Here is a 72,089-nt window from a genome sequence, read left to right as displayed (position 1 = left end):
CGGGAGGTGGCAGGTGCTGTGGAAGGAGGGAGAGGCACATTTTGGTTTACAAAAATATTGAGTTTTCTTTAAAACATTTTTAAAAATAGCTTGATAGAGAGTAAATGTCCATTAAACAAAGCCATTAAATTGAAGAAAGACAGTAAACCCAAGCATCAACTGTAAATTTACTAATCATTGATAGACATTGATAGATACTAATAACATGTTCATGTTGCTAAATGCTCAAAATAACTGAGACATTTTCTTCATGGCCAAGGGTAGGCCCATATATTCTATGTGGATCAAAAGAACTATACCGCCAACCACTAGAAGTTTTTTCTTCCTGAAAGATCCCTTCATCCCTACAGTCCCTTCCTCTAATTGCTCATGTCCTCCCAGAGCCTCCCTTTTCATAACCAGCCCCTAGATCAACCATATTCATTCCTTCATTCCTAATTGGACCTTACTTTTGACTCTCCCGACTTATTTCTCCACTTTCTATATGTCTAGTTCTTTGTTAATAGTAAGTACCATGGACAGAAGTGGCTACCAATCAACCCTACACTACTACCCATCTTAGTGTCCTTCTTACTCAAGAACATAACTCATTCAGTTAATAATTTGTGACCCATTCATATGTTACTAAATATTTAACAACCAACTCTCTGAAGAAAGTATACACATAACACATTTTAGTTTAATCTGTATTATCATTTTCTCCATCCTTTTCTTGTCTTGACAAAAATCAAAACCTAATTGACAATGTTTGATTATTAGTGTTAAAGTTCTTACATTTAAAATTGAACAATTGGCTCTCACAAGCCGGTACAAACTGGTTCCAACACTGGAGTCCATTCCACAAACCATTCCCCTTCCATTTGTCATATGTAGTATTAAGCAAAGCCTTTGCGCAAGGGTAACTGGAATAATAAGAAGCTTAACTGAACTAGTTAAAAGCGTAATAAATAATAAAGCAATAGAATCTGTATTTCACAAGCATTGCCTTTCATTATATCCTCTTCATCTCAGAAAGAGGCCCTTTTTCTTTCTTCTCCCCTTGCTCCAGAGTGAAAAGTACAGTGAGTTTTCATGTTTAAATGCAACCCTCATAACTCATGAAAAAGGCCAACTACATATTACAGTCCTTAATGCCAATCAGCATTTAAGAGTTAAATTTCTTCCTGTGGCTTGAACAACCACCAAAATCTCAATAGCTGCATCCTTTGGCTCTCTGAACTTTTAATTCATTGGCTCAACTAGACAGGAACTCATTTGCTCTCTGTGATCATCATTGTTCATGTCAGGGTTCAGGTCACAACAAATTAGCACTTCTACTATGAGAGGGACTACTCACTAGTCTTCCCTAACTCAAGGCAAAATATGATATCCATGGCAGCAACCTTTCCCTTCTCCTCCATTTCTTTCTGTTTCTCTAGTCTTCACCTCAAACTTCATATACTCTGCCATGTATCCTCCTAACACAGATCCCTAGGAAGACACTTTCCGGGCTCACATATTCTTTGCTCCAAAGTCTTCTGGGTATTTATACATCCAAACACAGGTCCAATACATTTCTAAAGCAGATCTTTTGGGAACCAATTTTATGGCTATTAGCATGTTGGCAAAATAGATAATGTTTAAATATTATGTAATGTCCACTTTTCAAAGAGCTACAACATGTCCTATCATGCAAAATCCTCTAGGATGTGTCCTTCCTGGAGCTTTTGAAGATTGAAATGGGTTTGGGAAAAAGGAGGAAAAGGGGGAATAGTTTTAAAATAATCCACAGTCAGAAAACCTAGTTTCTATCTGTAATCTTAAGGAAGTTATTCAAATTCTCTAAGCCTTGGCTTCCTCATCTGTAAAATGGGAATAATATCTACACTATTATAGGAAAAAATTGAAATACCACTGAAGAAAAGAGGTGGGAGGGGGAGAAGAAGAGAGAGGGGAGTAGAGACAGACAGAGAGATACACACAGAGAAAGACATAAACACACACATACACAGACTGAAACAGAGATAGGGTCAGAAAGAGAGATGCAACTGGATTAGAACAAGTATGGTCCATGGCCTGTACTACAAGTGGCAAAATTTTCCTTTGTGACTTTGGACAAATCATTTAAGTCCTTCAACATCTACTATGTACCAGGTACAACGATAGGTGATGGGTAAGCAAATAGAAACTGATCTTTACTTAAATGAGCTTCCATTCATCCAACTTCTTCTCAGTTTCTTCCTCTATAGAATAAAAATAATAATAGCCTCTCTCTCATAGGGTGGTTGTGAGGATCAAATGATATATCATGCGTAAAGTACTATCTAAATACTAAGTGCTCTTATTATAATCCCTCTCTTTGTGCATTTGAAGGGACATCACATAAAAGAGGCTTTTAGGATTGTTCTTTTTAACAGAGATGAAAAAACTAGGACCGCTGTTTAAAAGTAATAAATAGAGGCAGGTTTCAGTTTATTATTAGAAGGAATACTGTAAGAGATTTAGAACTTGTTAAAAAAATCAGAATCAACCAACATGAAAGACAATGGGTTCCCCATTGATGGAGGTCTTATGTGGTTGCTGGATCATGACTGAAGGTAAGGGTTTGAACTAGATGGTCTCTCAAGATCTCTTCACTCAACAAGGATCCATTAAGCATCTTCTATATATGAAGCACCCTTCTAGGAAGTGAAGACATCAAGTAAAAAATTCTAAGGTCCCAATTCTAAAATTCAGTGTTTCCTTTGAGGGTGATAGAATGGACTCAGTCTGCTGCAACCAGAAAAATAAAACTTAACTAGGGTAAACATAAAGTCTTGCCTTGGGGTTGGCAAAAATCATTTGCCCAAGTTCTAGGTGGGGAAGTCTGACTTTCGGTCAAATACAATTTCAGTATGAGTCAACGGTAGTGTCAACAACTGCTAAAAGGCTAACAAACTCTAAGGCTCATTAAAGGAGTCAAGGAGATCAGAATCAGAGGGATACTAGACTGGCTCATAGAATTCTTCTGGGGGTACTTTCAACAGTTCTGAACAAGTTATTTTAGGACCTGACATTTTGCAACAAATTAGAGGAAAGTAATCAGGAGAGTGAAGGACTTGATGTCAAATTAATATGATGCATTTTCCACTAGACTTTGAGTTCCTGATATTACACGAGTTTGATGTGGCTTGAGCCCCCACCTATGGCGGACTATTTCACAAATCAGACAAAATCATAAAATAGAAAAGCATTGACATGAAATATATTAGTTTCTGAACATCCACTGTTGAGCCTGTTTGTAAAATCCTTCTACTGGAGAGGCTGGTAGATGTTTGGGTTCAAGAGTTCTGAACAATAGTAGAGCATTCAACATATGGTAAACTCCCAGATGCGTATAGGGGGTGAGAAAAGCATCACAATCTGCCTAAACAGGAGTAAACTGGCCCAGATTGGAAATAGAACAAATTAAAGATTATGCTACACTTCCAGTCTAAGAGAGATAGGGAGACCCATTCTCAAGAAAAAGAAAAAACGAAGAAAAGTACAATGTTGATATATGCATATGTGTGTATAGATACATAGATATATACATACTTATAACCAATAGGGAAACTACACAATAGAGCCATTCAGCCTCCCATAAACAAAGAAAAAATCTCTCATTGGCTCAGATACCAATAGAGAAAAGCAAATTCCTTGTAGGAAAAAGTAGCCTTCAAGGTGCCATGTGAAGAGAACCCCTTTTAAACTTCTTGAATAAAGAATTATTTTTTTTAAAAATAGAGAACATTTATAGATGAAAAACAAGAGCTTTAAAAATCTGAAGTTTTAACGTATGGAAAGGGACAGAATTTTTTGGTATTGCTGTGAGGGACAAAACATTTAATATTGTGAGAGTGTTTGTGTGTGTGTGTGGGGGGGTGTTCTTGAACACACATAGGAGTCCTTTTGGGGCTGTGCTTTTGCCAAGTGGATTTTGGATTCAGCCCACACCTGCAGAAACCTGGGGCCTTTTGTCCACCAAGAGCCTCCTTCTGCCTGGCTAATCCAGGATGAGCTCCCTACTCCCTCTTCACAGGACGCAGCACAGACTAGAATCTTAACAGAGATTATGGCAAAGAGAGAAAAAGATTTTGGGGAGGAAAAGGGAGGGAGGACTGGAGAGTGGGGATTCACCTGGAGTGCTAGATGCGCAGGTGCAGGCTATTCCTCTAAGGATCCCAAAGCATTTTGTCCTCAACCATTGCTGAAGATGGGGGGGATTGTCATGTGATACCATCCCATTTTTCCTTAGAACTATCTCATTTCCGTTTCTTCATCATACATCCATTTTCCGTTTCCCCAGAAAACCACGTTTCATCCTGCTTCCTTTGTCCTTAATTCAACCAACATTTCTTTCTTTATTGATTGATTCATTGATTTACTTAATTCATTCATCCACTTATTTGTTTGTTTGTTTAGTTAGTCAGTCCCTGTTATATACAAGGGTTTGGGCTAGTTGTTAGAGAGAAATTTAACTTCAATGCTTCAAGCATCCTGATTTTGTCAATGTGGGACTTCATGACTGAAAAAAATTATCAGTCAATAAACATTTTGAAACACTTTGTTGTTGTGTGGTCTTTCAGTTGTGTCCAATTTTACGAAGCCATTTGGGATTTTCTTAGGAAAAGTACCAAAGATGGAAAATGCCATTTGCATTCGGAGAGAGAACTATGGAGATATGGAATCTCCATACTTGGAATGTGGAATGAAGCATAGAATTTTTCACTTTTTTGTTTGCTTTTTCTTTCTTGTGTTTTTTTTTCTCTTTTGGTCTAATTTTTCTTGTACAGTATGACAAATATGGAAATATGCTTAATATTTCCTATATCAGATTCTTGCTGTTTGGGGGAAAGGGAAGGTAAGGGAGGAAGTGAGGAAAACTTTGGAACACAAGATCTTACAAAAATGAATGTATTTGGAAAAATAAAATACTATTGAGAAAAAAATGAAAGAGATCAAAGTGGTTTGCTATTTCCTTCTCCAACTCATTTTACAGATGAAGAAACTGAGGCAAATAGGATTGAGTGTCTGAAGCTAGGTTTGAACTCAAGTCTTCCTGACCCTAACTCCAACATTCAGTTAAGCTCTTACAATTTGCCAAGTACTGAGTGATTTGCCTCTTTCAGTTTAACTAGCCTGGTCCTCAGATGACCCGATGATGGAACAATGGCTGGGGCAGTAAATCTCGAGTATGATGGAATCGGTCACTTATTTCACCCCCACTTAAAGGAAGGCAGCGACTGCAAATGGACCACCCTCATCTCTGTAGGAAAAAATATCCCTTACAATACCACCCCAGCTCAGGCAGAAATACCCAAAGAACATTGCTAATGTGGTGCCTGGATTTGGAGGATCTGGGAGATTATAAGCAGCATTTATCTGTTTAGGGCTCAGAAGATTAGAGTCAAATAGAAAAGAGATGTATTGGGAAATGGATTATCTTTCAAAAAAAACCTTAAATTAAAGAACCATACCTGAGCCAGGGAGGGAAGACTTTATTTAGAATCAGCGGTTCAAGACAGAGCTATTGAAGAATGAATGACTTTTCTTTTTTTTTTTTCTAATTTAAAAAAAGGTAAATTAGCAAGCATTAAAATTTCCCCACTTTTCCTCTCCCACCCCATTGGGGGAAAAAGAAATAGGAAAAGAAAACCTTTAAAGAATAATGTAAAGGCAAGCAAAACAACTGCCCATAGTAGCTAACTCCAAAAATGTACATCTCATTTGCCAGCCTAAGACATCTAGTAAGAGGTGGGTACCATTTTTTATTATTGGTCTACTGGAAACCTGGTTGATCATTGCATTGACCAAAATGCTTAAGTTTTTCACAATGTTATTGTATAAATTGTTGTTCAACTCAGCTCACTTCTCTGTATCACTTCATACAAGTCTTCCCAAGTTTTTTTTTTTTTTGCAACCATCTCTTTCACAATTTTTTACAATCCAATAACGTTCCCTCACATTCATATAACATAATTTGTTCAGCCTTTGCCTATGGATAGCATCCCCTTAGTTTCCTCTTCTTTGTTGCTATAAAAATAAAAATATTTTTGTATATATAGATTCTTTTCCTTTTTCTTTAGTCTCTTTGGTGGGGTGGAGTGGGTGGGACCTAGTAGTGGTATCTTTAGATAAAAGGATGCACACAATTTAAAAATTTTGTGGGCAGAGTTCCAAAATTGCCTTCCAGAATAGCTGAACTAATTCACATTCTACCAAAAGTACAGTACTGTGCCATTTCCTCAAAACCTCTTCAACATGTATAATTTTCCATTTTTGTCAACTTTGTCAATCTGAAGTGGAACCTCAGAGTTGTCTTAATTTTCATTTCTCTAATCATTAGTAATTTGGAACATTTGATGCTGATATTGATATTGATAAATTGCATTTCTTCCTTTGAAAAATGTCACATCATTTGACCATTTATCTGTTTGGGAATGGTATAAATTTGAATCCATTCTTTGCAAATAAAACATTTAGCAGAAACACTGGACACAAAAATTTCCTTCCAACCACATCCAACCTATATCTTTTTGTAAATTTAAATTTTAGTTTTCTCAATAAAAATATGTCTTTTCTCTTTTCCACTTCCCTTCTCTCAATTGAAAAAGAAATATAACACCTTAGTAAGAAATGATGTCTAGTTGAGCAAAATAAATTACCATATTAACTATGTATTTTTTTTTTTTTTTAAGTTTCAATTTGTACTCTGAGTCCATTGCTTCTTTGTCAGGAGGGAAATGGCATGTTTCAATGGAATTGCGGTTGGTTATAGCTATTGATCAGAATTTCTGAACTCTTCTTTATAAAGAAAGGGGGGAGAAGAGTGGGCTCAGGACTATTGCTCTACATCTGATGCAATCTGCTTCTGTTCTCTAGCCTCCCCCCCCCCCCAATGTCCAGAGCCCAATCACAGGTTATTAGCCTTTCTTTACTTTTAAACCCCTCTTCATGATACACCCTCTGTGGATCCAGTTTGTTTGGCTTAGGACTAATCCCTCCTTTTATCTACTCTTCCTCTTTTTCCCCGCCTCTCCCCTCTCCTGTTTCCTTCCTGTTTTGCTGTTGAGTGAAACATATTTCTGCACCCAACTGTGTGCATGTAATTCATCCTCCCTTTGACCAGCTCAGATGAAAATGAGGTTCAAGAATCACCTGATTCCCCAATCCTTTCTCCTTGTTTGTATAGCTTTCTACTTGGGAACCTCAATTATGTGATACTTTCCTCCACTCTTCCTCTTTTCTCCTCCCTCCAGTATTACTTTTCCCCTTTTCTTCCTCTCCTTTTTTTCTTTAAAGATCATCCAAATAAAAATCAGTTTCCAGACCCTTTGTCTCACAGACTCTTTTAATGACCCATGAAAATAATAGAGTTTTAGGGAGACATATATATGGCATCTCCCCATATTTAAATTAATTCTTATTTATTCTCTTATGATCGATTTTTTTTCTGTTTCTGCTTTTATTTACCACAAAATAAAAAAGGGTTTTTTTTTCTTTTAAAAAATAGTATTATATTTTTCCAAATACATGTAAAGATAATTTCCAATATTTTTATAAAATTCTTGTTAACTTTTTCTTCCTTCCCCAAGACAACAAGCAATCTGATAAATAAGTGTGATCTTTTCAGACATTTTTATATTGAAAGGTTTCTTTATAATTTTCCATGTTCATAGTCTTTGGGGCTAAAAGAAACTTTAGAGGTCACTTGGTCCAAACTCTCTTATTGTACAAATGAGCAAACAGATCCAGAAAGAGGAAGTATCATCCCACATTTACTGTAATTATTAGCACATATGATCGATTTTTCATGTTTACCTTTTTATGTCTCTTGACTCCTAAATTTGTTTTCAAAGTTTCTATTGCCAGGTCTTTTCATCAGTAATATTTGAAAGTTTATTTTCCCTTTGAGGATTATATTCAGTTTTTCTGGATAAATGATTCATGTTTGGAAAGTCTTTATTTTTGCTTTTTGGAATATTGTATTGAAAGATCTCAGTCCTTTTATAATGGTGAGTGCTTTAACATATGTGATCCTGACTATGATTCTTCAGTATTTGCAGTTTTCCTTGTTGCATGAAGCATTTTTTTCTTTAATTATAGAAATTTTAAATTTGGTTTGAATGCTCCTGGGAGTTTCCATTTTGAGGTGTCTTTCAGAGGAGGACCGATTTGTTCTATTTCTGGTTGTAAGAGATGTGGACAGTTTTATGCTTTCATGAAATATTATTGTCATGGCTTTCAGGTAATATGATAATTCTTAAATTCACTTTTCTTGATATGTTTTCTGTCAATTGTTTTTACTATGAGATATCTTTTTTTTTTTAACTTTTTTTCCAGTCTTTTGATTTTGTTCTAATATTTTATGTTGTCTTGGAGAATTATTAGCTTCTGTTTGGTTCAATCTAATTTAGAGGAAGTTTTTTGCTTGGGCAAGATTGATACCTCTTGGGCCAAGCTGTTGATTCTCCAAATCTTTTTCCCTAGTTCTCATTTATTTCCCAATATAAAATATTGGAAATAAATTTATTTCCTTCCAATTATTTCTTTTAACACTCATTTCATTTATAAAATAATTTTTAACTTAAAAAAAAAGAGCTGCTTTTCTAATAATTCTGGTTGGACTTGCACCCAAGCCATATTTTACTTTGTGGCTTTGCTTAGAGATGTTTTGGAGTCATTTTCTTCTGGGTTTGTGTTCTGAGTGTCCCTGTTACCACAATAAATAGCTCCTTAGGGTGGGATTCTGCATTTATTTGCTCATTCTTCCAGTTTTATTTCCCCACTTCACAATGTGTATTAGTGCCAGGCTCCATATACTCCTGGAGGGAACGGCTACACTATGCTGGGTCCTGTTTTGTTTTCTCTGGGTCCCTGCTGCTGATATTTGTGGGATACTGAGTGTTGTATTTTCCTCAGTGACATCTTGAGCTGAGAACCTGAAACTTTCAGTGTGCCCCCAAAGATCTGATTCATGACAAATGGGAGCACTATTCTCCTGACCTGAGCTTTGCAAGTTCCTGACCTGGGTTTGGGCCCAAATAACACAATTATGGTCCCAGTTGGAGCCCTGGTAAACTGCAGCTGGACCTGCTACTGTCAGACATCTGGAAACCTCTGCAGGGTCAGCACGACAGACTGTAGCCTCCCCCTTGGTCAGTGCTTCCATCCTGGTTAGCTTTCAGACTCACCTCGGAGCTGACCTGAGACCCTGCTCCATTCTGGGGCCAGATGCCCCTTGATCCTTTACTCGTTTCTTTTTTAACTTAGGGCTTAAAATTGCATTATCCTGACCCTTCTCCCTGGGACTCAGTTTCCCTCTTCAGTAGGCACTGGTTCTATAACCCAGATAATAAGTATCAGATTCCAGGTGTCTCCTCACTGCACATCAGGTCTCTATGATGGATCGGGGACCCCTTCTCACCCTGGTACCTGGGGCCTTTGGAAGACCCTCATTCAGTCCCTGAGCTGACAATTTGCCCTCAAATATGACATATTCCTCCCAAGATTCCCGTGTCATCTCCGGGAAGATGGCATCTGACATTCACCAGTTGTTTGGCAATCCTGAAGGTTCCAACTCTTCGGGTTCCAGGAGTTGTCTTTCCTGGAGACAATGTCCCCTTGTGTGTGAGTATCTTGCATGTGCAACACAGACAAATCTCCCAGAATTCTAATGCGTCTAGATCATCCTCCTCATTCTTTAAATAAGAAAAGTGAGTCACAGTGCTAATTCTTTACAGGCCACATCCTACAGGAAGCCTTTCTGAACCTCCCAATTATTAGCATCGTCTTCCCCTCTCCACAATTACTTATTTATTTTTGGATATATTTTCTATTTAATTAATAATTTCTAATTAATAGAAATATAATTTCTATTTAATTAATCTGTCATTTCCCCTGCACTAGACTGTCAGCAACATGAGGGCAGGGACTTTCTTAGAGCTTAGCCAAAGCTGAGACCATGACTGTTGAATTAATTGAACTTCTGAGTGTAAATGCTCACACACAATGCTCCATCTTCTCATTCAAGGCTCTCCTTCCTTCCTTCTGCCTCCTGACCTTCCAGACTGCCTTTAAGACTCACCTTCTCCAGGTCTTTCCCATTTGTCCGACTTTGAGTGCCTTCCCCCATACGATTGCCTCCAATTGTCTCTGTGAGTGTGCAACTGTATTTTAGTGAGTTCACTGAAAGAAGGGCTTGATTTGAGGGATCCATCAGGGTTTTTGCTTTTCTTTGCATCTCCTGAGCCAGTCACGGTTCTGAATAAATTGCTTGTTGACGGACTGAGGCAGGATGAGACCCGGTACGAATGGAACCGGCCCAGGACCCGCCGATACCTCTACCTGCTTGGAGCTGAACAGTGCCCCGAGTGTTGGCAGGAGAAGGTGGGGCAACTGTGGGGCCTTGGCTGTGTCTGACACCCAACAAGGGGGAATTGTACAGAAGACTATTGTCTCCCCTCCTCCTGGAGGGAATGGCTGAGGTCTTCTCGGAGCTTGACACACAGTACAGACCTGCCATTGTCTCAGAACCAGGAACGCCGTCCTATCAGCAGCCTCCTTCCTTCCTGATGAGAAGCAGGGTGTCTCTTTCCAAAAGGTCGGACCCAAAGGAGCTTGGGAATGTGCCTTTTTATTTATTATTGAGCTCCTTCTGATGTAAGGAACCCACAAAGCACTTGGCTCAGCCACCTGAGTTGCCTGCAGCCACAACACTTCAGAGGGCAGGGAGCTCAGCCCACATCCCTCCTGCTAGATTCTCCCCTTTCCCAGGGACAGCAGTGGCTGGCCACAGCTGGAGTCTCCATCCAGCCTCGTGGGGATTGCCATAATCTGGGACCAATCATTCTCTCAGTCAACAGGTACGGATTGAACACATACTTTAAGGCAGGCAGAGTGCTCAATTCTGGGGAAACAGACCCAAAGGAAACCATCTCTGCCCTCGAGGAGTTTGTGCTCTAGCAAGGGAGACAACAGCTCTCAGCTGGCATATTTACAAAGCAGATTTCATGGGAGGCAGGAGGAGCCCTTAGGAAAGACTTCATCTCCAGAGTCATGAGCCCTGATGGGAGATTAAGAACTTTGCAAGCTAAGAAAGGGCCTGGGATTGATGGGGAAGACAAGTTTTGGATTCCCCAGCCCAGAAGTAGACTAAGAACATCTCCTTTCCCTTGCTCACGCATTCCATTTAACACTGGCTGCCCCTTGCTTGTTCTGGCCTATGTGTTACTTGGCCATCTGGACCAGTTTGATGAATGGATGGATCAGTTTCCGACACGAAGGACCCCCTTTCACAGAACCTGGCTCCCCATCAATCCCTGCTGTTCCTTTTTCTGGTCCTGTGCTCCACCACTGCCTGAATTAAAGTTCCTGTTTTCTCCCAGCAGCAGCAGCGGGAAGGTTTGTTGGATTAGTCCGTAATTCGAAGCCCAGTGAGGGATAGAATTTGGTCTAGGTACACTGTAGGTAGGAGCAGGGCCCAGAAGCCTGTTGGGACACCGGAGCAGGAATCATGAGAGCCCTGGGTTCCCAAAGGCAAAGGCTTGAAAGAAGTATCTGATGGGAGGGGGTAGGTCCCTGAAGATTAGCCAGAGTTTGTTTGGCCTGGTCCTCTCAACTGGGGCCAGGTCCAGTTCTGATGGATTCCATCCTTCCCCAGCAAGCCAGAGCTGGAGGGGATTAGGGAACAGAACAGCCACTGAGCATAGTGCCTTTGACTAGCCCTTCCTGTGTCATTCACCTGAAAACCCAGCGGAGTGAATTCAGCCCTGTTCCAATATCTTTTCCCACATATTTTCCTTTTTTTCTTAGGTACTCGTTCTGCCTCTTGGACAAAGAACAAAGGGCAGAGAGATTTTGCCCCAGTGTCAGGAAGTGACTACAGGCTAATCCCTTGGCTGACTACCTGCTTGGGGGTGGGAGGAGCCGGGATCAGCCAAAGGGGGTCTATCTAAAATTCCTAACTCTGTCACCCAAAAACCAACTTACGCATTCCAGCTCCCTTGGGGTTAGTGCAGCTTTGTGTCTTTATCAGTGACACTGCTGGGAGGGGAGATTCAAAAACTTCCACTAGATTTAAAGATAAGTACCTCTCCTGGACAATGGGTACCCCATCCCACTCCCCCCCCCCATCCAAAAAATAATACCTCTAAGGCAGAGGAGAAGGTTCAGGGTGATAGAGTGGAATTGAAGAACTTTGTGGAAGGCTGGAAGCTGCTTCCAGAGATCAATTCATCTGATCTATTCATTCTATAGAGACCCAGAGACATCTACTGATTTGTCCAGTCACTCAACAAGTCAACCCAGAAGCTCCTATGGCCCTTGATCCTGAAATTACTTTGGATTTGGGTATTAGTGCGCACACACACACACACACATACACACACACACACACACACACACTGTCCCTTCTGACTTGCTCTGATCCTGCCCCAAATAAGAAGGAAGAAAGATAGGAAGGAAGGAAAAAAAGGAAAAAGGAAGGAAAAAAGGAAAGATGGAAGGAAGGAAGAAAAGTAGGAAGGAAAGAAAGAAAGAAAAAAGGAAGAAAAAAAGGAAAGAAGAAAGGAAGGAATGAGGGAAGGAAGGAAGAAAGGAGGGAAAAAAGGAAGGAAGAAAGGAAGGAAGGAAGGAAGGAAGGAAAGAAGGGAGAGAAGGAGGGAAGGAGGAAGAGAAGGAGAAAAGAAATCACCAGACCCTTAATAATGATGTAAAAAAAGAGACAAAAATAATGACTGAGTGGAAGGCCAGAGAAGGAGGCACCCGGGGGCATGGTGCCATACTTTGCTGGAGCTCCCATGTTTAGTCCCTCTACCCTGTTAAGTGATATTATTATCCTGGCTTTAGCCAGGATCAATCAGAGGTCTCTGCCAGCAACACGACAAGGAAAATCTCATGACTTCCAGTGTTCATTTGATCCCAAGTCACATACTCAAGGCTGAGCTGAGATCCCAAACCCAGAGTTTCTGCATCTTCACATATGGAAACAGTGTGGGCACTCCGTGCCTGCTTGAAGCAGGGAGTTGTGGGGAACTAAATAAAATCAACCTGGGCATTTTTTTGGTAACTCCTGGATTCAGAATAATCCTGTGTACTGTCTAGAGACCTCTAGGATTTAACAAAGCATTAGACCACTCAGTAGATTTTTTTAAAAGTACTATTCATGCTTTTATTGTTCCTATAGTGAGTAATAATAAGTGTATGTAGTGTCTAAACATGTTTGTGTGTTGTGGGTCGGAGACTCAATTATATTATGAGGTCGATTATCCAGTCATATGATTAGGGCTCATTGAAATAGATCCAGTTCAAGGAAGATATGGAGTTTCGCCAGTGGGATAGAGGCTCAGATCTGATTTCTGATTGGCTAAATGATAAAACATTTCATACTTTTTTTAGATGATACATTACAGGTGAATCCCTCTTCTGTTCTTGGTAAAGGAGTTTCCTAAGAGTCCCCTGTGCTAATGAATCATAAGTCGAATCCAAAAAAGAAAGAAATAAAGAGTCAGACAGAAAGGAGGGGGGAGAGAAAGAGGGTGAGACAGACAGACAAACAGACAGGCAGAGACAAATAGAGACTGAGACAGAGAGAAAGGGAAAAAGAAGGGAAGGAAGGAAGGGAAAGACGGAAAGTAGGAGAAAGAAGAGAGGAAGGAAGGGAGGGAGAGAAGGAAGAAAGAAAAAAAGAAAAGAAAGAAAGGAAAGAGAGAGAAAGGAAGGGAGAAAAGAAAGAAAAAGAAAATAAGGAAGGAAGGAAAAAAGAAAGAGAAAGAAAGGAAAGAGAAAAAAGCAAGAAAGGAAAGAAAGAGAAAGAAAAAAGGAAGTTGGGAAGGAAAGAAAGAAAAAGAAGAAAAGAAGGAAACAAAGAAGAAAAGAAAGAAAGAAGGAAGGAAGGAAAAAAGAAAGAGAGAAAGGAAAGAAGAAAGGAGAAAGAAAGAAGGAAAGAGGAAAGAAGGAAGGGAGGAAGGAAGGAAAGAAAGAAGGCAGGAAGGGAGGGAAGGGAGGAAGGGAGGAAAGGAAAGAAGAAAGAAATCAACAGACCCTTAATAATAGTGCAACAAGCTGGCCTAGACTTAATCAGCAGGATCTGGATTCAAGGTTGGCCAGTCCGGCCTGACCCGGTAAGTCACCGAATCTCTCAGTGCCCCCAAGTCTGTTGGAAACTGTAAACAGATGGACCTTTGCTGACAGAACTCCTTACACCAATAAAATGAAAAGTCCAGTTTTTAAAAAAGTACCAGCAGAGGAGACACAGAATGGAAGAAATAACCCCTGCTTTTGTGAGCTTCCCCTCTAGTAGATTCAGGGTCATTCCATAATCCAAGGTGATTTTCGGGCAGCACAAGCAGCTTTGGGAGGTTGGGGATGGGGAATCCAGCTGTGGATTCAGCTTTTCAGCCGATCTCTGAAAGAGCCCAGAGGACAGGGCTCAGTCAGCAAGTCCTGAGTTCAAAACCTGCCTCGATACAGCCGAGTCACTTAATAGCTCAGATTTGTAAAATGGAAAAAGCAATGATGACACAAAGGTGTTGACCCGTATAAAGCATTTTGCAAACCTCAAAGTGTTAGTTATTTGCTGGTTATTAGGTATTATTATTTTAAAAGGCAGAGTGAAGAGGGAGCATTGTAGGCATCTCCTAACTGACTGCCAGGGGCTCTGTTTGAGGTAAGAAAAGGGCTGCAGAGGAGGGACCGTTTAAATGTAAGCTTTCACAGGACTCAGACATGGACCCCAAAGCCCTCTTTTTATGGGTAGAGAGATTTTACTACAGTAAAGAACTACAGTGCTAAGGGCGGACGAGACATCCCATCAGCCACAAAGAAGGCTCTAAAGTCTCCCACGAGGGACCCTGTGGGACCCTGAGCAAGAGACTTCATCTCTCTGGGTCTAAGTCTCCCTCCTTTAAAACAGGGGGTCTAAGTGCCTGCTGAGAGAGAAGCGGCAGATTCCAGATATAGAACGAGATGTACATGCTTTTCTAGACACAGACATTGTTTTGTTGAATCTTTCCATTATGTCCGACTCTTCATGACCCTATTTGGGGTTTTCTTGGCAGAGATACCGCCATGGTTTGCCATTTCCTTCTCCAGCTCATTTTACAGATGAGGAAATGGAGGCAGACAGGGTCACACAACTAGTAAGTGTCTGAGTCTGGATTTGAATTCGACTCTTCTTGATTCCAGACCTACCATGTCACCTAGCTGCCCAAATAAGTATATTTGTCACAAGAATTTTGTTTTTCTTTTTCCCTATTTATTTGTACTGGTGGGAAAAGGAAAGAAAATATATAATTGTAAGTAGAAAAATGAAATAGAATAAAATAATCTTAATATAATTAAAGTAAATAATCAAAAGGAGGGAGATAGCTTAGTTGACTTCTAAGTTGCTTTTAGCTCTAAGCTAAGAATCTTTAAAATTTTTTATATCATGGTCTCTTTGGGAAGTCTAGTGGAGTTTATCGACTCTTCCATGGAAAAAATGTTTCTAAATGCACAAAATGAAATACAGAGGATTATAAAAGAACGGCTTCTATTGAAATGCAGTTTATATATGTATATATATATATAAAACTCTGCCTTTGTTTCCTCATCTGTCAAGTGAACTGGAAACTACTCCTGTATCTTTGCCAAGAAAACCCCAAGACCAAGAGTCAGACACAACTGAAATATGAATGAACAACAGAGAAGTATAAAATTCATGGACCACAGGTTTAGAATTCTTGTCCTTAGCCCCATGAGTTCTGGATCTCAAGTATGAAGAGCAGAATGCAGATTCCAGGTCTGAAACCAACTCTGGGACACTGGACAGTTGCTAGATGAGAAAGCTCTTAAGACCACCCTCTCCCAGCTCTGACATGCTAGGTTCCTTGGGTTCCCACTGGGTCAGTACCAGCCTCCATACCCTGGACAGAACCCTGGCAAAGAGCCCTTGCAGATTGCTGAGGTCTGAGGGAAAACAAGAGGTCAGAAACTCAAAGGAAGACTGGGGGCTGAGGTTGGAGGGGTTCTGAGCATTCTGCCCCCCGGATACTTTCCCATGGATGTCCTGCCATCACCTCCCACTCAGTATGTCTAAATGGGGACTCCTATCCTCTACCTAGACCTTCTTTTTCCCGACTTGTCTAATCCTGTCATTGGTGTATTGTAGCTTCTCAGATTTTAGGGCCCATCACTAGGTTCTAAGGCCCAACTGAGTCCATACTGCTTCATACCCCACCCTCAAGCCTCCAATGGTCAGTCAATGATCAGATCTTGTCTTTGCTCTCATGGAAATGTTTTCCTTCTCATATCTGGCTTTTCCTTTTGATTCTCACTTCTTTGACCCTATTTTAGTCATTTATCAAAATATAACAGAAAGAGGGCCAGATGATCCCAATAAACATCGTACAGAAAATACCATTTGCATCCAGAAAGGGAACTGTGGAGATTGAATATAAATCAACACATCCTATGTCCACTTTTTCTTCCTGTTTTTTTTTTCCTCTCATGATTTTTCCCTTTTGTTCTGATTTTTCTCTCCCAACATGATTCATAAAGAAATGTGTTTTTTAAAGGTATATATATATATATCCAGAAAGAAAACAAAACGGTTTAAAAAAAAAGAAAGAAAGAAAGCCAGATTTTGGAGTCTGAGGCCTTAGGTTCAGATTACAACTCTGCCATTTGCTATTCCTTTTATGGCCTTAAGTCACTCTCTGGCCTGAGCTTTCTCATATGTAGCATGAGGAGGTTGGACTATTTGGTCTTGAAAATATCCCTTCCTGCTTTAAAATACAGTAACATTATCAATTGTGCTTCTCTAGACCCTGGAAATGTCCCCCTAATTAGTGTCGCCACCCCCAGCCTCCCTTCCTTCAATCCATTCTTCACAGTAGCTGTTGAATCAATCTGCCAAAGACAATGCCCAATGCTGGGAAATTTAGCAGCTCACTCTCCCCGGTAGAGTAGAACCCAAACTTTTAGGCAGGTATTCAGGTCCTCCTCGTCTGGCCCTGACCCAAGTAGATACTAATCATCTCCTCCAACGAGATGGAGTATTGCCACGTGGTAACATCAAAACATTGAAAAGTCCCACGCCAGCAGTTATTGTCATTGTTGTTATTATTGTGATCATTGTGTTCTAGTCATCACCAATCTCTGCTCCCACACTTTCGTTCCCCTTTCTTCCCCCAACAAGTCTTCCCTCTTTTTTCTCCCAGCTGTAAAATCCTCTCCATTCCTCAAAGCTCAGATCAGGTTTAACCTTCAGGAAGCTATCCACTGGGACTCTGGGTTACAGCCTTCCTGCTCTAGCTCCGCATCCCTGCTGCTTATTTAGCATGATTGATTCCTTACACAGCCTTGCCACCAGAGTGCCAGGCTTGGAACCAAGAAACACCGCCTGCAAATGCGACTTCCGACACTTACCAGCCGGGGGCCTCTCTCAGCCTCTATTTTCTCATCTTTCTAGTGGGGAGAATTGGGATAATCCTAACTGCCTCAGAGGGTAGTTGTAGGGATCAAGTCACAATTGGGGTAATGTGCTTTAGAAATAGAAATATATATATGTGTGTGTATGTGTACCTATATGCATATATATATATATATATATATATATATATATATATATATGATGTGTATGACCCTATGTGTACCGGCTGGGTCTCCTAAGACTGTAGGCTATTTGAAACCAGGGACTCTTCCATTTCTATCTTTTGTCAGCATTACCGTATGCACACGGTAAATATTCAGTGACCATGGGCTGAATTTCTCTCATTTGGGACCCCTACCCTTGAGTGGCTCATCCCCCTGTCTCCCTGAATGCAGGCTAGAAGAAAGAAGGGAGGAAAGGAGCACACATTAAGCACCACACTGTGCTAAACACTTCCCAGCTATTCTCCTCCCATCCCCACTACCATCCTAGGAGGCAGAAGCTGTCAGGTCATTATCATACAGAGGGGATGCTGAGGTGGAGCTTAAGGGCCTTGCCCAGGATCACACACTAGTTTCCCAGGTCTGACCTTGAATCTCCTTGACTCCAGGTCCAGAGCCCCAGCCATAGCTCACTGCCTTAGCCGGCTGAACCATAGAAAGGTTGGGGTTTTCCCCCTTCCAGCCACCCCACTTCACAACTTCCTCCTCCCCTCTTACTTTTCAGGCCCTCGGCTCCATCTGTCTCCTGACTGACTCACTCCTCCACTGACTCACCATTTTTATACAAAATCCAAGAGAGGTGACTTGAATCTCACTGAATGACACATCTGTGTCTCCCCCAGTGGCCCAAAGTCCTACAGCCTTTTCAAGTGGACTGAGTGCTTCCTGGGAACAATTCAAGCCGGCTTCTCCCGGAGGAGGAATAGGGATGGGACAGGGAGAGAGCAGGACGTAGTATCATTTTGGGGAAGGGCATTTTCTCCCTACAGGAGAAGGAAGGAGGAGAACTCAATGGAAGCCTATGTTAAATACACAGAGAAGGAGTGCAGCATGCTGACAGCCCCACCTGCACCTGTCCTACCTAGGGAGAGATGGAAACCCGGCAGAACTCGCTAGTCCCTGTCTGTCCCATGACCCCCAGCTCTGCCTGGCTCTTTCCTTCTCTCTTGAAAAAAGCTCCCTGGAGGAAGCAAGGATCAGAGGCTCATGGAGGCTGAGCTATGAAAGGGTTAAATCTACCTGGCTTTAAACCCTTCCTGCATCCGATAAATCCTGGGCTTTCCTTTTCCCCACTTTCCCCAGACTTTGATGTCAACTGGAGGCTTGGGGTCTGGGGCAGTCACTGATGTTCAGGAATATTAATCTTCCCTAATGCTGCTTTTAAACCCCATTTAAAAAGAAACCTATATTTTAGTTCTCTCAGACCGAGGGTCCTGGATCAGTTAAAGGAGGCTTCAAAGAAGGGATGCTTTGGTTAGCTCTGGACTATTGGGGAAAACAGAACCTTGCCTAGTAAGGCCACCAGAGGTTCATCCCAAGGAACTGAAGCTTAAAGGGAATCCCCGAGACCCACCAAGCATCCCTCCTCCCCATAGCAGTCCTCCACGGCTCCTAGCTCCTCTGCTCCTCCACAGCTCTTAGCACTCTGTTATCACCCGCCTTTGCAGCAGTTTCCAACGCCTCAACAGTACAGAAACCTCATGCTAGCTACCCGTGCTTCTTTATTCTTTTTTCATCTTTATTTTTAAGTAGCTGTTTATTTCCCCAAATACATGCAAAGGTAGTTTTCAACATTCACCTTTGCAAAACCGTGTGTTCTAACTTTTTCTCCCTTCCTCCCCCATTCCCTCCCCTAGACAGCAAACAATCGACTATAAGTTAAACACGCGCCATTCTTCTGAACAGATTTCCACATTTGTCATGCTGGGCAAGAAAAAATCAGATCCAAAGGGGGGAAAATCGAGAAAGGAAAAAAATAATGCCCCAAATAACACCCTCAAAGGGTGAAAATATTTGCTTTGGCCCACATTCAGTCTCCAGAGCTCTCTCTCTCTCAATGTGCATGGCTCTCCATCCCAAGTCTATTGGTGTTGCCTTGAATCACCTCATTGTTGAAAAGAGCCAAGTCCATCACGGGTGATCATCATATAATGTACATCAGAAAAACTGAAAGGGGAGGAGCATATTTTCCTTACGTCCCCCCACCCCGGCCCTGGGGATGATGAAGGTCTTGAGCCAGGATGGGAAGTGATTTGAGGATGTGTGAGTGACAGCACTAAGTTCATCTTGCAGAACAACGAAATCCTGAAGACCAGCCTAGTTGAAAATTAATTCCCCAAGTGTCTTCTTTAAAGGGCAGCTCAGGATGGAGCTCTCCAATGCCCAGATTCCATATTCCTGCAGAGGGAAGAAGAGTCTCCAGGGGCTATGGAGGAGATGTGAGTTTCTGAATCAATTACGTCTTCTAGAATGAGGAGTCTCTGTCATTTTTCTAAGCCCTTCACAAATATTACCTCATTTGATCCTCAAAACAACCCTGGAAAGGAAGGGCTTTTATTATCCCCATTTTACAGTAGAGGAAACTGATCCAGATAATAGACTTTTTTTTAGAATACAACGTGATCCCATTTGAACTCAAATATTCCCGACTCCCCATTTGCTGGTCTATCCCCGGCACCTGCTGCCTGAAAAAAAGTTTGTTCATCAAACGACTAAGTGACTAAATCATCACAAATCTCACCCTTGGAGTTGTCATTGAATGAATGTTGGATGCTTGGATGCTTAATATTGCCACCCTGGCTTTAGAATTCAAGTATTGGGTCCGAGCTTAGGAGAACCAATCAGCAGGGGACATATGTTGCTAACTTAATTAGAAGCATCCTCTTTTACCCCCACGATTACTCTTTAATGCTTTGAAAACCCCTGTTAAAAATGCATGTGTTAAGTGGGAGGGAGGGAGCAGCACTCTAAGTTACTACTATCATTTTAGGGGAGATTAAACTAAGAACAGAGACAGAGAGAACAGGACTGAGAGAATAGGACCCAGCAGACAGACTTGGCTTGAAATGCCCTCCTTGCCATTCTGAGACTGTCCAAATCCTACCCAGGCTTCAAAGCACAGGTTAGATCACGCCTCCTCTCTGAAGCCTTCCCTGATTGTTCCCTTCTTTAGAATCCTGCCTACCTACCACAGAGCAAACACATCTCTGTGCTGTACACATATATGTATATATGTCATTACATTATTACACATTATATATAATATATTAAACATATTTGTTATTTATATACATATATGTATATATAACAAATATATACATGTTACATATGTGTAAATGTGTTTTGTCCCCAGTTGGAGTGTAAATTTGTATAAGAGGAGGACTTTCTGGGCTTCAGTTTCCCCTGTATTCTATTCCAACTCTACATTTAGTATCCTATGATCCCTTGGGGTCAGCTTCCTCATCCGTAAAATGGGTTCAACTAGATGACCTCTGTCTGGTTCCAGTCTGGAGCCATGATCCTAGAACTGTGCCTTTTTTTTTCTTACACAATCCATCCTTGGGGCTCAGGAGAGGGTTGGGAAACCAACAGCAGAGAAAGAGAAATGATTTAGATCATAGATACAGAATTTGGATAGAAGAGTCCAATCCATTTTACAGATGAATAAACTGAGACCAAGAAACAGAGTGGAAATAATGAAAGTGACTTGACTGAGATGTTGCATTTGAACCCACATTGTCTAATTCCAAAAGCTTTTGTCTTTCCACTGTTCCAGCCTCGTATTAAGGGAACATTCCACTTCCCAAAGCACAGTAGGCTGTTGCTCTCACACAATGTCCCATCTCCTACCTCCATGCTGCTCCATAGCTGGTTCCTCACACCTGGTGTGCACTCCCTATTTATCTCCCATCACCAGAATCCTTGTTTGTTGTTATACTTGAGTCATTTCCAGGGGTGTCCAGCTCTCTGTGACCCTATTTGGGGTTTTCTTGGCAGAAATATTTGCCATTTCCTTCTCCAGTTAATTTTACAGATGGGGAAACTGAGGTAAATGGGTTAAGTGATTTGCTGAGGGTCACACGACATGTATTTGAGGCCAGATCTGAACTTGGAAAGATGAGTCTTCTTGATTCCTCATCCAGAGGTCTATCCGCTGTGCCATCTTCTTCAAAGCTCAGGTCAAATCACAAACCTTTCCTGATGCTCCCCCAGAAGCTAGTACTTCCCTCCCTGCCCAAATTAACATATATATATATATATATATATATATATGTGTGTGTGTGTGTGTGGGTATATATATATATATATATATATATATATGTATTTATAAATAGTACTTCCCTCCCTCCCCAAATTAACCTATATTCAATATATATATATATATATATATATGTGTGTGTGTGTGTGTGTGTGTCTTTATATATAGTGCTTTCCTCCCTGCCCAAATTAACTTATATTCACCATATATATGATGTATTTATATATAGCATTTCCCTCCCTGCCCAAATTAACCTATATTCACCTTATATATACATCTCTAAGTGCGTTCTTTTTCTTCTCTGCCAGATTCGCAAACTTCTGAAGGTAAGAAATATTTAACTGTTGTCTCAGCACTCAGTAGTACTGGTATCCGGGAGAGTGTTAATAAATGTTTGCTGCTTGCTCGATTGCTCAGAACTTTTGAAGTCTTTGGAACTAAAGGCCTCCAGGTTGAACAAACACCCAGTTCCGTGAGTCAGCCTCTCTGTTGGCCCATGCTCCAGAACCATCTGCCTGGTACCTGATTATCATTTTCCATCTGCACGGTCTTGTGCAATTTAATTCACTAAGGTGTCGAGAATCTCCAATTTCCTCGGCATGAGAACTGTTTGCAGAACACAACCAGACTATGAGGTAGGAGGTGGGTCTTGGAGAATTGTCTGGGTCCCACAGAGACTACAGTAATGAGCCAATAAGAGGTAGGGTTGGACTGTAGGTTTTATGTTCTCCCTCAATAACTCCATCTATAAAATCGGGGAGTTGAACTAGATGATGTCTGAAGTCTCTTCCAGCTCTGACTCTCTTGACATTGCCTACAAATGCTCAGATCTAGCCTAGTCTTCAAGGTCTGTGATCTCACCTCGCCATTCCCCCAATCTCTTGCCCTAAACTTGCCTTCCTTTTCACTGTCCACTTCCTAGAATGTCCACTTCTTGCACCCGTTGTCTCCCTCCAGGTCCCCTCTGCTTATTCACTTTTCACACCTTTGTGATCTTAATTCCCACCAAGTCCTGATGCTGCTCTCTCCAAAGTCACTGAAGACCCCTTTAAGTCTTGCACCTAATGGTTCTTTCTCAGTCCTTCTTTTTGATTTCTCTGAAAGCACTCTCCTCTTCCTGGACACTATTTTTTTGTCTTGGCTGCCACGATTCTCCTCTCTGGGCCTCCCATCTTCCCCAGTGTTTCCTCTCCGTCTCTTTGGTTCAACCATTAGCCATCTCTTTCTCCCTTATGGGAAACAATCCTGAGTCATCTTTTCTACTTCTACACACCCAACACTGTTAGGCAGAGCTCTAGTTCCTATAAATCAATTATGATCTCTATGCAGATGATCCCAAAGTCATATAATCAGCCCCTATAGCTTTTGACTCCCTCTCTACTCAACTCTCCAGCTGGATGGATGCCCCATAAAATTCTCAAACTCAAATGTCCAGAGTGGAACTCATTATCTCCCTTCTGCCCCTCCCCAACTCACACCTGCTCCAAAATCTCCTATATCTTTTGAGGCTCCATTATATCCCCCATCACTGGGTTCATTACTTGGATCTCTGCCCTGATCTTCACCCTCTATATTCAATCAGTTGCCAATCAGTTCTCATCAATCTTACCTCCACTACTCGTCTCACGTCCATCTCTTTCTCTCCGGTTACATTGCCACTATTTTAGTGCAGATCCTCACTAGCTCTCACCTCCTAATTAGTCTCATCACTTCAGACTCCTTTCTCACCAACTCAGCCTCCATATGGCTGCCAAAATAATCTTCCTATGGCAGAGTGCCTGGCGATTCCAAGAGACTCATCATGGGAAATGCTATCCACATCCAGAGAAAGAACTATGGAATCTGAAGGTGAAGTGAAACATACTATTTATACATTGTTGTTGTTTTTCTTTTTCATGGCTTTTCCCTTTTGTTCTGATTCTTCTTTCACAACATGACTAACATGGAAATATGTTTAATATAATTGTACATATATAACCTACATTAAATTTCTTATTGTCTTGGGGAAAGGGAAAAGAAGGGAGGGAGAAAAAAATTTGAAACTCAAAATTTTATAAAAGTAAATGTTGAAAACTATCTTTTTATGTAATTGGAAAAAACAAAATGCAATTCAGTTGGGAAAAAAAGAATCTCTGTGACTCTCCTACTCAAAAAACCTTCATGGGCTCCCCATGGCTGATTCTGTCTGTCTTCTGTCTCTCTCCTCTCTGTCTCTCTCTCTTCCCTCCTCTCTCTGTCTCTGTCTCTCTTTTACCCTTTCTAGCTCTGAATCTATAATCCTATGTAATATCGCTTTTGTCTTTGCATTTCCAATACTTCACAGATAATCTATCCCACATAACAGACATTCAAAAATATCTGTTCAATTAATGGTTCCATTTATGTATGGCGGATACCCTTTTCTAAGGGTAAACAGCCACTCTCCCAGCAACTGTGAGTGGGTTGTAAATCCTGGGTTAACTGTGTGGAGGGAAGAGCTGGCTATGGCTTCCCCCGCAGTGGAGACTTCTGGGAAGTGAGTTCACTTGCTGTGTGAATCTGGATTTTCACGCAGGGGTCCCTAAGGATGGTCTGCCTCCCGCCCTCCAGCCCAGCCCCCAAAGCCCCCGCAGTTGGTGGGGAAGAGTGGCGGCTCCCGGCCCAGCTCAGACCGGGGCCTCTTTAAAACTGCCGTTGGAAGAAGCTCCCGAGCTGGAGAGTCTGGGGCTGCTACTCACTTGGTGAATGTTTTCCCCGTAGAAACCACATCAAAGAGGGGAAACCCACCGGGGCTTGGCCTGGCACCAAGAATTTCCAGCCAATCTGGGCAGGGACAAGTTCAGTCAAGACAACTGACATTTTATCTGAGCTTGGACCCAGATTTCACACTTGGCTTTGGTGGGTGGGAGGGAGGCCTATTCCTGGGCAAAGTCCTGGAGCCTCCCACAGGGACCCACCTGGAGTGGCTGGGAAAGGGCTGATCACGGGGCAGGGGAAGAAGACTGCCTCAGGTTGGGGAGACCTGGATTCAAATCCAGACTCTAGTTGGGCAATTTCAGGCGCTTACCATTTCCCAAAGCCCCAAACTCAGTAGCTTCTGCTCCACTACCTCCAATAAAATATTTGTATCTCTTGTATATTTACTAATCTGTGCATATATTGTTTCTTTCAGTGGATAGCTAGTATTTATATGGCTCTTTAAGGTTTCAAAGCAATTTAACATATGTTATTTCATTTGACCCTACAACAATCCTATGCAATAAGTGCTATTATTGTCCCTGTTTTATTTTTGAGGCAAAGATTAAATGATTTGTACCGGATCACACAGCCGGTAAGTAGCTGAGATCAGATTTGGACTTGTCTTCTTAGGAGTTAGTCTCATCTCTCTCAGCTACTAGCTGTTTGATCTTAGGTGAAGTACTGAGCCCTTCTTAGCCTCAGTCTCCACATCTATAAAATGGAGACAATAATGGCCTCCCTCATAGAATTGTAGGGAAGATTATCTCATATATTCTGTTTAAAAAAAAGCCTTTGTAAACTACCAGCATGCTATCCCAGTGTTGTCCCTCACTGAACCAAATCCCATTCTCATTGGCAGCAGGAATCCTCCAGAGAATGGCTGAAAACCTTCTTTTCCCCCTGATTTTAGAGGTAAAGCTGAGAATTGCTGGGGGTGAGGTTTAGGACTATTGATCGTGAGCCCAACTACGGTGGTCTTCATTGCTTAATAAGGCAAAGTGTGAAGGGATCTTAGAGATGCTAAAATAAAGATACAGGGGCAGCTGGGTGGTGCAGGGGATAGAGCACCAGCCCTGAAGTCAGGAGGACCTGAGTTCAAATCTAGTCACAGATACATAACACGTCCTGGCTGTGGGACCCTGGGCAAGTCACTTAACCCCAACTACCTCAGCAAAAAAAAAAAAAAAAAAAAAAAAAAAAAAAAAAATTAAATAAAGATACTAGAAAATGCTTTAGACAAATTCAAAGAGAAGAGATGACATCCAAATGAAAGCTTATTGCCAGAGGGGCTACCTGAGCTGAGTTTTGAACCCAAGAAGCTTACAACAGGTCAATATTCAGATAGAGCTGCCCCAAACATGTGGGACCGTGCAGTTACATTTTGGCTGGGACACAGAGGGAGAGAAAGGTAGCTTTGTAAAATAAAGCAAAGCTTCTTAAACTGTGGGTCACAATCCCATATGGGAATGAATGTGGGAGTTGTGAAATGATGATTTATTATCAGTAAACGTGTGATTTGTATACTTATTTTATATACTTATATGCCTGAGATCACATAAAAATTTCTCAGGCAAAAAAGGGTCACAAGTGGAAAAAGTTTAAAAAGCCCTGAAATAAAGCCAGAGCGTTAAGTTGGAGTCGGACTAAGGAAGACTTAAAATTCCAAATTTATATCTCTATCCTAGTGACAATAGGGAGCTACCGAAAGTTATTTTTTAATGGGGAGGGATTGGGGAGAGTATTAGACTGTCAAAAATTTAGATTTGGAAGGGACTTCAAGAATAATCCACTACAATCCTCTTCAATTTACAGATAAGGAAGCAGTCCCAGAGAAATTAAGCAATTTACTGTAAGTCATATGGTTGACAAGTGACAAATCTGGGTTTTAAACACAAATATTCTTTTTTTTTAATAACTTTTTATTGACAGAACCCATGCCAGGGTAATTTTTCACAACATTATCCCTTGCACTCACTTCGGTTCCGATTTTTCCCCTCTCTCCCTCCACCCCCTCCCCCAGATGGCAAGCAGTCCTATACATGTTAAATAGGTTACAGTAGATCTTAGATACAATGTATGTGTGCAGAACTGAACAGTTTTCTTGTTGCTCAGGGAGAATTGGATTCAGAAGGTAAAAATAACCCGGGAAGAGAAACAAAAATGCAAACAGTTTGCATTCATTTCCCAGTGTTCTTTCTTTGGGTGTAGCTGCTTCTGTCCATCATTGATCAATTGAGATTCAGTTAGATCTCCTCTTTGTCGAAGATATCCACTTCCATCAGAATACATCCTCATATAGTATCATTGTTGAGGTATATAATGATCTCCTGGTTCTTCTCATTTCACTTAGCATCAGTTCATGTAAGTCTCTCCAAGCCTCTCTGTATTCATCCTGCTGGTCATTTCTTACAGAACAATAATATTCCATAACATTCATATACCACAATTTACCCAACCATTCTCCAATTGATGGGCATCCATTCATTTTCCAGCTTCTAGCCTCTACAAACAGGACTGCCGCAAACATTTTGGCACATGCAGGTCCCTTTCCCTTCTTTAGTATCTCCTTGGGGTATAAGCCCAATAGTAGCACTGCTCGGTCAAAGGGTATGCACAGTTTGATAACTTTTTGGGCATAATTCCAGATTGCTCTCCAGAATGGTTGGATTCGTTCACAACTCCACCAACAATGCATCAGTGTCCCAGTTTTCCCGCATCCCCTCAGACATTCCACATTATTTTTTCTTGTCATTTTAGCCAATCTGACAGGTGGAACACAAATACTCAGATTAGGAGACAGCTAGATTGCTCAGCTCATAGTCAATAAGACGTGAGTTCAAGCCACTTAGTGGCTGTATGATCCTACACAAATCACTTAGCCTAAGCTTGCATTAATCTGTTGGAGAAAGAAATGAAAAACCACTCCGGTATCTTAGTGAAAAAAAACAAAACAACAACCCATGGACAGCATCAGTGTGATGTGGTCCACAGGATCATGAAGAGTTGGACAGGACTGAATGACTGAACAACAGAAGCCCTCATTCCAAATCCAAGACACTTTCTAGTGTATCATGCTGTTCAGCTATGACTTCCTGTCTCTACCATGATTGTTCCCGAGCCTCCAACACTCCAGGGTCCTCCTCCTACCCCTCAGATTTCTGTAAAAACACGAATAAAGAATTTTGCAGAACAAGAAGCTATTTGTATAATTGGAAGAAATGGTAGATGCTTGTTGAACTGAATTAAATTAAAGGGCATCCTAAGAGAGAAGAAACAGGAGTCAGGGAGACCAGTTGTTAGTAAACTCTTACAATAGTCCAGGTAAGAAGTGATAAATATAATGGCGGTATGAATGGAAAGAAAGGAGCAAGCTTGAGTTATTGAAGCTAGAAATCAAGAGGACTTAGCGATGGATCAAATTAAAGTAGGGAATGAGGGAATGGGAAAATAATTACCTATTCATGTGTTTTGTAAATAAAAACTATAATTAAAAAAGCCAAAAAAAGGAGAAATTTAGAATTTTTTTTAAAAAAGAAAGTGCTCTTTTGAGAAAATGTCAACAATACAGGTTCTACTTGAGAGGGTGTTGTGTGTACAGTATTTAGAACTGACAGCAGAAGTAGAACTTCTCATTGTACAAATAAGAAAACTGAGGCACAGAAAATGTAACTGATTTGCCTAAAGTCATACAAGTAGCTGGGTGGTACAGGGGATAAAGCGTCAGGAAGAACTGAATTCAGATCTGTTCTCAGAAGCTTTACTAGCACACCCATTTTTCTCGTCTGCCTTAGTTTCCTCTGGAAAATGAGAATCATAATAACCTACCTCCCAGGGTTGTTGTGAGGCCCCAATTAAGATAATATTTGCAAAGCATTTTCCAAAGTTTAAAATGCTCTATAAATGCTCGCTATTATTATTAAGCAGAGTGAGGATGCGTGGCCAGATCGAATGATATCAGAATCATTACTCCATGCTGCCAAAATGACTCTGAGCTTGCCAGTCTGGTGATGGGGGGGACAATACAGAAATAGTGAAATTGGGAGGAGGGGTACAATTTATACCAGGAAAGAAGAGTGGAAACTTCCCAAATCTGTTTAATGAGGAGCCGGATCCTTTCAGATAAGGCTTGCAAGGCTATCTTTTTAAAGGAGAAATCATCTTTCCTTTGACAACACCATGGGATGGCAGGAGGTAAAGAATGTGACATACACCGCTAGGAGCAAAATGGTGAATTAATGTAGTTGAGAAGTTGAGGAGGGAGGCAGTCAAGCAGAAAAATGTAAACCCATTATCACCTGGTCCCCTGCTCCAATTGCACACCAATTAGGGAGGAATGAGAGGAGAGGCAGAGCCTTCTCCTTGTTGGGTGTCTGGTAAGTAGGGAGCCTGCAGAAGGGCTGCAGATGCTAAGCACCTGAGTCTGCCAGAGACAAATCTGCTTTTATCACCTGACAAAAAAAAGGGACATCAAGGGATTGGAATGGCTATAAGACCTTACATTTATCCCCATTAAATTGTTTATGAATCTCACTGAGGAAGCCCCGGAGTGTACCTACTTCCTGGCACCCCTAAATATCCCCTGTAAAATCAATTGTTCTCTGTCCCAGCTGCTCTATAGTCCTGAGAATTGGGAAGGCAGTTTTCTTTGAGAGAGTGACAATTCCCATGCCTTTCTTCCTCGGTTAGACCCACAGAGTCCTGCTCTTTGGATGTCCCCGGTGGAAAACAGCTAACTCATGGCATTTCTCATCAAAACTTTTATATTATCACTAGTAAATCTATGTTATTAACATGTTATGAGAAATATAGTATTATATACAAAGAATAATTAGCTATAAATATTCATACAAAACAATGCTCACTAATAAGAAGGGTAGGATAAATCTCTCACACGAGTGCAAACAGATCTTGTACCCATCAAATAGAGAAAGGTGACAAATAATAGGAGCAGTCGATGTTGGAAGGCTTATGGAAAGACAGGCATTCTAGTACACTGTTGGTATAGCTGCAGATTAGGCTAACCCTTTTTAAAATATATTTATATATATATGTACATATGCATATGTATATATATATGTGCATATGTATGTATGTGTGGATACATATATATATATATCTTTTACTTTCAAAACACATGCATAGTTTTCAGCATTCACCCTTGAAAAACCTTGTGTTCCAAATTTTTTTCTCCCTCCCTCCCTTTCACACTATTCCCCTAGATGACAAGTCACCCAATATATGTGATTCTTCTATACATATTTCCACAATTATCATGCTCCACAAGAAAAATTTAGATGAAAAAGGAAAATGAGAAAGAAAATAAAATGCAAACAACAAAAAAGTGAAAATACTATGTTGTGATCGGCTCTCAATACCCATGCTCTTCTCTGGGTACAGATGATTCTCTTCATCACAAGACCATTGGAACTGGCCTGAATCGCCTTTAGGTTTACCCTTTGAAAAAGCAATTTGAAGTTAAGTGAAGAAAATGACTAAACTGACCAGACCCTTTGTCTCAGGATTGCATGTTTAACCCTTATGAGGTCAAACAGGAAAAAAAAAGGTCTCAAATATACTAAGATATTTATGCTAGTAGGACTTTTTGTAGCAGCAAAAAATAGAATCAAAGATGCTAATAATTTGGAAAATGGTTACACAAATTGTGGCTTATGCATATAATGGGACATTACTATGCCATAAAAAGGAGAAAATATGAAGAATTTGGAGGCGAATGGGCAGGTATATAAATTAATATAGGGCAAAGTAACAGAGAGGAAAACAATATACACAATGATTACAACAGTATAAAAACAACACAAAAAAATTAAACTGAATCCTAGGTGATTATAATCACCACCCTTGATCCCGAAAGAGGACAATTCATTTTCCTTTTTTCATTGAAGAGGTGGGAGATTATGGATAGGAAACACCACCTATAAGATTCAGTGATTAAATTCAATTGATGTGTTGGTTAAGTTTGTGGAGTTTTTCTTTTTGTCTTAAATATTTCTTTTTTAACTTTCTGTTTTAAGAGATGACTTTAATATTTCTTTTTGGTTTTCTGTTTTAAAAGATGAGTTACTACGTCAAGAGGGGAAGATGAAGAATTATTGAAATTATAAAATTTGAAGATGGCAGTAAAAATATTTTAAAGAGGGATCACAAAAAGGGCAGCGTTCAACAGGGAAATCTTTCTAGAGCGGATGAGCTGAATGCAGCACGACTCCAGCAGCCCCAGCTAAACTCATCACAGTCTGTGACCACTGAGACCCAGAAGGCCATTCCCCTGTGGGGAGATTCATATGGCAGACACCCGAGCCCTGACCTTGCATGGGTCACCAACTTGGAATGTGCAGAGGTGGCAAAACAGACAGGCATCCCCTGCTGGGGTCCCCAGCTCAGTGATTCTAGCCTCTCATCCTTAGGGAAGGTCAGATCTCAAATACTGTTCCCCAGGCCCCTTTCCAAGTCCTGCATCTTTGAATGGGCCCCAAACTGTAATTATCCTGAGGAGCAGAATTAAGCTACTGAAGTACATGTGTTGGGTGATGAAGTGGGCTTGGGCAGGGTAATCCCTAGAGCCCTGAAAAGCCTTCCACCACCCCGCCCCTCAACTCCCCGGCCATGGTTCTTGTGTCAGTCCTTAGAACTGCTCTCAAGAAGACTGATTCTTTCTTTCAGTGTTTTCTAATTTATTTCAATAGACAAGCCTGGAGTCCATCACCACTGTCCTTGCAATTTTTCCCACAAGACATTCTGTCTTTTCACCTGATGTCCTTCAATGCTCTCCCTCCAGACTTCCCTCCAATCCCACCTTCTTCAAGATGTCTTTCCTGCTCCTTCCCCATGACTAGGGCCTTCCCTCTGAGAAGCTCCCAGCTTATCCTCTATGTATACTATTTACACATAATTGTTTGTGTATAGTCTTTCCCTACGAGACTGTGAACTCCTAGAGGGCAGGGACTGTTTTTGCTTTTCCTTATATCTCCAGTAAGTGCTTGTTCATTGACCCAGCGTCCTCTGTCCCCAGAGAGGTTATCTGCCAATCAACACACTTTTCCTCTAATTTTTATTTACTCCAATGCATCGGTGAGGAATAGATACCCTCCTTGGAGAAAATTGGTGGAGAGTTATTTCCTTAACTATAAAAAGGGGATGATATCAGGCTCTATCTCACCTAGTTGTTGGGAATCAAATGAGACTTGTATTTGTATACAAACACTTGTGAAAAGTGTTTAGCAAAAGGCCTGACACACAGTAGGTGCTATATAAATACTTATTCCCCTTCCTCTTCCTTCCAGGAGTACAGATCCCAATCTCTCTTGAACCTTTCTTCCATGGGAATCCTGGTATTTTCTATTATAAATTCTTGCTATAGAATTTACCCAATTTGTCCTAGATATTCCTCTGATTCTATTGGTCAATCATTTCAGTCACGTCCAACTCTTTGTAACCCAATCTGGGGTTTGCTGAACCCCAGGGACTAGAGTGGTTTGCTTTTTACTTCTCCAGCTCATTTTACAGATGAGGAAACTGAGGCAAACAGGCATGTCACCCAGCTAGAAGTTTCTGAGGCTGGATTTGAACTCAGGAAGATGACCCTTCCTGGTTCCAAGCCCAATGAGCTATGTACTGTGATTCCTACCTAGTTCTCTTATTACCTCTTGAATGCCAGTTCAGTATACCAGCTCTTATCCCTCACCCTTGTTAAAAGCAACTAGATAGAGAAATAGGACGATTGGGTGGCTTAGTGGATAAAGTGCTGGTCTAGAGTCAAAGAGATCTGAGTTCAGATATGACCTCAGACACTTGTGATCCTGGGCAAGTCATTTAACCTGTTTGCCTCAGTTTCCTCATCTGTAAAATGAGCTGGAGAAGGAAAAAGCAAACCAAACCAGTGAGAAGAAAACTCAAAATGGGGTGATGAAAAGTCAGACAAGAGTGAAAAATCACTGAACTGTAACAACAAAATATTCACAGGATGGATACACATATATGTAACTATAGAGGGATATAAATACAAAGTAGCTCTTAATAAATGCTCTCATATATGTATATGTATGCACATGCATACATATACACATGTGTATACATGAATAATAACTAATGTGAATAATTAATCTTGTAAAGTAGTAAAATTATTTGCATATTTCCAGTGGGTTGGAGCCAATGACCATATTCTGCATAATTAAAATTTCAAGTAGCATGAATTTATATATATTAACATAGGTACACATGTCATGGGATTCATTGTACAAATTGGGACCTATTCATAAAATTATTTTACTTTTCTCTCACTAGATTATAAGCTGCTTAAAAGCAGAAACTACATCCTATTTGTTTTCGTATCTCCTTATAGGATTTACCTGTATCTATAGCCAATTTTGTTTTGTTTGTTGCTCAGTCACATCCCATTCTATGACCCCATTTGGATTTTCTTAGCAAAGATACTGGAATGCTTTGTCATTTCTTTCTCCAGATGAGGAAACTCAGGCAACAAGACTTAAGCGATTTTTCCAGTTAGGAAGATCTGAGATTGGATTTGAACTTGTAGGAAGATGCATTTTCCTGACTTCAGAACCAGGGCTCTATCCACTATAGCACCACCTGTTTGCCCCAATCTACAGTCAACATGAGACACATATAGGAGAAGTAGATCACGAGGTTTGTTTAGAAAGTAGCACAATTGGTCATTTAACAGACCCATGTAGTAATTACACATCGTAGACACTTAAATATCTATTGAATGAATGAACAAATACACAATCTTTCCAGAGATGTGACTCATTTTCTTCTCCCAACCAAAAAGAATGGACTTTCTTGCTTCTAGTCTTGGAAAATAGTTGGTCTTTATCTTTAAAAGTTATAAGATTTAAAATTATAGTTTTATTGACCAATCCCTTGATTAGTCTGAGTCTCATTTGTCTCTCATGAGTCTGTCTGAGACTCATTTGTAAAATACAGGCATAAGATGCTCACTACGGCCTCTTCCAGATTTAACATTCTATAATTGTAATGTGATTAAAATAACGTACATTGTATAATGTATATATATTTTTAAAAATACAAAATAATTCTCAGTGGAAAGGGGGGATGGGGAATAATGGAAAAATAATGTACATCCCTGAGTACTGAGAGAATCTCCTTCACAACACCTCTTGTATTCTTCCCCTTCTCATCAGTCCCATAACTGCAGTCCTATTTCAAGCTCTTTCTACCTCTCACCTCGACTCTCCCATCATCAGTCTTCTTGCCTCAAATCTCTCTCCATTTCCATTCATCCTCCTTCACCTGCAAGGTGATTTTTCCAGTGGTTCCCTCCAAGATCAAATATAAAATTCCTTATTTGGCATTCAAAGCTCTCTTAATCCAGCATTTCCAGTTCTCCTCCATGCTATTCCCCTCAATGCTATGAAAGACCTATGTACCTATACTGGCCCAGAAGCAGGTCCTTAAAACACAAGACTCCATCCATCTTCCATTTTCTCCTCTGGGTACCAGCTGTCCCCATGTCTGTAAGACTCTCCTCATTTCCACCTCTTGGTTTTGGGCTTCTTTTACATAAATCCTCACCTGAGAAGATCCTCTACTTCTAGGGACTAGTGCTTTCCTCTCTGAGTGTTTCCATATACTTTGCACATAGCAAATATTATCTCATATCATCCTTATGACAACCCTGGGAGGTAAGTGCTATTATTATCCCCATTTTACAGATGAAGAAACGGAGGGAGGCAAAAATAAAGTGACTTGTCCAAAGTCACAAAGCTTTTAAGTATTAGAAGCCAGGCTCAGGTCTTCCTGACTCCAGACCCAGGACTCTAACCACTTTGAGAGGCAGTGGGAGGAAGGATGAGTCCAAAGGGAACAAGAGAACTGGGTTCAAATCTCATCTCCTTCAGTGCTTAGCTCTGTGAAGTTGTTTGATGTTTCTAAGCCTCCAAATCCTCATCTATAAAACATGGATAACATTGTTTGCCCTCGTCTCTCCTGAGGTTAGGCTGTGGTGGGGAATTTGTTTTCTTTAAAGGTTTATAGAGTGGTAAGAGGAATGAAGATTTTGGGCTCGCCCCATGAACTCTCTCACCCTGGTCTCCTCTAAGGCCCTGGGCTGTCTCTGGTCCATCTACCCTTCTACCTGCTCTTGCAGATCATGAGGCAGTTGGTCCTTGATGATGAGAATTCTATGGGGATGGAAATAATATATCCATCATTTCAAAACTGGAAAGAACCTTGAGGATTCCCCAATTCAATCCTCTCATTTTTAAAAAATTTAATATTTTACTTTTTTTCCAGTCGTGTGTAAAACAATTTTTAGCATTTGTTTTAAAAAAGGTGAGTTCCAGATTCTCTCCCTTTCTTCCTCTCCATCCTCCCTCATTGAGAAGACACGTGTAAATGCAAAACATTTCCACAAAAGTTATTCAGCCTGTCGTTTAACAGATAAGGAAACTGAGACTTAGGTAAACTTGCTTGCCCAACGTTAGATAGATCGTATCAGAGGAAGGGTTTGAATTCAGATGGTCTGAATTCCTTCATATTTTTGCCATTACCTTCCCTCCCTATTTCAATCCTGTCACTATCACTGAAGCAGAGTACACACACACACACACACACACACACACACACACACACACACTCATCTAAAACAAATCTCTCCTTTGAAGGATTATCATACTCTGAGCAAGAGACTTGATCCTTGCTTTTAGATCTCTTCCCTTGTCTTCCCTAGGCCTGAAGAAGGAAGAAATACCAGAATATTTACCTTCCCCTTCCTCTTTCCATTTAGGCCTTTTTGGATTTCGTTTACAGGATAATAGATTTAAAACTTAAAGGAACCTTAGAGGACATCAAGACCAACCTCCCCATCTTACAGATGAGGAAATTGAGGCAAAATGTGACTTGCCCAGGATAACTCAGCTAGGAAGTGTCTGAAGCAGGATTTGAATTCAGGCTTCTTAATCCTAAATTCTGTGCCCTCATCATCCCAAACCCTCACTGACTGACTAGCCCCTTCAGGCTTTGATAGGGAAAACAAAAAGTTAGAAAGAGGAAGGAGGATTGAGAGAGCAGAGAGACAGAGAGAGAGACACAAAGACACAGAGAGAAACAGACAGAGACAGAGAGACAGAGACAAAGAAAAAAGGAGAGACAGAGAGAAATAAGAGAGAGAATTGGAAGAAGAGAAGAAAAGAAGAGGAAGAGAGAGAAGAAAGAGAAGGAAAGAATAGCTCCAAATTATTTAGGGCTAAATATCTGTTCTTTGCAAACATAATATTTAATCAGACAAGAAAGCTCAGAAATCAGGGCGTTGAGCATCAGGTATTGTCTTAGACGCTGGAGATAGGAAACAAAAACTAATGCTAACGTCTGCCCTTCCGCTCGGAATTCTGGGATCATTTATCCCCCCCCTCAGAAACGGGGGAGCAGAAGCAGCATCCGGCTTCCATCTCTTCATCTTTCCCGTGCCCTCTTTCCTCGGGTAGGCCGAGCTCCCTCCCCCACCCCTGTGCCCCTCTGGGTGCTTAGGAAGCAGGGCCCCGTTCCTGAGGCTTCCACGCGGAGGAAATGAAAGAAAAGCTGCCAGAGAAGCGGCAAAGGTGGGATTTCAGTCCCCGCAGACTCCCCCATTCTTTTCCTGAGACCCAAATCCCACACTCACTCACTTCACAGCACTCACTTTTAACCTGCCAAATGCCACTAAATCTGAAAATTAAACCTCTGATTACGGAATGTCTTTTGATGTAAAAATGTGGGGGTTTTTAAAATGTAATTATTCGTACACTAAGGTTTTAATTGTGCTGCTTTTCTTTCTTTTTAAGGGCAAGGTGATTCCCCCGCACTCCTCCCCACTCCCCCCCACCACCTCCAAGCCTGTTGGGGCAGCTCCCCCAAGGATGTGTAAGAGAGGGATTGGCAGGGGGTGGGGGGAGGAGCACTCGCCTGGAAATCAGAAGCCTGGGTTTCCAGTTCCAGTTCTGCAGCTTATTAGCTGTGTGACCTTAGGCAAGTCCCGAGAGCTCCCTGGGTCTAGGTTTTCTCATCTGCAAAATGAGGGGACCCAACAGGATGATCCCCTCCATTCTAACAGCTTTGACTTCTGATCTAGTTCACCCTAAAGAATGCCTTTAAAAAAAACTCTTCCTGAAATTTTTTCTTTCTTTTCAGTACTCAGGGACCTGAGCTGAATGGTTCTTTAATGATTTTCCTTTACTCTCCATCAATTCCTTCCATCCAAACTCTCCTTGTTTGCCCATTTCCCGGATCACTAAGACCTAGAACACTTTTCCTTCCCCATCTCTGCTTCTTGTAATTTCTTCTCTTCCTTTAAGTGACATCCCTTTGAGGAGACCTTTCTCATCTCCCAAATGATCGCTGCTCTCCCTCCTCCCTCTCCACTGAGAATTATTTTGTATTTTTTAAAAATATATATGATATAGTAGAGCTAAGCAGAAGGAAGTAGGTTGAAACCTCACCTGTAGCAGATCATCACAGTAACTCACACTCACATAGCACCGACTATATACTGTGCTAAATGCTTTACAAATTTCTCATTTAATCCTCACAACTCTTCAAGGTGGGTGCAATTATTATCTCCATTTTATAAAGGAGGAAAAGGAGAAACAGAAGTCAAGTGACTCAGCCAGTCATGTAGCTCGTGTTTATGGAAGGCTGGATTTGAACTCAGGTTTTCCACACTTCATCATCAGCCACGTTATCCACGGCCCCACTCACTTGCCTAAAGTCCCAGAGAAGGCATCGACCCCTAAAGTCAGGGGTCTTTCTGTTGTTAACCAGGCTGCCTCCAGGTAATTCAGGGATTTCCCTCTCTGGGCAGTTAGAATTTAAAAATGGATAAATGAGCGCAATAATATCGGGGTTTAAGGTTTAAGTCGCACTTTTACAATCCCATGAGGGAGGTATTGCAAAGAATATTGCACCCATTTTTCAGATTAAAGACTTTGAAGTTAGGACACATGAAATACCTTGCCCAGCGTCAGTCACAGAGCTAGGAAGCATGAAAAGTAGAATCTGAAACCCAAACCAGGTTTCTTTGTGTGTTTGTTCCAAGAATTCGGTCAGAATTCAAGTTGGAAGCAAAGTCGGAGATCATTGAAGGGAAGATCTGGACGTGTTTTTCAGATGAGAAACCAGAGATCCTTTATTTTGAAGGGGAGATAACAGAGACGCAGAAAAAGTAAATTTCATCGATTTATAGAAAGGATCCCAGCAGCTAACTATACCAACACCTACCGAAAAAGGAATTCTCCTTTATGAAAAATCCACCAGCCTTTGGGGAATCCGCTTAAAAATCTTCCATGGAGAAGAACTCAGCCCTACCAAAGGTTCCCAATCCATTTTTGGACACCTGGAGCTGTTAGAAATTTGTTTTTGTTTTGCTTGACAATCGTGCCCAAACTCGACCCCCTCAATTCTCGTGTTCCTTGCTTCTGGGATCACCTTCTATGACCAAACAGAACAAATGGAAGCCCTCTTTCACCCGACAGTTCTTCAAACACTTAAAGTCAGATACCAAGTCTCTGGCAAGTCTTCTCTTCTCCAGAGCACCCCTATTCTCTTCAATTGATCATTGTATGACACGGATGTGAGAGAAGCCTGGTGTGATCTTCTGGTCTCCCCCAGCCTCAGTTTCCCCATCTGTCAAATGACTTAAAAGCTTCTAAAATCCCTTCCCTATCCAGAGAGGCAAATCCTGTGATCCCTTCACCATCCCAGTTGCTCTCCAAGTGACTTAATCAAGACAACATCCTCTTTCTGATTCCAAATCCCAGCTTGTTGCCCTACTCTAGCTCCCTGGCTAGGTGGAAGGCACTCGCTGAAGCCATCCTGAGCCGAGGTCAAACGGGGTGAGTTTGACTTTCTAGGCTCTAATATTAAGGTGACTAATTTATGCAAAGTTCATATAATAAGGAGCGTTTGTTCTTCGATTCAGTGATGTCTGATTCGTCATGACCCTGTGAATCATGCTGTCTGTGGGACTTTCTTGGCAAAGATATTGCCATTTCCTTCTCCGGCGGATCAATGCAAAGTTAAGTGACTTGTTCAGGGTCACACAGCTGGTAAGTGTCTAAGGCAACATTTGAACCCGTCTTCTTGACTCCGGGCCCAATGCTCTATCCCCAGAGCCACCCAGCTCCTTCCAAAAGCTTCCCCTTAATTAATTGGGTGGGCAGGTCTCAGATCAGAAAGACTCCTCTTCCTGAGCCCAAATCGGACCTCATGCACTGGCTGTGTGACCCGGGGCAAGTCAACTCACTCCGTTTGCCTCAGTTTCTTCTCTTGTAAAATGAGCTGGAGAAGAAAATGGCAAATGACTCTGGAAAAAAAAAAAAAAAACCCTTCAGCAGAGTCACAGAAAATTGGACACGACTGAACAGCAATGATAATTAATTGGGAAATTAGTGATCGGCCCTTACAACATATTGCCAGGCAGAGTGAAACGAAAAATTCTCCACTGCCTGCACTGAAATAGCTTCTCCAAACAAACAACTTCCCAATGGGGATCAGGGATGGGACAATCCAATTTGGAGGCATTAGGGAAGATGGGGACTTTCGGTGGACTCTGCTGCCCCCTCCTGGGCTCAGGAAGAACTGTGGCTCCCTCCCGTAGCCATGGACAGAGGCTTTGGGGGCTCCCTCCCTACTCCAGCTCAGAGGGTAGGCTGCCCTTAAAGCTCTATTTCCAGCAGCTCCGCAACCAGCGACGACCTAAAATACACCATGAAATCAGTTCTGGATCTTCCGGATCCGTGAGCTTTTTCTAGGGAAATAGGAAGTAAAAGGGAAAGATATTTGTTTAACATGATAAAGTTTCTACTTGGAACCAAGGGCCAGTATTGATTACATTGGAAAAATATTGGGAAACATTGGAAGCCGGTATCAAGCAAGGAGGCTTACCTTTCCCACTTCCATGTGAGAGTATCAAAAGGGCCAACAGCTGACGAGAGATAGGGAAAATATAGTAATAACATAAAACATATCGACTGATTAAATGAATAAAAGCAATTTCTTAAATATTTACTATGTGCTAGACCAGTGGTTCTCAAACTTTTGTTTTCAGTCTCTTTATCCTATTAAAAATGATTGAGGATCTCTCCAAAGCGTTTTTGTTTATCTGGATTATATTTATTGACATTTACCATATTGGAAATAAAAACTATTTTTGAATTTGTAGACCCTCTAAAAGGATTTCAGAGATCCCCAGGATTCTCTAGACCATACTTTGAGAACCACTGTGCTAGACACTGTATTAAGCACTGGCAAAAAGCAAGACAGTGTCTGCCCTCAAGGAGCTTATATTCTAAAGGGGAAAGACAATATAGGAAGATAAAAGCCAAGGAGGGGTATTAAGGTGAGGGATGAATGGATTCTTGGGGGCCATGGGGAGATAAGTCCTTTCCAGGGATGCTGGTGCAGGCTCGATTATTATTCCCAGAGGTAGAGGTGGAAAAGGTCTATGTGTATGATGAAAGTGGCTGGTGAGCTGCAGCATGATGGGACTATTTCCCATTTAGAAGCCCAGGGGACCTAGAGGGAAATGAGTGCCAGGTTGGAGCACGGCATGATAAACACTGGAAATTAATCCAATCCAAAAAGGTTTTATTAAATTCCTACCACAAGCAAAATGCAGGAGAGACAAAGACAAAATAGAAAATAGTCTGGGGATAAACTACATACATAGATAAGTCAATACAAAATATGTACAACAAAGGAGAAAGTATTACCACACTGTAAATAATAATTTTGGCTTTTGTATCTCTAGTGGTACATAAAGTATTTAGGAAATACAATAAATCATCAGAGTTCCAGAAAACTGATGAAGAAGATGGAGACCTGAGGCCTGACAGAACATGCAAAATGAAACACATAAAATACATCCAAAAATTCATTTTGGACATGAACCATGTGGAAATTTTTTTTTTTTTGCTATGTATATTGATCTAAAGAGTTTTGTAAGTCAGCATTTAGCATGGTGCCTGGAATATAGTAGGTGCTTAATAAATGTTTGCTTCCTTCCTTTCTTTAGATTTTTTTCAGTGAAGAAAAAGAAAATAAAAGTTTGTTCACTGAAAAAATTATATATACATATATATATCCATATTTATCTATTCCCTCAGAAACTTACTAGCTGGTAAGTCACTTAATCCTGTTTGTCTCAATTTCTTCATTTGTAAAATGGGCTGAAGAAGGAAGAGGCAAACATCTTTATCAAGAAAATCCCAAATGGGATCATGGAGAGTTAGATATGACTGGAAACAAATGAATAATAACACATCAATAGAAGATAGATGAATGGATAAATAGATGGATGGATGGATATATACATAGATGATAGATCAATACAGAAGATGGGGAGATAGATAACTAGATAGAGAGACAGATAGATAGATAGATAGACATAAATATATATATGATAAAACATATATATAGATAGATAATACATAAATATATAGATGATAGATCAATACATAGCATCATTATTTAAAGGAATTTGGAGTTCCTGCCTTTACTGTACCATCTTGGCTCTGTCCTTGGATCAATATGTAGAAGACAGAGGGGTAGATAATTAGATAGATAGATAGATAGATTAATGGATGGATAAATGGATGGGTAGATGGATGGATGGATAAGATAGATACACAGATGTTAGATCAATACATAAAGAACACAGAGGTAGATACCTAGATAGATGAATGGATAGATGAATGAATGGATATATGAATGGATAGAGGGATGAGTGGATAAATAGATAAAAGATACAAAGATTATAAATCAATACATAGAAGACAGAGAGGTAGATGACTAAATAGACAGACAGACAGACAGATTAATGGATGGATGGATAGATGGATGGATGAATAAGATAGATACACAGATGTTATACATAAAGAACACAGAGGTAGATAAGAGGCAGATAATCAGATGGATAGATGAATGGATATGTGAATGGATAGTTGGATGGGTGGATAAATAGATAAAAGATACAAAGATGATAGATCAATACATAGAAGATAGAGAGGTAGATGACTAAATAGATAGATAAATGAATAGATAGATGGATGAATGTAAGGATAAAAGAGATACACAGATGATATAGAGAGGTAGATAATTAGATGGATAGATAGACAAATAGACGCGAAGTTATTGACTGGGAGTATTAACACTTGGGATCCATCAGAAAGACCTTACATAAAGATGGCACTTGAGTAGAACCTTCAAGGAGGGGAGTGAATCTGAAAAGCACTTAGGAAGAGGGAGTGTATTCCAGACAGAGCTGAAATGTTGTGCGTGGGCCACAGAAAGTAGGTCATTTGGGCTGAAACCCAGACTGCATGGGGAGCAGTAATGTGAATCAGGTTGGAAAGGCAAGGCTGGAGGCAAATCAAGAAGGATCAGACTACTCCAAGTGCCCTGTCTGCAGTAGGAGCAGGATCGCCGATCTGGAAAGGACCTTGGAGACCATGGAGCCCAATGCCCACATTTCACAGATAGTGAAACTGAGACCCACGGAAGTGAAAGGACTTGGCAAAGCTGAGATTTTGAATTCAGGTCCTCTGGCCCTAAATATAATACACTGTCTTTTATATTGTATTTCAGGATTGCAGATTTAGCTCTAGGCCTTCAATAATAATCATTAATAATAATTAGCATTTATTTAGTGTTTTAAGACTTGCAATGTGCCTTACAAATATCTCCTTTTCTTCTTACAATGACTGGGGGATTTAGGTGTCGTATTTATCCCTTTTTTACAGATGAAGCTGAAGCAGGCAGAGATTAGCTGACCCAGCTGGCAAGTGTCTTATTCAGAACTTGCTGACCATATCCAGCCTTCTGTCCATTCTGCCACTTTAGTTGCTTAGATTAAATGGGGGCAACTCCTTTAGTTCATAGTTGAGAAAACTGAGGCCCCCAAAGTGACTTTGGGCAAGTCCAATGCTTGCTCCACAGTAGAATTCTGTTGCTCTGCAGTTAAATGTTGAAGTGGAGAGAACACTGGACTTAATGTCAGGAAGATGGGACAAATCCTGACCTTAGACCCTAAGTAGCCGGGTGACCCTGGGCAAGTCACTCATGTAAAAAATGGATTATAGTGGGGACATCCCTCATTGGGAGGCTGTGAGGTTCACATGAGATGCTATTTGTCCAGCACATGGCCCTCATTGGGCCCCAAGCTAGTCCCCAATCCACGGCAGCCATTGCTTTCCTTGTGATATTTCTGGTTGCTGAACCGAATTGTGGCTTGTTCTGGAATTTTACAAATTATACAAGGCCCTTGTCTCTCTAGCTAGACCCTAAGCAAGGAGGGTCTAGTTATTTAGACCCTCCAGAGCTATTAACTCTGGCACAGACTTCTTCTGGGTTCCCCAACCAAAGTGGACCAGTAGAGAAAGGAGTCCCAGTAGGTACTTTGATGGATGGGTGTCCAAATGGGCAGATGCTGGGAAGATACGTCCAGAGAGAGGGGCTCATTCACAAAATGGGCCCAGGGCAATGAACAGGGACCCCCCTTCTCTCTCCCACAAACAGATAAGAGTCCAAATTACGCTGTTTCTTGGCACATGGAAAGGATGTGGACAAAAGCTTCCCGAGGGCTGTGGGTCATTATCCATCTCAATTTCACAGCTTCAGCAGCAACATTTCCAATTGCCCAATACAGGCCCTTCCCGCTCACCCTAAAGTCAGGGCTGGGGCCCCACTACTTTGGGAGAGCTTTTAAATCATCCTCCGGGGAGACATTCTGACAGGGGAGTAATGGCTCAAATGACCCATCAATTTTGTTCCCTCAGCCTTGATGGACACTCCTTTTCATCCTTAGAAATTTCAACCAAGAAAAACTAAAATGAATTCCTTTTGAGAGAAACGACCTGCTTTTAGAAACCTGTTCTTTTCTTAGCAAATATTCTCCCATCCACCATCCCCAACTATCTTTTCCCAGACTCAAAACCACTTCGAAAGCCTCCCTCACTCTCTTTGTCCTTCCCTTCCCCTTCCTCCTCTTTCCCTTCCTTCCTTCTCTCCTTCCTTCCTTCCTTCCTTCCTTCCTTCCTTCCTTCCTTCCTTCCTTCCTTCCTCTCCTTCCTTCTTTCCTCTCCCTTCCTTTTCCTTCCTTACCTTTCCTTCCTTCCCTTCCTTCCTTTCTTCTCTCCTTCCTTTTTCCTTCCTTCCTTCTTCCCTTCTTCCTTCCTTCCTTCCTTCTTCCTTCCTTCTTTCCTTCCTTTCCTCTCTCTTCCTTCTTCCCTCTTCCTTCCTTCCTTCCTTCCTTCTTCCTTCCTTCCCTCTCCTTCCTTCTCTCCCTTCCTCTCCTTCCTTCCTCTTCCTTCCTTCCTCCTTCCTTCTTCTTCCTTCCTTCCTTTTTTTCTCCTTCTTTTTCCTTCCTTCCTTCCTTCCTTCCTTCCTTCCTTCCTTCCTTCCTTCCTTCCTTCTTCTACCAAGTCAGTTCTGTGACCCATCTAACAGTACCTACAATCCATAAAGCCTTTATAACTTAAAAAGAAGTGAGAACTGAGAAAGAACCCAGCCTGAGCATCAAGTAAATCTAGACTCAGATTCTGCCTTTGACATTCTGCTATGTGAATGACATTGGCCAAATGACTTAACCGCCCTGGGCCTAAATTTCCTAATCTATAAAACGAGAATAATATCTACCCCAGGGGTTACTGAGACCCAAATTATGAGCTCCTTAGGACAGGAAATATAGTTGTCCTTCTTTGTATCTAGTTGTACTTTGTTTCAGTACAGTGCTTGCCATATAACAGGTACTTAATCAATGTTTGTTGACTTAGTGCTATATAAAAATTATATTAAGGGTGCTAGATGGTGCAGTAGACACAGGACTGCATCAGGTCCTCCTGACCTGAGTTCAAATCTGGTCTCAAACGTTTATTGTGTGACCCTGAACAACTCACTTAACTGATTGCATTAGGAAAAAATACTTCCCATGATCTACATTTCATCAATATTAAAAGCATGTCTGCCCTGACCTGAACTACATATAAGTATTTTCATGTGTTCCTGACTCCCGGGTGTTTATCCTGTGGGTCTCTTCTCTCTAAAGAGACCTTGCATGCCAAGGCAAAGCCGCCAAGCTTATAAAGCACCAGCACAGCCCATTGGAATTGGGACCACTAACAGAAGGCAAGCTCCCGAGGGCAGGGCTCGTATCATTCTGAACCTTTGGGTGCCCAGCACCAGCACATTGATCCACACCTAAAACCCATTGCAGAAATGGCTGTGGAATCGAGGAAACATTGAGGTGGGCGGCAAGGAGGCCATGGAGAGGGGAATAGGAAATAAAACATAAAACTATTGGCTACAACCTCTGCATGAGGGATCAGCCTTCCTCTTGTCCCAATTTCTATAGAAGAAATTGGATTTAATACCTGACTTGTCTCATTGGTTTGTTGTAAAACTTGAAAGATAATGTATGTGAAAGATCTAAATATATAATATATGCAGCAGCTACTGAGATGGCAAAGTGGGCAAAGTCGACTAACTTCTGGGTGCCTTAGTTTTCTCATCTATAAAACATATACATAATATGTTTTATAATTATCTATATTATTATAGGTGGATAATAACAGCATTGCATTCCAGAATTGTTGTATTAAATGAGATGATATTTGTGATGAGCTTGCAAACTTTAAAATGGTCTGTAAATGTTCTCATTATTACTATTATTATTATTGTCATTATTACCTAAGTGTGACAGCCAAAATATGGAAAGAACAGTATTCTGGAGGCTGAGTGTCATACATAGTAGTTATGTGACCCAGGATACAGAACTTTGCCTTCTCTGTACCTCAGTTTCCTCCCCTGTAAAATAGGGATTAGACTAAGTAATCTGGACAGTCCCTTTCAGCTTTAGGTTTCTGAGTCAAAATAGGGACTTTTTCATTAATTTACGTATATCACTTGGTAAGCCATAAAGCCCTGTCTAAACATCAATCATCATCATCATCATCATCATCATCATCATCATCATCATCATCATCAATCATTAATGAAAGGCGCAGAGAGAAGGCTGGCTTCAGAGCCAAGATCTGAATTTGAGTTCTGACTCACGTTGGCCAGTCATAAATCCTCAGTTGGCCAGGAAGTTTTCCAAGGCTCCAAGCTGAGAGGCCGCCGGCAGGAATTGGTGGAAGGAATGGGGAGTCACTCCACCAAGGATGTCTTGGGGCCGGGCCTGGTGCCAGTACAGAGAGGGAGTTGGGACTGGGGGTACGGGGAGGTTTCCTCACTGGGATGCTTTGGTCCAGGCCAACCAGGAGGGAGGGGGGTGTCACCCCATCGAGTCTCCATCCCTCTTGCCTTGCCTTTTCCCCAAGAATTCCAGGGAAAGTGGGAACACAGCGGCCCCCAGTGGTGGGATAGAAAGAGATATTTGAGAGTCTTAGAGACAGGAGAGGGGATGTGGGAAGGGACAAAATGAGAACCGGGGCTACTTCTCTAAGAAGTGATACACAAGCTGTTTGCATTTTGGGACTGGCCACACCTGAGATTAAATTAAATTAATCAAGACAATAATCTAGATCTACTAGGGACCAGGCCATTTGGATGACTGTAATTCCCTGAGAGTTACAATATCATGCACATTATCAGCTGCATGAAGTGAAGTACTGGAGTCAAGATCTGGATTCCAATCCTGCCTCTGACTCACACAATTCTGGGAAAGTCACTTAACTCCCTTAGCCTAATTTTACTTACCTTGAAAGAAGGACAAGGCAGAGGGATCGGGGCACTGAAAAGCCCCCTCCTGGTTCTTCCTCTCTGTCCTGCTCTGGCCTGATCCAGAGCATCCCCACTCAGGAAGGAACCTGGGTTCTCCATCTCCCCAGAGGGTTGAGTTCATTCCAGCTCTAAGCCGATGAGACGGGATGGACGACACGGAGCAGCCCCTAAGTCTCTCTTTGTTGGAGATGACCCTATAGAATCTCCAAGTGCCTTCTGCACCAGACAACATTTATTAAGTACCTGCTGTGTACAAACACTGTTCTAGGCACTTGGGGAAACGCCAAGATGAGTCAGAGTTTCCCAACCATGTGACATGGCCAGGAGGGAGAGGATTATTTTCATTCAACAACTGAAGAAAACAAAACTCAGAGATTAAGTCTCCTGCCACACAGCCAGAGGGAAGCAGGGTGCTCTCCCTTTCATTGTCAGTGGGGCCCATTTTAAGCGGTAATTATCCCTGTGTGGTTCATTGTTAAGTGGGTGAGGCACAGAGTAGAATCAACCAGAACCGTAAAGGACGGTGGTCTTATTTACCAAAAAGCCCACGTCATTCTGGGAAAATGCCCCCAAAGCACCAAGGAAGGCAAGCTTTCCAACCTCTGTTTCAGTATACACTGGCACATGACAGGGATACCACTGTACATAGTACGGGAAATGGCTCCAGGCTTCCAGGAAAACCCAACTCAAACCCCTATAATTTGGACGTGTGACCATTCATGACAGGGAGATGTCCTTCTCAGCCAGAGTTTGAATCTGGCCTCAGATACTCACAGCTCGGTGACTCTGGGCAAGTCCTGAGCCCTGCACAGTCAGACCCAAGGGAAGGAAACTGAACAAAAATGAATGCTCTGCCCCTCATCCCACCATCTATTGCTTCCTGGTTCTTCCAGCAGCTGTTGCCTTCCTCCCACTCTTTCCCTCTCTTTTGTACTTGTTAATCTTCTTTACCTTTATTCTATATGCCCTTATCTATGTGCTTGGTGTCTCCTCAGACACAACACCAGCTTTTTAATTACAAAAATCTTTTCATTCTTTGAATTAATTATCCCTAAGGGTTTGCACGAGGCCTAACACACAGTAGGTCTAATTTTCTTTACCTTTATTCTATATGCCCTTATCTATGTGCTTGGTGTCTCCTCAGACACACCACCAGCTGAGAAAATTGAGGCAGACGGGGGTTGGGTGATTTTGACCGGGGCCACACAGTTAGTGTCTTGTCTCTGAAGGACAAGGCTGGCTAAACAACCTCCAGGACCAGTGTCTGGTCCCATTAAATCCCAATTTAATAATTGATTATTAATACAGTAGGAAAACAATCACTTCTCCCATGGAGAAGGTCATGACTTCTGGAACCAAAAGGACATGCGAAGTCCCCCTGAGTGCTCACGGCCCCCTCCTCTGCTGGGAAAGGTCCTCAATCTTGTTGCGGAGCTGCTGGGTCCAGTCATCGCCTCTCCGAAGGGGAGTACACCGAGTCTTCATGTGCTCCAGCGCTTGGATGTCTCTGGGAATCTCGGGGACCAGCTGGGCTTGGAGGACGGCGTCCTGGAACTTGGCAGCCGAGGCGGGGGCCAGGCAGCATCTGGGCAAGCTGGGAGAGGAGGCCAAGGGGCCGCAATGGACAGACGCCAAGGAAGGAGAAAAGGGAAAGAGGAAGAAAGCAGAGGGAGGAAGAGGGAGTAGGAGGGAAGCAAGGGAGGAGAGGCAGAGGATAGGGGAAATCAGAAACCACACGGGAACTTGCTCCTTTCCTTGGCCGAGTCCAACTCTGACAAGCCAGGGATGGGCAAAGCCCTTAATAAAAATGAGAACCTGGGTCACCGATACTCCTGACTCCCCCCACATCTAGGCTGCATTCAGAGTGGCCAAGTTCCAGGAATAAGGTGGTGATTGATTGACTGTTCATCAATAAACATTTATTAAGCACCTACTGTGTGCCATGCAAGGCCCAGTGGGTGCTGTTTATGGGCTTTTAATTTCAGGATTCCCGAGCCACTTGTGACATGGGTACGTGCAGAGCAGGTGCCCTTGCACTGAGAGAGGGAACGTTTTCCAGGGGGCTCCGACACCACAAGTCACAGCTCCTTTGGTGCATCCTGTCCCAGACTAAAGTCATGTATCCTCCTGGAGCCTTTTATCTGGGCACAGTGGATGAAACACCGGACTTAGAGCCAGAAAGCTCAAATCTGACCTTGGGTAATTTACTAGCTGTGAACCCCTGAATAAAGCACCCGTCTCTCTGATTTTCCTCTTCTGTAAAATGGGAACAGCAATGGCACCAATGAGCACCAAATAAAAAAATACAATACGCCCATCTCTCTTTGACTGATTTTCCTCTTCTCTAAAATGGGAACAGCAGTGGCACCAATGAGCACCAAATAAAATGATATGTGTAAAGTGCTTTGTACATCCTAAAGCCACATCCATATTTGCTATTATTATGGTTATCTAATCATGTCGCCTCCATCCTATATTTTTGTACTTTTTAAAATACCAAAATGCAAGACTTTCTTTGATTTAATTTTCTTTTCAGATTTATGTGTTCATTAGGTATGGAATTTCCACTGAAGAGATTCCCATCAATGATGCTGGTTAGCAATTCATTTTTCACTCAAGTATTAAAGAGTTGCCTGGGAGTAAGTGAGGCATTAAATTGGCATGGTTACCTGAGAAGCAGGTTTTCTTGTTGCCTGGTTGTTTAAGTCATGTTTGATTCTTCAGGACCCCATTTGGGGTTTTCTTAATAGAAATATTGGAATAATTTGCCATTTCCTTATCCAGCTCGTTTTATAGATGGGGAAACTAAGGCAGAAAGAATGAAGTGACTTGTCCCAGGATCACACAGCTAGGAAGTATCTGAGGCCAGATTTGAACTCGGGAAGATGCACTCTTATTCACGAGCCACCTAGATGTCCAAGGGAACTAGTAGACAGGGAGGAACTGAAGATTTAAGAGAGGGAGACTGATTGACGATGCAATCTGCTAAGGAAGAGGGGAGGGGATGTCGGCTTTTGTAGGAGGTGGGGAACAAGTGAGGTTGTAGACAGAATCCCCCAGACCACCAGAAAGGAAGGAAGGAAGTGTCCTTTACCTGGGCTGTTCAGAGGCCAGCTGCTGGTAGTGGTAGGAGACAGCCACGGCTGAGTGTGGACAGAGCAGGTAGTGGTTCTCCTCCCAGCACCGCTGCATGGTTTGAATGACATCCTCGTCTGAAGCCGACAGGGAGCTTATCGTCTCCGAAACCTGAAGAGGACCAAGGTTTGAGGCAGAAACAAGAGAAATCAGCCACATTCAGCAGGCAAGGCCATGTCAATATTGGTCTCATTCAGGGAATAGTTTGATGTTCCATTTTCCCTGAATTTGCATCCATAGGAATTGTACGTTAGGTACTGGTCAGCGGTGCAGTGGACAGGAAGTCCGAAAGACCCCAGCCACAGCTGTGTGACCCTGGTCAAGTCACCTAACCCTCTCTGTTTCGGTTCCCTCATCTGTAAAGTGAGCTGGAGAAGGAAATGATAAATCACTCCAGCATTTCTGCTGAGAAAACCCCAAAAAGTTCTTCATGAAATATCAACATGATTGATGATTTTCTGGGGGGAAATTTTCAAGGTTCAAAGAAAGAAATGATCAGGGATTGATTGGCGGTTCAGCATCTCACATTGTGGTAGGATATATTATATAATTAAAGTACTCCCGCCTTCAGCTTCCTGAAGGAGGTATATGTAACTAAGGTGGGGCACCTGAGATTGTGTTCCAGGGCATCAAATTTAGAGGACACCAAAAGTATTATTTAAAATAGCTAGCTTTCTCTCTATAATGGCATGCCCCAACCAAGTCTGGCTGTGATCTGATACTTCTCATCCCCCATTCGGGAAGAAGTGAGTTCAAATCTGGTCTCAACTATTTTCTAGATGATAAATCACTTAACCTCTGTCTTCCTCAGCCTTCTCCACTATAAAATGGAGACAATAATAGTATCTACTAATAGAGTCGTTTTAGCGATCAGATCCAATCTTGTTTGTAAAAGATCTAGCCTGGCACTTGGTAAATGTTCTCTTCTCCTCCCTCCAGGGCTGAGTCTCATTTTGGCTTCAGCATTTTACCCATGGGGACCCAGGTTAAAAAGCCGACTGGCAGGCAGACATCGTGCTCCTTGCCAAAGGCACAATTTGTTCTTCCCTTGGTGCCAGAAATCATTAGCGATGGCTCTGGGTTATGGCTCAAGTTGTGTCTCTCCTGCTTAGGGGGCTAGATCGCACGGGGCAGCACCTTTTTAGGAGCTGGAGAGCATGGGAGTACTTCCAGCCACCCCCAGAAAACTGCTGCATAAAAGGGAAAGACTCCGAATCCTCGGCCTTTGGGGTGATCTCATCCACTTCCCAACTTCTAAACAGGGTGACATCTTAAGTGGTAGCCCAGGCAACTGAGCATCTTTTGGGGAAGTCAATATTAACTAAGATCCTACTACAGAGGGAACGCTTCATCTCTCCCCTGACATACATGATTCTGAGCAGGACTCAGCCGACTTATTAGACTGCCAAAAAAAAGTTAAGAATCTCTGCAGGAGAGCCATCCAAAAGTGAACAGAATGCTGGTAGTGAGCTCCCCATCCCTGAGGGTCTCCAAGCAGAGCTTGGATAACTACTTCTCAGGCTTATCACGCTTTTTTTTTTTTTTTTTTTTTTTTTTGAGAAAACTTTGGTTATTCAGCAAGCATCACTTGTAATGGAGATAAACTAAAATCATTCCCAATAAGATCAAGGTGAAACAAGGTTGCCCACTATCACCATTACTATTCAATATTGTATTAGAAATGTTAGCTGTGACGCCCAGAGAAAGAACTCAGGGTGATGACTAAAACCATTACATTGAACTCCCAATCCCAATATTTATGCCCACCTGAATTTTTGATTTCCTTCACAAGCTAATTGTACAATATTTCAGAGTCTGATTCTTTTTGTACAGCAAAATAATGGTTTGGTCATGTATACTTATTGTGTATCTAATTTATATTTTAATATATTTAACATCTACTGGTCATCCTGCCATCTGGGGGAGGGGGTGGGGGGTAAGAGGTGAAAAATTGGAACAAGAGGTTTGACAATTGTTAATGCTGTAAAGTTACCCATGCATATAACCTGTAAATAAAAGACTATTAAATAAAAAAAAAGAAAGAAATGTTAGCTGTGGCTATAAGAGAAGAAAAAAGAGATTAAAGGAGAAAACTTTGGTTAGATAGATGCTAAATCCTGGCCTGCTGGATTTGGGCCAGAGTAAGGAGGGAGGAAGATTCTCCCTTCTTGAGAGAAAAATGCCCTTTTTTATGGGAGAAAGGAAAGCTTTCCCAACAACTCTTTGGTACAAGCTAAGAAATGAAACGACTTTCGTCTCTCTGAGCTGTTTCCCTCATCAGCCACTGACCTTGACGTGGAGCTTTCTTGGCAAACACAGATTCTTGGTTCTGTCAAATTGCTCCATGAGGGCCCTGAGCAGCCCGCTGTGTGAGCCCGAGAGCAGCCAGAAAATCCTCTCCATGTTATAGGGCACCTGCAAGAGAAGGCAACTTGTCGGGACATGGGTCTGAGGTGGGGGCTGCAAGGGGCTCAACTCCCCAAAGAGTTATCTGTTAACTCCCAAGTTCCAAGCAAGGAAGAATCAAGGGCGGAGGCCGTGCTGGTCCACACCTTGGAGTCTCAGGGTTTCATAGACAAGTGGTGTCTGCTTATAGAGAAAACAGGAGGCAGCTCAGTGACTAGTCCTAGAGTCAGCAGGACTTGAATTCGAATCCTGCCTTAGAAACTTAGCGGCAGGACCCAGATAAATCAGTTAATTCTGCTTTAATTTCCTGGAACAGGAATTGGCAAATCACTCCAGTATCTTTGCCAAGAAAACCCCCTGGAAAATATCGGTGAGTTACCATCCCCTTGGCTCCCTGAACAACACAAGATCTCCAAGGACACATGTCAACTTAGAAAACCACATATCTATGTGCTATTGTATATTTATTTATTTTGTTAACTATTCCTAATTATACCTTAGTTTGCTCCCAGCCCACTTTGACACTTAGAGCAATAGGTGGTTAATAAATGGTTGCCCAGGGTCCCATAGCCAGCAAGGATCAGGGGCAGGTCAGGCTGAATCACTATTGTCACATCACTAAATACTAGAGCACAGACCCAGGCAGACCTAAAGGAAAGGGGAAAGGGAACAAGTGTTTATTAAGTGCCTGCTACTATGTGCTGTGCTAAGTGCTTTACAAATACACAGCTAAGTGGGGCAGCAGATAGAGCACTGGCCCCAGAGTAAGTTTAAATCTGGCCTCAAACACCAAGCCATAAATCATGTAACCCCAATTGCTTCTTTAAAAAGAGAGAAGAAAAGAAAACAACAAATAATACCCTATTTGACAGAAACAGAAACACACACACACACACACACACACACACACACACAGGAAAGAAAAACTTGTTTTTTAGTTTTTTATTTTTTGGAGTTACTCATTGGAATCAGTTGAAAGAACCAGTATGTTTGTTCTGGAGAAAAAAAGATTCTGAGGGACATGATACTTGACTTTAAATATTGAAGGTGTTAAAGAGATTGGGATTATTTGGAGGGCAGGCCCAAGGAGCTGACATGTAGCTTCTTCAAACCACTAGGAATGAGAGACCCATAAACACATTTTATTTATTTCCCCAGGCTTTCTGTTGACCTCCAGACAATCTCCAATTTTTTATTAGATATCTTAAAATAGATGTCCCATAGACAAATTAAATTCAATGTGTCCAAATCTGAACTGTTTTTCTCCTAAAACTCTCTTCTTCTTAAGTGTTCAATGACTTTAAATGGCAACACCATCCTCCCTGTCACCCAGCTCTCAGGCAGGTACTATCCTTGACCCCCTACTCTGTCTAGATCTCTGTATCCAATATGGGCCCTGTCCACACTACCTCCATAACATCTCTCACAGAGGTCCCTTCTTTCCCCTGACATTACCCCTTCCCTGTGCAGACTCTTGGAATCTCACCTCAAGACCATTGCAATATACATGTCCCCACATCGAATCTCTCCAAGGGCCAGGGTTTATTTTTCTGTGAAAAGTCAACTGGGTCAAGTTAACCGCCAGCCTTGGTCTATGGCAGCAGAAACTCCAGATATTTTTGGATCGTGGACATGGAGCCAGAAGTGATCTCAAAAATTAGTGAATCCAAACTTCTCGTTTTAAAGTTAAGGAAACTGAGGTGCAAAGGAGATAACTGACTTGCCCACAAAGGTGGTAAATAGATGATTTAAATTCAGGTCTTCTTCCTTCTAATCTAAAACACTTCCCCATGTACAACACAAGAAAAATTCACTTTGCCCTTGACAAGGGAGATAAAAGAGAGATCAATTCAACTCAACTCAAAGGAATCATTCTAATTTAGAGAAGGGCAGCCCTGGGGCAGACCCCTAGGACCACTTCCCTTCTCCTAGAAGGGAAAGAATACCCATATGCCCAGCTGAAGAGGGGAGAGAAGTCTTTCCCAGAGCTCACCTGGATGTCCATGGCTGATGCCAAGGTCAGTCTGGTGATTCCTGAGAGTGAGAAGTCCCCCTTCTGGACAGTCCGGTGAATAATGTCATTCTGGTTCACCACTGCAACCAGACGGATGGGCAGGCCCATCTCCCTCGCAATGCAGCCCGCTAGGAACAAGCACAAGCAGAGGCAAAATAAGCTTTGTGTTCTAGATCTCCCAGATTAATCATCCCAGATTACACGTCTTTGTATTCTAGATTGCCAAAATGATGATCTTTGAGTTCTAGATCACCACAGAGTAACTATCTTGGATCACATGTCTTTGTATTCCAGATCACCCAGGCTACATGACTTGGATCACTTGATCACTTTGGAGCACATATCTTGGTGTATTAGAAAGCCCTAGGTTATATCTGTGTTCTAGAGGATTATGCAATCTGGGTTTAGAAAAGGGTGTTTTCTAGAAATAGGGCCCAATCCTATCTCCAGATAGGTCAAACAGCTAGAACACAAAGACATGCAATCCCTGGTGATCAAGATGCATCTCCAATCTTTTCTAGATTCTTTTCTGGATCATCTCTCTAGAAAATGATCCTAGACCATTACCTGTGTTCTAGAACACCTGGATATAGAACACAAAACATATAATCAGGGATGGTTGATCTGGGTGATCTAGAACACAAAGACATAATCAGGGTGATGTAGAACACAAAGACATGACGCAATCTGGATAAATCTGTGTTCTAGATCAGGCTAACCATTAACAGTATCAAAGTGTGTGTCTTTGTGTTCTAGATTACCTGAATTGTGTGTCTTTGTGTTCCAGATTGCCTAGATTAACTATTCCAGATTGCATTCTCTGTGTCCTAGATCATCCATATTGTGTCCAGGATTGCAGACTTTGCATTCTAGATTACCCAGATCACATGCCCTGTATTACCTGTCTCAGATCACACATCTTTGTGTTCTAGAACACCCAAGCCATAGATTTTTTGTGTTCTAGATCACCTGGATCAGCCATCTTGGACTACATCTTTGTATTCTGGATCATCCAGATTAGTCATTTCTGTGTTCTAGATCATCAGGATCACAAGTCTCTGAGTTCTAGATCATCCAGATTGCATGCCTTTTTGTTCTAGATTGCAAGGGATTATATGTATTTCTGTTCCAGGTTATGTGGCTTTCTGTTCTAGATTGCCAGGGATTTATATGGCTTTGTGTTCTAAAGTACTGGGGATGGAACACCTTTCTGTTCACACATCTTTGTGTTCTAGGTCACCAGGGATTGAGCATCTTTTGTGTTTTATATCAATAGAGGTTACACAGCTTTGTGTTCTGGATCACCAGGGATTACATGGTTTTGTGCTCCAGATTATGTGTCTTTGTGGGATTTACGTGTCTTTCTGTTCTAGGTTCATCAGGCATTAAGCATCTTTCTGTGCCAGATTACACATCTTTCTGTTCTAGTTCGCCAGGGATTTGAGCGGCTTTGTGTTCTAGATCAACAGGGCTTGAGCAGCTTTCTATTCTAGACCACCAGGGCTTGAGCATCTTTCTGTTCTAGATCACCAGGGGTGACACATCTTTGTGTTCTAGATTAACAGGGCAGGGGCAGCTTTCTGTTTTAGATCACTGGGGAATACGTTCTGTGTTCTAGATCACCAGGATCACACAAAGTGGCTGTGATCCTTGTGACAGCCTGGCCAGCTGAAGATGGATGAGTGTGGGCATGGGGGATGGAGGAGCACATCTGGGGGTGGAGGTGCATGCCCAGGGGTTGGAGGAACTCGCACAGGGAGGATAGAGGAAGGAGCTCACCAGGTTGGGGGGGAGGGGGATGGAGGAGGGAGCTCACCAGGTGGGGGGGAGGGGGATGGAGGAGTGAGCTCACCAGGTGGGGGGGAAGGAGGATGGAGGAGCATGTGCAGGGGGCGGAGGTGAGAAATGGAGGAGTGTGCACAGGAGGGGATGACGTCAGCGGAATAGCCACATCTGGGTTTGGGTTCTGGGATTCACCCGGACCCAGCAGGGCAATGCTCCGGGAAGAATTCCTGAGCATCTTTAAAAGACGACCCCAAACTTTTACAAAGCCTTCCTGGGGCCCCAAACCTGTGCTGACCTCATATTGCCATTTACTATCTCTGTAATGTTCTTGTTGGCTGCTGGGGGCGCCATAGTGCAGAGAGTGCTGCCTCATCTTCATGAGTTTGAATCCAGCTTCAGACACTTACTAGCTTGGGCAAACTTACCTCAGTTTCCCAATCTGTAAAATGAGCTGGAGAAGGAAATGGCAAACCACTTGAGTGTTTCTGCCAAGAAAACCCCAGGTGGGGTCACCAAGGATCAGACCTAACTGAAAACGACTGAACTACAATGTGCCCTGTATTACAGTCAGCGGGGGTGGGTGACCTCGGGACCTTCATCTCTGTCCAGCCCTGTAAAGTGAAGGTTCTGTCCTAGCTGCCCAACCATAGCTCTGTGATACAATGTGGGCTGAAGCCCAGGGCTCTCCTCACCTGCCAGATTGCCCGCAGCCCCTGTCGGCACAACCACCTCCACAGTGGGGAGGGGGCAGATGTCCATGGAGGGCACACACTGGAAGTAGGCAAAGAAATGGTGAGCCATCTGCACAAGGACCCGGGACCAGTTGATGGAGTTCAGACTCATCAGGTTATGCTTCTTGGCAAAAGCCACATCCGCAAACACATCTTTGATGGGCTCATCCAGCTCATCGCTGTTACCATCCACTGTCAGGGGAAGAAAGGACATGATGGGGGGTCAGGAACTGAGGGACTTCAAGCCCACTGAGCTCCTCCCCATCCTTCACTGGCCATTCAAGGTCTTCTGCAAGCTGATCCTGCTCTATCAAGTCTGTCCTGCTTCTTGGTCCTCCAGAACGGTCCTCCTCTTCATCACCCACCCATCCACCCATCCACTCACCCATCCACCCATCCATCCATCTATCCATCTATCCATCCAACCATCTATCCATCCATCCATCCACTCACCCATCCACCCATCCATCCATCCATCATCCATCCATCCATCTATCTATCTGTCTGTCTATCCATCCATCTACCTATCTAAAGAAGTTCATAGATTCTAGGTTAAGAACCACTGCTATAGAGGATCTCAAGTTCTAATCTAGTCCTTCCAAGATTAAATGACTTCCTCCCCTTAATATTTCATCAGCCTAGGTTCATTCACCATACCAGAAGCTTCCCTTCCAGTCCTTACCCCCAAATACATGCACATTCTCCTCAATCACTGTGGTCATCTGGAGTTCCTGGATCTTGGAGCAACGTCCCAGAGGCAACAAAACAATGATGTCCATATTTTTGGCTCCACGGACACTTTCTATAGCTGAGCTCCCGGTGTCTCCAGAAGTCCCTGATAGAAAATAACAATAATGTTAATAATGTTAATGATTCATACTACAACTGTTACTATTGTTGCTGAAAGTACTACTATATACTACTACTTCTATTATTACTACCATACTACCACTATTTCTACTACTATTACTACCACTACTTCTATAACTACTACTACTATTTCTTCTTCTTCTCCTTCTCCTCCTCCTCCTCCTCCTCCTCCTCCTCCTCCTCCTTCTACTACTGTTACTATTACTACTACTACTTCTATTACCACTACTAACTTTTAAATAGACTTTAAGATGTTTAAATAAACTCTGAAGTTTATGAAGTAATTTATAAATATTATGTCATTTGATTCTCACAACAACCCTGGGAAGAAGGTTCTGTTATTATTCCCTTTCTACAGCTGAGGCAACTAAGGCAGGCAGAGGTCTGGTGACTTGTTGGGGGTCACATAGCTCTAGTATCTGAAGCTGGATTTGAACTCTGTCCTCCAGACCAATGTGCTATGCACGATGGCACCCTCTAGTGGTCTTGTGCCACTAGATTGTACTTTATAGATGGACTAGTTTTGTTTTATGTTTTTAGACCAGACCACATCTTAACAGTACAGAGCAGCCCTTTTTCTCTAACTTACAATCTCAGAATGTTGCCTAGGGCCCTGAGAAATTGAGTATCCTGCCTAAAGTCCCACAGCTAATATATGTCCAAGATAGGATTTGAGCCAGGTACAAAGCACCTTTCTCACTCCTCTTGTGAGAAAGATGGTATCATCGTGCCCATTTTACAGATGAGAAGCCTGAGACTCAGAGATTCTGTGAGTTGTACATGGGTTAAGCATCAGAGGTGGGCTAGAACCCAGGCTTTTCCTGGCTCCACACCCTGTACTCAGTCTACAAGGCCGCAACCCCAGTGGTTTGGCCCCAGGGAGAAGCTTAGCAGCCCTGGGAAATCCTGGGACCAGGGGATGAATGATTCCCCTGGGACACTGAGCCCCCAGCCCTGAGCCTCTCAAGCCCTCCTCAGGACAAGCGCACCAGCGGGCTGTTCTGAAGCCAGAACAAGGCTGGCGCAGTGACCGGAAGGCAGCTTGCTGCAGATAGGGAGGCAGCTATGTTCCTGGAGCAATCTGACCAGTCTGCGATTTGCAGTCCCAAGAGCAGGATACGAATCCCGATCCCGCTACTTCCTAGCTTTGTGACCCCATTTCCTCATCTGTAGAATGAGGAGGTTGCACTACAAGGTCCCTGATCTAGGATTCTGAAGTGAAGAGGTCAGACAAGATGAACTTCCTTCCAGCTCTGACTATGATCCTTTGACTCACCTACGACAATAGTTACATGTTTCTGCCTTTTCTCCAGAAAGTACTGTAAGAACTGTCCTGTACAGGACAGAGACAGGTCCTTGAAGGCGTAGGTGACACCGTGCCACAGTTCCAGCACATTCAGTCCATTCTTCATCCTGCTCAGGTGAACGACATCTCTGTGTCGGAACCTGCTGAAGGCTCGGTCGACCAGAACTGAGGGGGGAAATTTGCAAGGGTGAATGTTGAAAATTACCTATGCATGTGTTTTGAAAATAAAAACTTTAATTAATAAAAAGAATGTCAATTTTTCATCTGTCAATGTCTCTTGATCCCAAACCATTCACTTCTACCAGGACTGGGCTACTTAAGTATGTCTTTCAGACAGTCTTCCCCCCCCCCTTTTTTTTTCCCTAAAAGGGTAAAGAGATTTGGGAGAAGGGATTAAACTGCAATTTCACTTATGTGATTTTTTTTCCTGAAGGCAATGGATCTATTATAGAAGGGGAGAGGCAGAAGCATGCTGAGGTACGATAGTTTAAAATAGAAAGAGAAAGAGGGGCAAAGAATGAGAGGAAGAAAGAGAGAGACGGGTAGGAGAAGACAGAGAGACAGAAATGAAGATGGACAGAGAGACACACACAGACACATAGAGAGAAATAGAGACTGAGACAGAGACACACACAGAAACACAGAAAGAGACACACACACAGGGAGACAGAGAGAGAAAGAGAAAGAGACAGAGACAGAGACAAACTATTTGTCATGAATAATGGGGATTAGAATAGATAACTCTTAAAGTCACTTCTCAGCTCTGATATTTTAAGATTCTAAAAAGCCTCTTAAAAATTGGTATGTGGAACTAATGAAAAATCAATCCTACTAGGTTTTGAGGTTTTTAGATGAGTTATAAAGAATGATAGGATTCTGGCCATATAGCCCAACCCCTTCATTTTATAGATTTAAAAAAAACCCTGAAATTAGGTGGCTTCAATCAATAAACAGGCATTTAATTTTATTGGGTTTTTCCCAATAAATTTTTATTAAAATATTTTTTCAAATCACCCATATTCCCCAATATTTTTATTCTATCCCCTTTGTCTCAAAGAGATTTTCTTTACAACAAAAATTAATTAACAAAAACAATTCAACAAAAGTAATGAATATAGAAAAAACTTGCTGATAGGCCATTTCATTGTTCCAGACCCATAATCCTCCAAATCATCACAAAAGCTGAGAACAGTGCTTTCTCTAGGGTCATTGTAATTGAAAAGCATTCAGGTTCTTTGAAAATATATTATTTTCATTGGTATATATTTTTGTTAAATAGATTTACTCCTATATTCCTCCTCTCCCTCTTCTCAGAGAAATAATTTAAAAAAAAAAAACAAAGATTAAATGAAGATGACTAATATAGAAATATGTTTAACATAAACTAGGTCACATGATTTGTTGCCTGGGTAGGGGGGAGAAAGGAGGGAGAAAAATTTAAAACTCAAAATCTTATAAAAATAGATGCTGAAAACGACTTTGAAAAATAAAATAATATACTAATGTGGAATTTATCACATACTTTCGATTTTAATAGATTTTGTTGATATATTTGTTTTTTATATCACCCATCCTTCCCCCCAACTGCCCCAGTGGGTGGAAAGCAGGAAAAAATGACAAAAAGAGAAAAAAATTGGTAAAAAATAGTCAAAATTACACACACATATACATATATAAAACCAGACATATGCAGTGTACTATAACCCAGAGTCCTTTGCTTCTGCAAAGGAGGTATCTTATCATACCTTTTGGGGGCTCATTTGTTCTTTGTGATTTCACGGCATTCAATTTCAATTATTTTCAAGGCGCATTTGCTAAGCCCTTCCCAGGTTGAGTTGGGAATCCGGGAGACTCACCCTTCAAGTCTTTCTTTGGAATGAGCTCTGGGTCAATGAAGAGAGAGCACAGCTCGATCACCAGGTCAGGGTAGGAGAGGGTGCTCCATTGTTTCAGGGTCTCCCTGTCCAGCTTGGGGATCTCTTCAGGCATGAAGAGCCCCCCATCAGGGGCATAGCCTGAGAACAAGGCTCCTTCAAAGTCAACACTGGGGCTTCCTCCCCGGGTACTGACGTACCTCATGATCCTTCAAATCCTGGAAAAGGAGAGTTTTCTGGGAAATAAGCAGAGAAAGGGCCTTAGTCACACAAGAAAAGCTGCCAATCCCATACTAAGAAGTAGCCCGCAAACAACTCTCTCTTGGCTACTGGCCCTCTCAGGTGTGTGGCTACAGTGATGAAGATGAAGGAGATTGGCAAGAGTGTTGTGCCAATTGGTGAACAGACTCGGGTTCTTAATCCAGCTCTGTTCTATACCAGCCATATTGATGGGATACAGCTTCTAGGGGAAATATAGCAATAATCCTGAGGTCCCCTGACCTTGGAGTGCCATGGTTCTAATAATCTATGATTCTAAAGTCTTCTGGCCCTAGGATAGTCCTACAAACACTGCTGACTGTCAGATTATCTTCTGGTCAGTGATAACCAAGTTCCTGAGACAACAATGAATAGACATCCCTCAAACCTACCTGTAAGCCATAAAATTAGCAAATATGTAACAGGAAGCTCCGGTCTCTCTAACTTTGTCCCATAAATTTATTTCCTTTCTCCTGGTTTTTTGCTAAATCCTTTTGGAATTTAGCCTATTTCAACTGGCATTACAATTACAATAAACTTTGCTCCTTGACCTGGAGATGGTTCAAGCCTGCAAATTCTTTTGAGACATCTCACAACACTGGTCTGCAACCCCAATCTTTTGGGTCTCCTTTTGAACCTCAACAATATGACTCTGGACAAGTGTCCCACCCCCCTCACAGAGTGGTTGTGAGGGTCTGAGGCACATGTGAGTATCCTATTCTGAGAAAGAAAGCCCAGCTGTTAGTGGTGGGGCAAATGGCGATGGCGGCTCCCACAGGCAGAGTGGACCCTCCAGTCAAGGTTTGAAAATTGAATATCATGTCTGTGAGTATCCATGGGAGATTTTAGGATCCATTGTAAATAGCACAGCTTGGTTTGATGGGAAGAGCTCTGCATTTGGAGTGGGAGGAGCTGGGTTCAAATGCTGCCTTTCATTATCTGTGTGACTTTTGACAATTGTATACTTCTCTGTGTCTTAAGTATCTGTAAAATGAAGCGGTTGGACTAAATGGCCTCTGAAGTCCTTACCTGCTGTAGACAGAGCTTTTCTTGTTTACCTCATACCATGCATTGTGCTAAGCACTAGGAATACAAATTTAAGCAAAATTACAGAAACCTGGTAAAACTTATATGAACTGCAAAGTGAAATGATGGATACCAAAGTAAAATGATGGATACCAGGAGGACAATGCATACAATAACAACAAAATTGTAAGGACAATCAACTCTGAAAGACTTTATTGAAACAACCAACCAAGACCTCTGATAAAAGAGGTCTTTTATCTACCTCCCTCCTACTTGAAAGGTGAAGGACTGTGCAGGATGAGATATGCTTTTTAAAAAAAAACCTTGGCCAATGCAGAAATTCATTTTGCTTGACTCTAGTGTTAGTAGCAGATTTAGCATTTCTTTCTTTCTTTCTCATTTTGGAGGGTAGAGGGAACGGGAAAGAGAAGATTTTTACTGATTGAAATTTTGATTTAAATCCAGAGACAAGAGAAAATGGTGAACTTCACCAGAAGTGAACAGTTGGAAGGCCTAGGCAATATAACAATCCCCTTCCTACACCCAAACCTTGTTCCCTCCTCCTTGTCTTTAAGCAATTTAGTTTGGAAAAACTGGTTATGATTTCATTAAGAATCATTCCATCACAATCTATTAGCTTGTGAACTTCTTGATTGAGAGAATTGTCTTTTGCCTCTTTTTGTCTTCCCCATACCGGGCACATAGTAGGTGAATAAAAGTTTATTGATTGATCAATTGTGAGGAAAATTCCTCCAGTTAGGAAAATTCCTAAGGTTTAGTCTGAGGTTGGACTGTGTGTTTCAATAACTTTCTCTGGTTAACCTCTGGCCTCTTTGTGGTGGAGGAAAAACTCACTTTAGTGGAAGTAATTTCGTAAGGGAAACATTGTATCAGAGAAACAGATTATATTAAAGCATAGAAACTGAAGCTGAGACAGCTTCCCCTAGCACCGGTCCTCTGCCCATGGGCGCCCCTACAAAATCTCTCTTCTCTGCCCTAGATCTGTTTTCGCTTCGGAGTTGGGCAGGAGAAGTTGAAGACCCTCAGACTAGCTCCCTCCCTTGCTCCCCGGCTCTGATCTTTGCTTCGGGACTCGGCGCTGGGCAGGGGAGGCTGCAGACCCTCAGACTAGCTCCCTCCCTTGCTCCCCGGCTCTGATCTTTGCTTCGGGACTCGACGCTGGGCAGGGGAGGCTGCAGACCCTCAGACTAGCTGCCTCCCTCCCTCCCTCGCTGGCTCCCCGTCTCTGATCTTTGCTTCGGGACTCGGCGCTGGGAAGAAGAGGCTGCAGACCCTCAGACTAGCTCCCTCCCTCCCTCCCTCCCTCGCTGCGTCTCCGATCTTTGCTTCGGGACTCGGCGCTGGGCAGGGAGGCTGCAGCCCCTCAGACTAGCTGCCCCCTTCCCTTGCTCCGTCTCTGTTCTTGGCAATGAGGTCCCCGCAGGCTCAAGCTGTCCTTTGACTCTCGCTTGTCTAGCTCCAAAGCCACCCGCGAGGCCCCTGCGGGACCTTGGATAGTGGGGGAAGGGGAGGGGAGGCCAGATCCCTCTAAGATAAAGGGGAGAGGGAGGCGGAGTAGCTGCTGTCCCAGGCCCCTGCTCCGGTCGGGGCGGCAGAGGGCAGCAGAGACCGCAGAGGCGCAGGCAGCGGGCGGGCCTCGGCCTCTGGGGGGAAGGGTGTCCGGGCCCGCCCTGGCCCTCTCTCCGGACCGCAACCCCAAGGTCACGGGCAGGGGGTGGGGGAGGGGCGGGGAGCAGGTCCCCCTCCTCTAGTCCCTTTGCTTACCCGGCGCGGGGCGCTACGCTGGGAACCCCGGGGCGCGGCGCGGGCACGGAAGCTCCCGGCCTGCACGAGCCTCGGTCAGCGGCCCGGAGGGCGGAGTTTGGCCGAGGGCCTCCCGGACCTTGCCCAACGGAGGCCGCTTTCACGCGCTCCCAGCAGGGGGGCCTTGGAAGGGCGCTCAGGGCCCCGGGCTCTAGGCATCACGCCCACTGCCAGAAGTGCGGCTTAGGAGAGATTGCTGGGTTCGAATCCTACCTCTCGAGTGAAAATAACGTCATTTGCCCCCACTCGAGTTCATGAAGTTTATGGGAGTTTCCTCCCACCCCCGCGAAATTCATGAGACAATTCAGTCCTAAGGCTCACTGATCCTAAAACACCTCTCTGAGCCTCTCTTTCCTCGCCTGTGCAATGGGTACAGTAACAGAACTGATCTCTCAGATGGAAAGCCTGTAATGCCGACCTTCCCACGCTTCCCACCCCGGGGCCCTCAGCGTTGCAAGCCGAAGGCTCTCTTTGCCTTCCCCACCTGGGAAGGAATCCTGCAGAGATAAGCTGGTCCAGTCCGCCTTGTTACAGAGGAGAAACGGACTCAGGCCCATGGGGCAATTGGAGTTAAATGAGCTCTCGGAGGGTCCCCAAGTTCATAAATGGCAGGAGCGAGACTCGAACCCGGGCCTTCCAATGCCGGGTCTAGAAGAGCTAGACTCGGGCACTTAAAGTTTTTTCCGGGGCTTTTTGGGACCGAGCCTCCAAACGCAAGAAGTAGCAGCTCGGCTCCAGCAAACGCTTCTGTTCCGGCTCCGGGAAAGCCGGATCGTAAAACGATGATCGCTCTCCCCTTCCCCGCTCCCACAGGGAGTCAGCAAGCGCAGAGAAAGCGTCCCTGACCAGGGCCGGTTGTAAGGGTCACACCGTGGGGAGCCTGAGCTGTCTGGGTTACCCCGGAGCTCCTCCTTCGGCCTGCTTTCTGCGATGAGTCTTCCACCCGAGTCTGTGCTGGAGACAGCTCCCCTAGTCTCGGATCTCGCCCTCCCCTTCTCTCCCCCCACCCACCCACCACGATCACACAATCGCCCAATGCAACTGATTTCCCCCAGACACCAGGAACACTGAACGTTCGATCGCTCCATCCCCACCCGAGGACTGAGCTAGCTGGGGCCATGGAATGTAGCAATCCCCCAAAGCGTCATTCCTGGCCTTCCCAATGACCTTGACCTTCAGGGAGTCCCAGTCTGGGAAGACACATCATAGATGATCCATCATATCAACTGGTGTCAAGAAATTCTCGAATTCGAACCGTTTCCGTTGGGTCCAAATAAACACAAGTCATTAACACATAAGTTAGTATCAGCAGGTGTAGGGGCTGGGAGTCAGAAATGGGATTTCTGCCACTGTGAGGCTGTTTGACCTTGGATAATACACTTAACTCTCTCAGAATCTACAAAATGATTATAGGATCAATCATAGATTTAGAACTGGGAGAGGAGGACCTGGGTTTAAACTCTGCCATATACTAGGTACTGAATACAGGCTATGAGCTCCGCTTCCTCATCTGTAAAAAGGAGCAAGTCCCTTCTAGCAATAAATCTATAATCTTATGTATCCACTGCACTTTGTAACTAACCATAATGCAGCACATAAACATGAGTCAATCTTATATTTGCTATAGATAGGAGGGGTGATGAAATTGAACAAATAAGCTAGTGATGCAACTTGAAAAAAGGAAGAGAATTACAGCTTTACTCAACTGACATATTCTTTTTTTTTTTTTAATTTAATAGCCTTTTATTTACAGGTTATATGCATGGGTAACTTTACAGCATTAACAATTGCCAAACCTCTTGTTCTGATTTTTCCCCTCTTACCCCCACTCCCTCCCCCAGATGGCAGGATGACCAGTAGATGAGAAATATATTAAAATATAAATTAGATACACAATAAGTATACATGACCAAACCGTTATTTTGCTGTACAAATAGAACCAGACTCTGAAATATTGTACAATTAGCTTGTGAAGGAAATAAAAAATGCGGGTGGGCATAAATATAGGGATTGGGAATTCAATGTAATGGTTTTTAGCAACTGACATATTCTTGGAAAAGATGTAATTCAATGGATAATTCTGTTGAGCAAGTATTTATTAAGCACCAACTGTATATAAGGCCTTGTGCAGAGTCCTAGGGATCCAAGGACAAAAATGAGATCACCTCTGGCCTGGGAGAGCTCACCCTTATCTGTTGTGCACATAAAGACAAATAAATGTAAGCAATTTGAGGTTAGAGAGATCTCTGAGCAACGGGGGGGATCCAGGCTGAGTGGGAAAGCTAAAATTATAGCATTTATAAATTATATATATATATATAATACACATACACAAAAACTTTACAAATTATCATTATTATATAAACTTTATAAATTACATATGTAACAAGTTTTATCTCTCTATATAAATTATAAGTACTTCACAAATATTATCTCATTCAGTCCTCACACCAACCCTAGGAAGGAGTGTAATTTTTAATCCTCATTTTATAGATGAAAAAACTAAGGCAGGTAGAGGCTAAACTCTACATAGATTGGGGAAGGGGGAGAAACTAGAGATCAATTAGAGGATAAATATAGTAGTCCAGGGGAGCAGTAAGGAGGGGTTCACCTCAGACTTCAACTCTTTGAGTGCAAAAGAGGAAACAGATAATAACAATAATTGATGTTTATATAGATTTTAAGGTTTGCAAAATATTTATCTGTTATTTCCTTCAAAGCTCACAACTCAGAGAGGTTGGGTGATAGATATTACAGATATCTGAGCAGTTTTAAAAAGCCATCAAAGTTTTAAAGCAAATAATTAAAAAACTATTAAACTTTAAAATTTATGAAACCTTATAAGTAATTAAACCAACTAAATAACTAGAGTTAGTAAAGCTTAAGGTTTTGGGGCCACACTGTATTATTCCCATTTTGCAGTTAAGGAAACTGAATCACAATTGTGTTTGTTCCAGCTCACTCAGCAAATATCAAGGATGGTGCCATCTAGCTGCCAATCTAGAGTACACCCTTCTTATGGGTCAGCACATATGGAGCCAGTACTGAGGATGGCACTGGTTCTCTGTCGTTGTTTGCTTGCATTTTGTTTTCTTTCCCAGTTTTTTGTTTTCTTTCCTTCTTGATCCAATTTTTCTTGTGCAGCAAGATAACTGTATAAATATATATACATATATTGGATTTAACATGCATTCTAACATATTTAACATGTATTGGACTACCTGCCAGCTAGGAGTGGGGGTGGAAAATTTGGAACAAAAGGTTCTGCAAGAGTCAATGTTGAAAAATTACCCATTTTGTAAATAAAAAAGCTTTAATTAAAATTTAATTAAAATTAAAAAATAAATAGATGCTACTGGTTGTTTTAAGGAAAAATCAAAAACAAAAAACAAAAAGGAAGGTTGGACAACAATAGCTCTCAGTATACTTGCAGTGAAAAAAGCCAGCAGAGCCAGATTGGCTCTGAGAGTATCTCAGATCACATATACTGAGAAGTGTTCACAAAGGTGGTCAGTGGGAGGGATGTAAGGAGGTAAATCATGTCTCTAAAACAGTCCTCTAGGAACATCACACTGTTCGATTGGACCTGCTCCCCGCTGGACATTGCAGCTCCACTGGTTCTTGTTGCTTTCTCTTCCCATTCTTGACAGTACCACTTTAGACATAGTCTTCAACTGTAGCAAGTGGGTGGAGTAATGGATGGAGTACCAGGTTAGCAGTCAGCAAGACCTGGATCCAAATATAGCCTCAGATGCTCATTAGTTACGTGATCTTGGACAGGTCAATCCATACTTGTTGCCCCCAGTTTCCTCATCTATAAAAGGGGAGGGGGAATCTGAAAAAATGCATAAAAGCACTTTCCTGCCAGGGTGGTTGTTAAGATAAAATGAGATAATAGTTGTAAAGTACTTAGCATGATGTCTGGCACATAGTAAACACCATATAAACTTTAGTAATCATTATAGTTTTTATTTTTCCCTTAAGTGGAGGAACAAACTGTTTTATTCCCATACAAGGGAGGAGAAGCTTAGCACTGAAGTCTATGAATGATTACAATCAGTTGATAATCAAGCCTTTTTAGGATATTTACAAGAAGACTTCTTCTTAGTGATTTGTTATTTCATAGTCCAGTGAAGATCAAATGGGAGCTTTTTCACACACACACACACCCAAACCCACCCAACTCTGTCTCTCTGTGTCTTTGTCTCTGTCTCTATCTCTGTCTTTCTATTTCTGTCTGTCTCTATCTCTGTTCTCTCTGTCTCCCTGTGTCTCTTTCTAGTTCTGTCTATCTCTCTGTCACTTTGTCTTTCTGTCTCTGCTCTATCTCTCTTTCTTTCTGTCTCTATCTCTGTCTTTCTATTTCTGTCTGTCTGTCTCTCTGTTTTTTTGTTTGTTTGTTTTTTCAAGGAAAAGTAAAAAACAAAAAACGAAAAGGAAGGTTGGACAACAGTAGCTCTCAGTATACTTGCAGTGGAAAAAGGCAGCAGAACCAGATTGTCTCCGAGAGTATCTTTATCTCTTTGTTTTTCTGTCTCTGCTCTTTCTGTCTCTATCTCTATCTGTCTTTCTATTTCTGTCTTTCTGTCTCTATCTTTCTATTTCTGCCTGTCTCTTTGTTTTTCTGTCTCTGCTTTGTCTGTCTCTGCTCAGTCTCTGTCTTTCTCTCTATCTCTTTCTCTCTGTCTGTCTTATTTAGTCTCAGCTAATCTGGCTCTGTGGCCCCTTTCCACTGCAAGCACACTGGTAGCTGTCGTTAGCCTTCCTTTTTGAAGAGGGACCAGAGCATCCCAGGTCATGCCTTAAGATCTGTGAAATGGCTTTAAATGAGGCAGCCCAGGAGCTACAGGTGGAGAGGAGAAGAGGAGCAGAAGCTGAAAGGAAGACTTGGAAATCCTTAGGTCCTCCAGACTGGAACCAGGAACCAGTCCCCAGAGCCCATTGTTAAATTTTCTTTTTTTTTATTTTTTTATTTAATAGCCTTTTATTTACAGGATATATACATGGGTAACTTTACAGCATTAACAATTGCCAAACCTCTTGTTCCAATTTTTCACCTCTTCCCCCCCCACCCCCTCCCCTAGATGGCAGGATGACCAGTAGATGTTAAATATATTAAAATATAAATTAGATACACAATAAGTATACATGACCAAACGTATATATATATAAAAAGAATCAGACTCTGAAATATTGTACAATTAGCTTGTGAAGGAAATAAAAAATGCAGGTGGGCATAAATATAGGGATTGGGAATTCAATGTAATGGTTTTTAGTCATCTCCCAGAGTTCCATTGTTAAATTTTCGATGTGAACATTTACCCCTGGGAAATCAGTAAATACAAATTAGGGCTTGCTTTCTGATTTTCTTTTTGAATAATGCCGATCCAGCCGGTAGCATAGTAGGTATGGTCCACAGACCACTAGAGCCAAGAAGACCTTAATTCAAATCTTACCTCTGAAATATGTTCAGTGTGTGATCCTTTGGTAAGTCATTTCATTTTTCAGTTTCCTAATCTGTAAAATGGGTAGAATGTTTCCCTACCAACTCGCCAAGCTGCTGGAAGGTTTAAATGAGGGAAGTATGTAAAGCATTTTGCAGACAGACTTCCGAGGGTTCCCCAAATGCACGGAGGGCAGGAGGAAAGCTGGCAGGCCAGTGCATGATGCAATCACTATGCAGGTTCCAGCTGCGGAAAATGTATAAAGTCCTCCCGTGGTACTGCCTCGTGGCATGAAGGTGACCTTGGCATCTCAGGTAGAGTGCAAGCCCTGGCAGGTATTCCCAGCTTGGAGCAGCTATGGGTAGGAACCCAGGAAATGGTCTTTGCTGAGTTGGAAGGCCGGCCTCCCAAAATGGGCAGAGGCTCATCGCCAGCAGATAGGAAAATAGTGGGTACGTTATTATTTTTTGGCTGCAGCAGCTTATTCAGCTTATGCTGCAAAGTATCAGAGGCTGCTATCTGCACTGATAATAGGCTCACTGCTCTTGACTTTTGCCCTTTGTTTATTCCTACGTGTCAGAACGCCAGCTAATGGGTAAAGTTTGCTCTATGCAGTTGTGAGTGAGTATCCCAATATTGACATCCAGAACTATAACTAAGGTGAGGTGATTGGGGATTTGCCCGAGGGCTTGGAAATTTAGAAGAGGCTGACAGCTCTTGTAGTCCTTCAGCAACATATAAATATTGAGTTTAACAAGTAGTTGGAGTCATTAATTAAAACAGCAAGCCACCAAGCTTTCTCTGTCCGTGGGAGTGATAGCCTGGGATTTCTGTCTCCTTTCCTTTCCCCTACTCTTTGCCCCAACTCCATCCTGCTTTGTAATCAATGGATGGTTTGCGGATACCTTTCGATTTATCCCAGAAGTGATAAATTCTCGGTGTATCTCTGGTAAGCCCTCCCTTAGATCTTGGGATTGGGAGCTAACATTAGTGTGGTATTAAGGCAATGTAGCTCTGCTGACATATCAGTGGGCTTTAGCCAACTGGATCAGCATTATTGAAAAAGAAAATCAGAAAGCAAGCCCTAATTTGTATTTACTGATTTCCCAGGGGCAAATTTAGGCTACCTGATATCTGATATCCCAATATTAGAGATAATGTCCATTTTGGTATCCATATTGAAAGATAACAGCAGTAGATGCTAATACTATGATTTCCCAAAGGCAAGGGGCCAGAGGGAAGCTTGGAATTCCAGTGGATCCATTCCTAGCAAAGGATCCTGTCTTCTGAAGTTCTATTCATCTTCTCATCCTCCATTCAGCTATCACAGGGATTCTCCTTCAGCACAGATCTTTCCATATTATTCCTCTCTACTCCACTAACTCTGGGGGTTCCCGACTAAATATAGGACTAAAAATAAACCCTTCTCCTTTAACTTTCATCTTATTGGACATCAGACCCTCTCCCACACTCTGCAATTCAGTCAGGCTGACCTTCTCTCGGTTTCTTACACATATCTTATGTCCCATCTTCTACTGGCTCTACCTCATGTCTTGAAAGCCCTCCTTGAAAGTTCAAGATGCTGCTCAAGCCCCATCTTCTGCATAAACCTTTCTCTGCTCCCTGACTGGACCTATCTGGTGCCTGTTAACTGTGGGGGTCCTCCAAGGGACCTTCTTCTTTTCCTCCTCATTAGCTTCCAAGGATGCAATCATCATCCCGATGTCGATGACTCTCACTTCCCCAGCCCTTACCTCTCTCTTAAACTCCTAACTTCCATACATAGAGACATCTCAAACAGGATGTCCCCTTAGACCAGGGCTTCTTAAATTTTTTCCACTTGTGACCTCTTTTCACCTAAGAAAAGTTTACCTGATTCTGGGTTTATAGGTATATAAAATAGGTATAGACATCCAACATTTACTGGTAATAAATCATGAACCCCACATTCAGTTACATGAGATGATTGCGAGTCACAATTTAAGAAGCTGAACTCAATACCTTTCCCCCCAAATCCTCCCCTCTTCCGAACTTCCCTCAGTCTGCTGAAGGCACCACCATCCCCTTCGTCACCCAGGTTGGCAAGCCCTGATATTGCCATCAGCCTGGTGCAGACCTCCCTCACACCTCATCTCTTGGTCCCCCCGCTCAAAGTGTCCCCCAACTCCATCAAACTGATCTCCCAAAGTGTAAATCAAACCATGGGTTCCCTCTCACCTCCAGGATCAAATATAAAATCCTCTGTCATTCAGATCCCTTCACAACCTTGGTCCCCTCCTACCTTTCTGGTCTTCTCATATCTTCCCCCTTCCCACATATCCCAAGATCTAGTGGCCCTGGTCTCCTTCCTGTCCCTCTCACAAAATCCTGGATCTTTCACCTCAGACATTTTCTCTGGCTGTCTCTCAGGCACAGAATGTTCTCCCCTCTCATCTCTGCCTGCTGGCTTCCTTCAAGTCCCAGATAAAATCCTAATTTCAACAGAAAGCCTTCCCTGATCCCCCTTAATTCTAGTATCTTACCTTTGTGATTGTCCCCAATTTATCCTGTTCATCTCTTGTTGGTACATAGTTGTTCACATGTTGTCTCTCCCATCACATTTTGCGCTCCTTGGAAGAATGAATTATGTTTTTAACTTTCTTTGTATGTCCCAGCATAGCATACTTACTAGTATTCTTAATAGTAGGTATTTAATAAATGCTTATTGATTGATGGAGTGATAGGAACATTATGCAAGTGACTGCTACCAGACAGCCTTTTCTGGGAAAATTCACACTGAAGAATTCCCTCAAAGCCTCCTAAACCCAACTTTTCCTCTGGAGGTGGGGAAAGTTAGCTGGGAATCCACCTCCTCATCCCCAGCTCAATCCTGGGGACTGGAGAAGACAGAGAGATGAATCCCCTCACATCTCTCCCTGCAACATTACAGCTGTTCAGCCCCTCCAGATCCCCCAACCTCAGTTTGTCCCAGTACAATTTATATCCAAAGACTTGGATAAAGGCAGAGATAGCATGCTTAGCAGATGTACAGGCCACTTCAAGTTCAGGGCTGTCTAGATTATGAGCTGGGAAGGACTTTATAAATCACCTGAGACCCCTCCCTCCTTTGATTGATAAAGAATCTATGGGACAGTCTAGAGGCCACAGTGATGTCTCCAAGGTACACAAGGAGCAAGAAGTAAAGCACTTGTCTTAAATTGCTTAAATGATGGCCAAGAGACTACACATTACTTTAACATTAACAAATTTCCCTCTCCATGATTCTACAAGCTTCC

General features: G+C 42.3%; 1 protein-coding gene across 1 annotated transcript; it reads right to left on the bottom strand.

Annotated features, from left to right (window-relative positions):
• Positions 1–47,226: 47,226 nt before the first annotated feature.
• THNSL2 (threonine synthase like 2) lies at positions 47,227–63,450 on the bottom strand. The gene is made up of 9 exons (XM_023495249.2): positions 63,332–63,450; positions 60,245–60,498; positions 58,359–58,553; positions 56,895–57,047; positions 56,174–56,404; positions 53,676–53,824; positions 51,566–51,691; positions 49,236–49,387; positions 47,227–47,735 (listed from the first exon to the last, which is right to left on the bottom strand). The coding sequence occupies exons 2-9, from the start codon at positions 60,465–60,467 to the stop codon at positions 47,528–47,530; spliced, it is 1,437 nt and encodes a 478-aa protein (XP_023351017.1). The 5' UTR covers positions 60,468–60,498; positions 63,332–63,450; the 3' UTR covers positions 47,227–47,527.
• Positions 63,451–72,089: the final 8,639 nt, after the last annotated feature.

Source organism: Sarcophilus harrisii, chromosome 2 (assembly GCF_902635505.1).
Source record: "Sarcophilus harrisii chromosome 2, mSarHar1.11, whole genome shotgun sequence".
NCBI classification, from domain to species: Eukaryota; Metazoa; Chordata; class Mammalia; order Dasyuromorphia; family Dasyuridae; genus Sarcophilus; species Sarcophilus harrisii.
This window is presented reverse-complemented; position numbering and strand designations above follow the sequence as displayed.

Bases quoted from the DNA above. Each gene is read 5' to 3' on its own strand.
- THNSL2 (XM_023495249.2), bottom strand. From the start codon at position 60,467: ATGAGGTACGTCAGTACCCGGGGAGGAAGCCCCAGTGTTGACTTTGAA. The intron at 58,554-60,244 runs GTGAGTCTCCCG...TTCCCCCCTCAG, and splicing joins TCCAAAGAAAGACTTGAAGG to TTCTGGTCGACCGAGCCTTC. The intron at 53,825-56,173 runs GTGAGGAGAGCC...GCTTGTTCCTAG, and splicing joins GGCTGCGGGCAATCTGGCAG to CGGGCTGCATTGCGAGGGAG.